The following is a 72089-nucleotide window of genomic DNA, read 5'->3' as shown; positions in this document are numbered from 1 at the left end:
TCCAGAGATAATAAAACTTCATAGCCTCAAGTGTGTGCTGTGAAATTTCCTTTATAAAACATTAATTATATGAATGTGTCACATTAAGCAGTTCTTGGAAAGAATTCTTATGTTCCACTCAGAAAGCTGGATTGATTTTTTTCTACCCATGAACAGTGCAAATTTAGTTAAAATATTGCTTCTCAAGGATTTTACTTTCATGTGTAAGGGATTATTTAGTATCGGCTATCAATTCAGGTAACAATTATTTCCAATGGGCAATCTGTTCTTAAGATATATGAAACCGATTAGAAAATCCCTGTAGGTTGAATATTTAATTATAAACAGTCTAATTAACTTAATTTCTCCTAATACTATAGTCTGAAATTTTGCAGAAGTCAGAAACATACACTTTCCCATTCAAGACACATGATTTATCAAAATTGCTCAGTGTGGAAAAAAATATTTTAATTCCCCGTTTTTGGAGGTTTATACATTTGGAAAAATGTAACAGTTCTTGTGATTTATGACTTGAAATTTATTAATTTTCATTACTAGAACTAATTATGGCCATTTCTACTTACTATTTCCCTCATTAGAAAGCCCCAGCGCACGTCGTCAGTCAATTAATGACTCGTTGCTCTCCCTACCTTGTCTGCTGTGTTATACTCACTTCATGAGTAGTGAAGAGTTTAAGTATTTAGACAATTTTGATTACTGCTATTTGTAAGGGAAAAGCAACCAAAAATGTAATAAGCTGTTCTGCATCACATCCAGGTTTTCTCAGGCCTGAAACTTATGGTTTGGGGGAATTTTGTGAAGGGAATAAAGTTGTAAATTTATTCATAAACATGTAAATAAAAATCAGGAACTTGTAAGGGTCTACGTGAGTGGAAGGTCATAAAAATGTATGCATAGTGATAAATCTGCCTTTAAGAAAGACAGTTGTCACTATGAAATGTAAAGGGTGAGAAAAATCCCTTTTGGCAAAGGAAAAAGCTTTCTAATGTGGCATACTAGGTGAAGTAAATGAACGAATGGCATCTTTTTTATTGTTCTTAATAAAATCCGTGGCTAGAAAGTGGTATATCTCTGTTCTTTAATTTTGTATTACCAAGTTAGCTTACAGAATGTTTACCAACAATTAAAACTTCTTATCCTTAACACCTTGAACATAATGTTGTAGCTAATAATACACCAATGGCATATCAATATATATCCTGGAAGGAAGAGAATACCCATGACAAAAATAAAAGCAGATGTCATCACTACAGGGGAACCGTTTGAAACACATGCATTTGACAAAAGGCAAATATTAAAAGCATATAAAGAATTCCTACAAAACAACAAGAAAAAAAAACACACACCAGTGGAAAAATGAACAAATGATATGAACAGTTCACCAAAGTAACCAAAATAGCCCAAAAATATTCAAATGATGCGAACTTCACTCATCATCAGAGAAAGACAATCTGAACCAGAATTTACGTGACTACACCGTCACCAGAATAAGGAAAATGAAAGCATAGACAATACTAAGCTTGGGCTAGAATGTAGAGTAACGAGAGCTACCATACCCTGCTATTGAGTGAGAAAATATGTATCTCCTTTGGAATACTCCTATACTATCTACTAAAGCTCACTGAGCACCTACCATGTTATTCTCCAATTCCACGTCTTGGTGTGTACTCAAAAGAAAGACGAGTACCTTTTCCCCAAATTACGTGTGCTAGAATGTCATAGCAGTGCTATTCATAATACAGCAAAATTCTAAAATTCTAGTGTCTATCATCATTAGAAAGATAGATAAATTGTGGATACTAGTATAATCAAATACTATACATAGTAAAACAAATTAAGTAATGCTCACCTTTGCAAACACCTTGGAATTATGAGCATTTGCAAACATAATTCCTCAGTATTCACATAAAGTGACTTTTATTAAAAATATATACAAAGATTATATGAAATTATTTAGTTCCTTCACCTTCGGGTCAGTAGAAATAATAGTATGGCAATAAGATTATAGATCTAAATGTATTTATTTTTTATAACACTATCATAAAAAATACTGTTTTTGTTTGCTCCTGATGAAATTCAAAATATCAGGGTGTATTTCCAGACTATTTGAAGTAAAACACATTCATGCTCTTCACATCTTCCTCTTAGAAAGAGTATTTTACAAGTATCTTAGGGAAGACTTTCACCCCTCATACTGAAACACACTTTATTGTTCTTGATAACTTAAGTTCGCTTTTAGAAGAGAGAAGCCAATGCTTTGTAAACTGTAAAATATAAATAAATGAATAGGAAAACATAAAGCATTATGTCTCTACATGAACTTTAACTGGGTTCAAGAGACTTCAATAAAATAGGTATATTTGTAAATATACTTTTCAATGTTGGGTTTGCAATATCAAAAGCTTCTTAGGCGAAGTCTGGACCTGGCTCCTGTACTCAGAGGGCAGGGAAAGACCGAAGAAAGAGGTAGGCCACTTCAGATTGATAGGTGGCAGGTTTAATAAGCAAAGGAATTTACAAAGGCAGCTTGCCTTTGTGGCTGCAAAGTGAATATACTTCAACATCCACCCACCAGAATCTTCAAGTTCATATAGAGGCCTTAATGGGGCTCAGTCACAAATTCATTCAAAATGGCCTCAACCTCACCTTCCTCTCTCAAGGCTCCATCCTTGGAAATGGCTCCACTGTGGAAACAATGAGCAGAGTGTTCCAAGGACTAGGGAGGGTGTCCGAGTCTAGATTGCCAGACAAGCAGTGGTTTCATATTCTCAACTACATCCTCCCACACAATTCAGTATAAAAACTTTTTATTTGGTATGCTTCCCCCAAAGAACAAATGCTCTTGACAAAAAATAAGTATTTATAGAAATCTCACAGATTTATTGAGAATAAATAATCCACATGACTTGCAGGACAATTCTGAAATCTTTATCTTTCATATTACTTTGGACTATACTTATTTAAAAAAATATTTCTAAGGGCAATACTTACAACATAATTTTAAGAATGGCTTAACTTGCACATAAAGAGATTTATACAATTTTAGGAACAAATAAAAATCTAATTCACTAAATTAAAATCTTATTTTTTTTATAATATAGTCTAAGTATCATGTAAATATGACCATGATAAACCCATTGTTTCCTATTCCATTTGATTTACTGAATCAGCTATACCAATTACTATTTTACAATGTGTTGTCATTTGGAAAACATATTCACAGGGTTGATTCACAACATCTCTGTGGAATATTATGTTTCTCTTAATAATGATTACAGAACCAGGGCATGTGAGTGGCTCAGTCAGTTGAGCATCCTACTTCGACTCAGGTCATGATCTCATGGTTTGTGAGTTCGGGCTCTGTGCTGACAGCTCAGAGCCTGAAGCTTGTTTCGGGTTCTCTCTCTGCCCTTCCTCCACTCATGCTCTGTGTCTCTCTCTCATAAATAAATAAACATTAAAAAAATAATAATGATTACAGAACTGAGATTCAAACAGTGAAAAGACTTGTCATAGTGGAGAAGTGACATTAGGACTATAACAGTATTTCAGAACCTATGCTCTAAAAATCAGAGAACAATAGTATTTAGGATGCATTAACAAATGGAATTGGTATAAGAATGACTGAACTCAAGTTCTAGATCCATTACATAATAACCATATAACATACTATCCTTCTTTATATCTTGGCTTCTTCATCTACAAAATAAGGAAAAAGTGTCTCTCACATGGTGTTGTTTTGATGATTAGTAGGGATAGAACATTATTATGATTACACTTTAGATATATTTATACAAATCCTTAACACCACTTGATGTAAAACCAGTATTGCCATACCTATAGGGAAATTTAAAATAAGAAAGCATAATTAATTTGGCCAAGGTGTTACAGTTAAATTTTTACCCCCATTAAATTCAAATACAGTCTTCACCATATCCTACTTCTCTCAACTTAAATTATCATATCAGAATTGGCATGCTATAATTACCTAATAAATACCTGTTTCTTTGTCTTGTTGAATTCTTCACGATATAGCAGTCATTTATCTTCATATAGAAAATTGTTTATATCAATTTTTAAAGTGGTATTTACAGGTACAGAGAGTAGGTAAGACTTATGTGACTACCAGGCAAGCCCTCATGCCTCCCAGAAATCCCCCTGTATCTTTCTACCAGGGTACTTTATTCTTTTTTGTTAGTGAAGGTTTTCTTCTCTTAAGGGAGATTTTTAAGTACAATTTTAAGTAATATTACAATTTTAAGTAATATTAACTAATATCCTACTTTTGAATTAATGATTTTCTGTTCCCTGAGCAATATCTTAGAAAGTGACACTGGATGGATAACTCCCTGTGTTAATACAATACAGATTGTGGATCTTTGAAATGAAGAGCTATATAATAGAACTCTGAAGTCCAGAGAGAGGAGAATTATTCACTGAAAGAATAGGGCAGTCCTCACCATTAGGATAAAGTCAGTCTGTTGTTATATAATTTAGAAACATATTTGAAATTATAAAGACTGTTGTCCTATAAATATTAAATAGTTATCATCTGGCCAGTTCATACTAAATGCCAAACAAACACACGGCTAAATCTTTTTTTTTTAATTTTTTTTAACGTTTATTTATTTTTGAGACAGAGAGAGACAGAGCATGAACAGGGGAGAAGCAGAGAGAGAGGGAGACACAGAATCTGAAACAGGCTCCAGGCTCTGAGCTGTCAGCACAGAGCCCGACGTGGGGCTTGAACTCACGGACCGTGAGATCATGACCTGAGCCGAAGTCGGACGCTTAACCGCAAAGCCACCCAGGTGCCCCAACGGCTAAATCTTTAAAGGAATATGAAAAATTAAATAATTTGTATGTTTCAAAAAAAAATCTAAATACCATTATGTAAAAAAAAAAAAAAAAAAACCTGTACATTTCTTGAGTGTTTAATTATTATCTAGATCAAGGCTTTATGCTAAATAGTTTTTCATAAAATAAATTTTGGATCAGTTGTATGTTGAACATCAAGTAATCCTACTTTTTAAAATTTCTTGTCAGTAAATACAACGTGAGTATCTTGACGAAACTCTCCACTAGAGAAACTTTTAATGAAGTGTCCAAAATTAGCAAAGTCAGTTATTCAATGTTTCTACAGGTTGGACAAATGGCTTACGATAAATTGACAGCAGTCATTCCACAAAGTCTAGGGGAATTTTTAAGAACACTGAAAGGCCAGGCATTTAGAGCTGGGGATACAACTCTCTCCTGTGAAGAACTATTCCAGTGGCTGGACAACCGAGTGTCTGCTCTCAACTACTCCAGCATCCTGGGGCAAAGGAGCTCTTCTGGGTAGATTTTGCATCTATTGAACATCAATAAATCCTCTCTGTGGAATCCAGAGGTTCTGTGGTGTGGAAGACCTACACAGAGGAGAATGAGGTGTGGAAGCTGGGTAGCAACACAACTGTAACCTACATTTTACATACATATACACACAGCTCCTTCTCCATAGAAGAGATCTGCGTGGGGAGGGAGGACAGGTGAAGGACAAATTCTCCATCCCTAGGTTGCTTAACTCCCGTTTCAAAGAAAAGAAGTTCTGTCCTGTCCAGGGAGGATCAAGGCAAGCCTCCAAAATGAGCACCCCCTGATCCTGGCTGAGGGACCTAAATATATTTGGATTACATTGTGGAACAATTAACAATTCCAAAACTTGATAAAAATGGTAAAGCGATCAACTAGTTATATCAGTTAGAAGTTAATGAGATCAGAGGAAGATAGAGTTAAAAAAGATTGTGCTAAAATTAATTAATTAATTGATTGATTAATTCATTAATTAAAGGGACTATGGCTTTTAACCCAGCTATCTGGTGTAGTCCAGAAGGTTGTGCTCATGCTGAAGACTGTGCTCTCTCAGAAGAAAACTTATAATGAACTCTTTGATCTCTAGCTGAATAAGGAATACACCCACAAACTCCCTGAAATATGAAAGTAGTCTCCAGGCCACACATATCCAATGACAAATAGTGAAAAATTTATTGACACAGGAGGCTTACACACAACCTCTTATTTACCCATCAGAAGATTACTGCTAAACTGTGCTGACACAGGGGCAACATCTAGGAAACCTGGTTGAAGATAAAAACAAAAAAATCTGAATAAGGACATAGAAGGCTGCATGACATGGGTTAAATAGACCTCACAAAAGTAGTCAATACAATAATTGAGACAATGTGATATGGACAATGGAGTAGATAAATGCATCAATGCAACAGAATAGAGTGCCTAGAAACAGAATGACACAAATGGAGTTAACTAATCTTCGGCAAAAGAGCAAAGGCAAGATAATGGGGCAAAAATAACCTCTTCTACAAATGGTGCTGGAACAATTGGAGATCCATATGCAAAAAAACGAATTGTGGTGCAGACTTTATACCTTTTACAAAAAATAACTCGAAATGTCTCACAAAACTAAGTATAAAATGCAACACTTAAAATTCCTAGAAGATAACGCAAGAGAAAACCTCTATCACCTTGGATATAGCAATGACTGTTTAGATACAAGACCATAGTCTCAACCCATTACAGAAATAATTTATAAACTGGACTTCATCAAAATTAAAAACTGTTGCTCTGCAAAATGTGATGACCTAAGACACCAAGCAAATAGAACAGTGGACAAATTATAAAAAGCCTGACATGAGATAGGAAACAATACTCAGTATTTCTACAGAGTTTTTAAGTGTCTAGTTTTTAATGAAAATTATGAGACATGAAAAGAGACAGGAAAGTATGGCACTTTTCTGGGAAAATGGGCATGCAAAAGAAGCTGAAGTTGAGTGGTCCTTGATAGCCTGCAGAAGACAAGACTTGAAAACAGCTGTTACAAATATAGCTTCAAAGATCTAAAGGCATTGGATGATATACTGAAAGTGCTAAAGAAAAAAAAAAGTCAACGTTGAATCTCAAATCCAGTAAAACTACCTTTCAAAAATCAAGCTGAAATAAAGACAGTCTTAGGCAAACAGAACAGAACAAAACAAAACAAAAACAACACTCAATGAATTTGTTGCTAGAAGAAACACTACAGGGATTTTTTTTTAAGTTGAAAATAAGTGACAAAGGAATCAGAATACACACAAAACAGAGAACAAACAGAACAGAGAATCTTAATGAAGATGATTTTAAGAGACAGTATAGCAATATACTTCTCCTTTCTTCTCTCCACTGATTTAAGAGATACTGCATAAAACAATAGAGGTAAATTGTGTTGCTGTGCTTGTAACATGTGACATCAGATGGTGACTCAAATCTATAAATACACAAAATAAAGAATAGTAGAAATGATAAATAAGTAGTTTACATAAAACACTCTAAAATATATCTTTGTTTTCCTTTCTTCTTGCCACTTCATTATGATATGTAAGTTTATATAAAGTAAAACTTATAACAATGTATCAGGCTTGTAACAGGTGTAATATTTATACAATAATAACATGTAAAAGAGTGGAGCCACACAGAAGTAGGTTTTCTATAACTTACAAGACTTAAGTTAGTATGTATCTAAAACAGATTCTGAGCAGTTATAATGTATATTGTAAGTCCTAGAGCACTCAACAAAGAAATCCTATGCACATGCACACAACACACACACACATGCACAAACACACAATTTAAAATTAATTAACTAGACTGACCAGACAAAATGATAGAAAATTTAATTTAAATTAGTAATGTATCTTGAGAAATCTACCAACTTTGCAGAAACAAAAAAAAATCATAATGAAATACAATAAACAACTACTTGCCAAAATAGATGATTTTGATAAATGAACAATTTCTAAAAAGACAAAACACTGAAACTGGATAAGAAATGAAGAGAAAATCTAACTATACCTATAAGAAAACATTGAATTAATAATTAAATGTTTCTCCTTAAATAAAAGCCAAGGATAATATATCTTCTTTGGTGAAGTTTCACAAACATTTTAAAAAGAGTAAATATGAATCATCTCTAAAGTTTTATAAATGCAGAAACAATGGATTATTAGAACTCTTTTGATTTTTTTAAGGCTAGTATTGCCTGATAACAAAAAAGATAATCATAAGAAAAGAGCACTATCTCTTGTGGACAAAGATGCAAAAACCCTTAACAAAATACTAGCAAACAGAACACAACAACATATAAAATGGTTAATACATTGAAAAAATAGGATTTATCCCAAGAATGTAAGGTTAGTGTATAGTCTGAAAACCAATTAATTTAATAGAGGAAGTACAAAAACTACATGACCATTGATAACATGCAATAAAAGCATTTGACTTAAATCTAACACCTTTTCATTGAAAACACTATAAAATGTAGAAAGATAAGGAAACTAACTCAAACTAACACGAGGCATCTAAGAAACACCTATAGGTAACATATTAATGATGAAAGAATGATTTCCCCACTAAAATTAGGAACAAGCCAAAAATGCCCACTTTCACCACTAGTTAAAAAAACATTGCACTGGTGGTTCAAGATAGAGCAATATAGAGAGAAAATAGTGAGACTGGAAAGGAAGAAGCAAATTCACAAATGATATTTGTGAATAGATCTATTCACAAAAGATATGATGGTTTATATAGAAAATCCTACTAAAAAATTCATAAACCAATTAAAATTTTAAACAAAAATTCAGGATGCAAGATCCACATACATGAATCCATTGAAACTTCATGCACTATGAATGAACAATCTAAAAAGGAAATTAAGAAAACACTTTCATTTATACTGAAAACAAAAAGAACAAATATTAGGAAAGAATTTTTTTTTTCCTGCGGTGGCCAATCTGAGTGCCAGTATTTACGTATGTATGTATGCATGTACGTATGCATTAATTAATTAATTAATTAGTATAATTTATTGTAGAGTTAGCTAACATACAGTGTATGCAGTGTGCTCTTGGTGTCGGGGAGTAGATTCCCGTGATTCATCACTTACATACAACACCCACTGTTCATCCCAATAAGTGCCCTCCTCAGTATAACAACATGGATGGAACTGGAGGGTATTATGCTAAGTGAAATAAGTGAGTCAGGGAAAGACAGATATGATATGTTTTCACTCATATGTGGAACTTGAGAAATTTAACAGAAGACCATGGGGGAAGGGAGAGGGAAAAACTAGTTACAAACAGAGAGGGAGGCAAACCCATAAGGGACTCTTAAATACAGAGAACAAACTGAGGGTGGATGGGAGTAGTAGTGGAAATAATGGTTTTAAAGAATCTGAAGACTTTCTACTGATAATTACAGGGCATTGTTGAAACAATCTCAAGGTATATACAAAAATTATCATAAAATGAGCATAGACTTAAATGTTATTGGCAAAATTATAAAATCTTAGAAAAAAACTGGGAATATATTTTTTTGACCATGGGTTATACAATGCTTTCTTGGATAGGACAGTCAAAGCACAAAGGATAGAAGAAAAAATATATAAACTCAAGTTCCTCATAATTAAAAATTTTTGTGATTCAGATCATACCATCAAGAAAGTGAAAAGACAACCCACTCAATGGGAGAAAAGATTTACAAATGATATGTCTTAGGTAGGACTTGTATCCAGAATATATAAAAAATTCTTACAACTCAATAATAAAAGGGGAAAAAGCAATTAAAAATTTGGCAAAGTATCTGAATAATTATTTCTTGAAAATAAATATATGCATGTCTAATAATCACATGAAAATTTCTCAATGTCATTACCCACTAAGAAAATGCAAATCAAAACCAAACTGGAGTGCATCACACCTTTAATTATGGCTATAAGAAAACACACAGAGAATTATAGATGTTGGTAAGAATGTGGAGAATTTGGTTCTCCATACATTTTAGTGGGCCTTGTTATGGTGCAGCCACCTTGAATAACAGTTTGGCAATTATATCTCAATTAAAATTAATTAATATCTCAACAACTTAATTACTATCTAAATGAAAACATTCTGTAAGTGTATTAAGAACATTAAAAATTGTTTTCCTAAATTTGAAATTGTACCTTATTTGTATTTACAAAGGGGGAAAATTTGTGTAATCAGGTCAGTGATTTTGAAAAGCTGATTAAACTCGAGCACTATATACAAAAGTTTATTAAAGTATTACCATGTGATACTATATGCTTAACTGATATAATATATGATATGCATCCACAGCAGCAAAACTACTTAGAGAAATTATTTGCATAATATTCTGACCTATGCATGGAATGTGATGTAGATTTTTTATTTTGATATATAAAGAAAAAGCACGTAGAAACTTTAAACAGATATTTTTATACCTGCTTTGTTTTAAGAACAGTTATTTTCTGATTTCTAAAAGCATAAATATGAACTGTAAAGATACCACTCACTGCTTTTTTTGTTTTAATTGGTAAGGAAAAGTATATGAATAGTTTGTAATGTTCTATACTAGGACTAGGAAATGCATCGATATATTAAAATAATATTGATTCCTCCTGCGATAGGATTTTAGCTATTATGTCTTGTAGAGACAAAAATAAAACAAGCCATTGTGGCTTCTGAATAAAATAGTGTATTAACATAAGAAGCTTCTAATTTCAAGATCTAGACTTCCATTCAAATGCCAATATGCTTAGGTGATAGGCAAATTTTTCTTTCTACGACATAATTCCCTATTCTTATGTTTGTTTATGTTAGTTTTCATGGCAAAAGAGACTTTGAAGATTTATTTAAGGTCATTAATCATCCAGTTTTATAATGTGTAAATTATCCTGGATTATCAGTGTGAACACAACACATGCCCAGGATATCTTAAAGACAGAAGTCAGTGAGATTGCTGGTGGGAGGGGATTTGAGGTACTTTGCTTCACTTGAAGATGGAGAGGACACCTTCAGAAGGAGACAGGCAGCCTCTAGAAGAGAGCAACAGTATAGAAACAGGGATATTAATCCAACACCCAGAAGGAACTGAATTGGGCCAACAATATGAATTAATTTGGAGGTAGATTCTTCCTTTGGGACTCCAGAGCTCAGCTCACCCTTGACTTTGACTTTGTGAAACAATGAGTAAATAATCTAGCCATGCCATATTGGACTTCTGACCTACAGACATGTGAGATAATAAATGGATGCTGTTTTAAACTGCCAAATTTGAAGTAAGTTGCTAAATAGCAACAGAAAACTAATATACCTGGGTTAATGAGACTTACATTTTAGAGGAAATTTTATATGAAGGTCAGCTATGCATAAATAACTACACTACTCATCAGCTTGTTTCAAATTAATCTGAGAACGTTAGTGTGTTACACTACATCTGCTCTTTTTCTTTAATTATCATTGAAAACAAAGAGGATATACCATTCAATATCTTGGCAATAATTAATATTCCTTCAGGCTGATAATTAAGACTTTCCTTTTAAAACACATCCGCTTATCTTACATAGTTGCTATGGTATCCATAGAGTCTACCAAATATATAAAACAGTTTTCAAATGAATGACTTACAATAATGTGAACTGACCAATCTAATCACCACCCAGATGATGTGGCACGCGAAACCTGAGGTAACCACCAAATGGCCCCTTCATTTTACCATGTGTATCTTTATAATCCTTTCCCCTTGAGTGTTGGCAAGATATGTGACTTGTTTCTAAGGAAGGGACCCTGGAAAAAGTGATGGAATGTCACTCCCATGATTATGTCATATCTCATTAGCAAACTTGTTTTAGAAACTTTCGTGAAGCAAACTACCACAAACCTTACAACTGTAAGGAAATTAGATATACCAACATTAGTGATCTGGAAGCGATCCCTTTCCCAAACTAGCTTCCAAATGACAATGAGATAGTGGCTAACCCTTTGTAGAGATCTAGCTGAACTGCCAGATTCCTGACCCAAGAAACTGTGAATTAATAAATGTGCATTGTTTTAAACTTATTATTTGTTTTATATAAACAGAAAACTAATATAGAGGCTATTAACAATACCTTAGAAAACACTGTTCTTTCCCATTTTAATTACTTTCCTCTCTTTACTCCCCAAATATAATATACTCTGACTTTAAATTCAGTGTTTTCTGTTTATAAATTTCATACTTGAATAATATAATTTATATTCTTTGAGTCTGGCTGTTTTTTTATCAGTATTGTGTTTATAAGGTTCAATCATATTATATGTAGATATAGTTCATGTGTTGTCCCTGGAAACATATTCCTTTATATACATATATCCTTTATGTATATATACCACAATATTAATGGATATTGAGTTGTTTCTTTTATGTAAAATGAAATTATTTTATGTAACTTTCAGTATAATACAATGTTAAACACTGATAGTATGAAGTATCCTGCTTTGACAAGTCTACCAGTTACGTACTTATACCTCTGACTAACAGATAAAGCACTGGATTGTAATTGTCAAACTGTACCATAAAAACACTGTGAAATTCTTCTGGCTAGACACGTATTTTGCACAACTTTCTGCTACCACTGCTTAGCATAGTAATTGGTATTTATCATTGCTATATGCCAGAAATGAAAAATAAGGCTAAGATTTCAAAGGTGGACTAAACACTGAAAAAAATATTCTGACTCATATGTAATATAATCAATTCCAATTTTTACATGCGTCATATTTGTCATGATTAAACACAGAATAAACAATAGAAATGAATCTGTAGAGATTCATAATCTGATGGCAAAGTAAATACATCTAAGCATAGTTCCAGATTGCAAGTAATTAATGATACGCATTGTCTTCCGGCCTCTGAGACAGAGTTTATTCCACCTCTAGCACCAGTCACTGTCATTGAACCCATACTTTCATCATTGTTAGATCTTTGCATCTTTTCAGCTAAAAGGGTAGTTGGCTGACTCTTAAAAAATCCAGGAAATTAAAATTCTGTGTTTGACCAGGCATAGAGGCAGTAAACAAAGTATGGAGAATGGGGCTTATCTTGGCCATTTAGCCAACCACCTGGTACCCTAATTAGTCAGGCAACACTATTTCAGAAGCCACTATATCTACAGAAAGCATCAAAGGAAATTGAAACATTGGAAGAGACCTTAGGAGGAGAAAAATGAACCAAACCAAATGGAAGTGGAATAAATATGAGCAATAAGAGGAAAAAGATCACAGATATTAAATAATAGATCCCAATGAATGAGGAAAAAGATACATAGTTAAGAAAAATAAAAAAGATAAAGGTAATAAAGTTTTATAAAAACAAAGGTGGATTATAATGATTGGTTTAATCAAGAGACTAAATATTCAGCCAGTTAGATTTATTACTTTAAAATATCGAAATCATAGATATTAAAGCATATCTTAAATGGGCAATTTTGATAATTAGAAAAATATATCTTGGGTTTTGTTATTATTTGATTTGACTGAAATTATAGTGAGTGAAAAATATGTGTTTTTCCCCAGCTTCACTGATTCACAATGGGCATAAAAATGTAATAAAAATGTACATACTTGACATGTATAATTTGAAATTTTTTGACATATGTATTAAACCCATGAAATATCATTTCCAAAATCAAAGCAGTGCAGATATAGACGTGTATTTTGACACATATTTTTAACACAGTTTCTTTTTACCAAATATTTGCTATTTCATTTTTTATTTCCGTTAGAGAAAAATGTAATACGTGGAATCATGATAAAGTAATACAGTGTAACAGGAAATCACTATCCTCTAGAAGAAGCATTATTAATATAGATACTATTAATGCATTTTTGTGGAAACGTATTTTATAAATGCAGATAATACACTAATTTTAAAAACCAGTGCTTTGTAATATCCATGGACACAGATCAAATGAAGGCAGTCTTCATAGTTAATCATCTCTCACTACCAGTCTAGGAAGCCAGAGAAGTCTCCTCTATTTTGAACCTTACTTCCTTCACAGAAAATGAAGGAAATGAAAACAGGTTATGACATGAGAGTAACCTTCTACATTTTTGGAAATAAAGCTATAAAATTATATCTGCATAATATATGCAGCCTTGTAAGTGACTTAAGGACACTTATTCCATCATGTAAGAGTAATTTTGAAGACAACAGAGAACATTCTATTTCCCAAATACTTCCAACTCTACCTTTGCTGATGCCATTTGTTCCGACCTGAGTGCCTTCCAGAACTTACTGCTTTTTTAAGACCTAGCTATGTTTCAAAACATTACAACCACATTATATTTCAGAAATCCTTTTATATTTCTTAAAAAATTTAATGTTTTCCCTCTTAATACCTTCTTAATATTTTGATAGGAAGAGAAAAGCAATTTTGACATTAATCTTAATCTATACACTCTTGAAGCTTTTTTGTATGAGCACTTTGCTAAGTTCTGAACTCAGTCCCTCCCCCCCATTGTGATTTTACATTTTAGTGAGGATTAGCATAGATAACTTTACCAGCGATATCTTTATAGAACATCATAATGAAAATGCTGGACGCTACAGGAATGAAATGTGTGGGCATTTAACCTGGATATCAAGGTTGGCTTTCTGAAGGAAGATACATCTGAGCTATAAAACAAATGAAAAAGAATTAGCCAGGCCAAACATAAGGAAAGTGAGGTGTATGTGAATGGAACACAATTTTCACATGGAAGAAGATGACACATTAGGTTGACAATCACATGACTGAAATTTACTCAGAGAGAAGTTAAGTGTTCTCACAAAAACATAAAAAGTAACTACGTGAAATGATTATGTACTAATTAACTCTATGTATATAATCATCTCATTAAATATATAATTTTTATTTTGTCAACTATACTTTAATAAAGTTGAAAATGATTAAATTTTCCTAAATTCATTGTTCTACAAGTAGCTTTTGCATTAAATATAGAATATCTATCATCTATCTATCATCTATCTCTTTTTGTGTCTTTAAGCGTATTTCATGTCTTAAAATTTATATAAAGTATATTATAGTTTAAAATATATGGTATAAGGGTACCTGGGTGGCCCAGTCAGTCAAACATCCGACTTCGACTCAGGTTATGATCTCATGGTTTGAGTTAAAGCCCTGTGTCAGACTCTATGCTGACAGCCAGAGCTTGGAGCCTGCTTCGGATGCTGTGTCTCCATCTCTCTGTCCCTTGCCTGCTCGTGCTCTGTCTCTCTCTCTCTCTGTCTCAAAAATAAATAATAATAAAATAAATAAATAATAAATAAATAAATATTAAAATAAAAAATAATAAAATAGAGTATATGATATATATTGGATTACCTATATATTCCATTCTATTTATTTTCTCAACAAATGCTAGGCTGACACAAGTGGTAGCAGCTTACTACTTTTATCTTCTGTATCAAAAATGTGCATCTATCACATTTTATCCTGCCTATTATTATTATTATTATTTACTGTTAAGTAAATCCATGATTTATTCTTATTGCACTAGATTTCTTTAATGATCTTTCTCTTTTCCAGGATCCTTCACCATAGTACATTTAGGTCATTTATTAACTTAATATATTTACTCATCAATCTCATATCTGATGAACCTCTTCTAGTTTTTGACAGCTTCCTAGATTTCCTTTGCCTTGGATGATCTTGATGGTTTTAAGGCATACTGATGGGGTGTTTTATAGAATGTCTCTCAACTTGGTTTTGCCTGATTTTGTTTTCTCATGAGTAGACAAGGATTATAATTTGGGGCAAGGTAGAATACCACAAAGATGAAATGCTGTTCTCATTCTGTCATATGAAAAGTACGTGCTATCAATAGGACTTTTATCTGTTGATAGTAAACTGTATCAACTGGCTGAGGTAGTGATTGCCAAGGTTATTCACAGTAAAATTAGCTGTGTTTTTACCCTTCTCATTTTCATACTCTGGACTTTGGAAGCAAGTCAATACACTCAGCCCATATTTAAAGATGGGGCATTAACAACCTTTGCTCTGTGAAAGCTGCTTATTAGATCTTGACAATGGAAACTACAAATTGTATATCTATCACTATGACATCATACAGAACATTTTCACTGCCCCTAAAAGCCATCTGTCCACCTAGTCATCCTTCCCCCCTCCACAACCAGGGCTCTTTTTACTGTCTTTATAGTTTTACTTTTTCCAAAACATCATATAGTTGGAATCATACAGTATGTAGCCTTTCAGATTGCCTTATTTAACTTAGTAATATGCATTTAAGGTTCTTCTATTTCTTTTCATCACTTAAGAGGTAATTTCTTTTTACTGCTAATATTCCATTATCTGGATGTACCACAGTTTATTTACCTATGCACCTGCTAAAGGGGATCTTTGTTGCCTTCAAGGTTTCGCAATTATGGATAAAGCTGTTGTAAATGTCCATGTACAAGTTTTTAATTTTTTTTTAATGTTTTATTTATTTTTGATGGACAGAGAGAAATAGAGGACGAGCAGGGAGGGGCAGAGAGAGACACACAGAATCCGAAGCAAGCTCCAGGCTCTGAGCTGTCAGCACAGAGCCCAACATGGGGCTTGAACCCACAAACCATGTGATCATGACCTGACCTGAAGTCAGATGCTTAACCAACTGAGCCACCCAGATGCCCCTCCATGTACAAGTTTTATGTGTTTTTTTATTTGTTTTTTGTCTTTTGTCTTTGTTTTTTGTGGACATATGTTCTCAACTCCTTTGCATGAATGCCAGGGGGTGTTATTGTTGGATCATAGGATTAAAAAAAAATTTCCCTTTTAATGTCCTCTTAGACCCATGGAATTTTTATAAGTGTATTGTTCAACTTCCAATTACATGGGAATTCCTAGCTATGTTTCTGCTCTTGAGTTTTAGTTTAATTATTTCATGGTCTGAAAATAGACTTTGCAAATTTCTATTTTTTTAATTTACTAAGGTTTGTTTTATAGCCTAGATTGTGGTCTATCTTTGTGATGTTCCATATGTATTCTACTATTGGATGGAATGTTATGTAAGTATCAATTAGGTCAAGTTTATTGATAGTACTATTCAGATCATCTATATCCTTACGGACATTGTGCCCACTTAATGTATCAAATAACTGAGAGGTGACATTGATGTCTCTAATCATAGTAGTTGATTTGCCTATGTCTCTTTCCAGTTCTGACAGTTTTTGCCTTACGTGTTTTCACACACACACACACACACACACACACACAAAATTTAGGGCATACAGCTTTAGGAACATTATGTTTCCATGGAAAATTAGCCTCTTTATCATTACATAATATTCTTGTTTATCTCTGGTATTCTATTTTATTAGTCACCTTTTTCTGAAGTCGATAAGGCCGCACAAGTTTCACTTTGATGAGTGCTTGCATTGTATATCTTTCTCTAGCCTGCAAATATTAACTGGAGTCTATATTTCAAATGGCCATCTTCGGACCAACTTTAGTCGGTTCTTGTTATTTTTTTAATCCACTCTATAATCTCTGATTTTTGTGTTTGCTGATTACTGATATATTTGTATTAAAACTGGAATTACTGGTATATTTCAATTAAAATTCACCATTTTGTTAATATCGTCTATTTGTATTTGTTCCTTGTTTATTTTCTTTCCCTCCTTTTTCGGACTTCTCTTATTTTAATTGGACATTAATTATAAGATTGATTTTATCTTCCATCTTTACGCCTCATTTATTTTTCTCTGTTCATTTTTTAGTAATCATAATAAAGTATAAAATATACATTGTGGCATAGTCTAAGTTAACCTTCTGGTGCAGTACAGGTATTTTATAATAGATTATTTAAATTCTCTCTTCCCATTTTTGTAACATTGCTGTCATTCATCTTACTTTTTCAGTGCTATACACACTATTTTGTGCTGGTCTCAACCTGTCAATAGTGGTGTTATTGGCTAGTAATGCCTAGAGGCACTCACCCTGGGCCCCCAAGAAAACCCCTACAGACATTTCCCCTTTTGCAGCCAGTGGTGTGGCTGGATAGGCCCTTGTGGTTCTTACTATGATTGTAAGATACACCTCAGCAACAATCATCAGGGAACTTTGAAAAAACAAACAAACAAGGTTTATTACTAACAACTTCCATTTTTTTTTTTTAATCATTCATTTGAATGATCAGGTCATTGGAAAGAAATACTATTAGTAATGTAAGTGTATGGCAATTACCTGCTAGTATTTTCTTTCATTATATTTTTCTTCCTCTCTCTAGGGGGTTTTCTTATTAGAAACTGTGTATCAATTGTGAAACTGAAGAAAGGAAACCTGATTTAAAATGGAGTCAGGAGGCCAGAGCAGGTTCTCACTTCCCACAACTCGTTAATTGCGGATTACAGCATGAAGAGGCGAACCGAACGTTGCATTCCCAGCAGGAAGAAGCCTACTTTATTCCCATGGGAGTGAGGACGAATTTCTCCTCTCCCAGCCCTGAATCAGAGGTCAAGATGTATGTGTTTCAGTTCGCCCTACTTGCTGTTTGACTTGGAGATTTTGTCTGCCTGTAAATTATGTGGAACCTGGTGTCTTTAAGAAATTAGGGAGGCATCTTTAAGTATAAACTTATATGAATCTGTAGTTTTAAAAGCAATTAACAATGCTGTTAAAACTCATGATAGTCTTGTTTTCATGTAGAAGGAAATTTCTCAGTGCTTTAATCAAGTATTAATTCATCAACACTATCCTGCTAGTTTGGTGAAACTGACGCTTTATGATTTAATGGACTCATATTCTACTTCAGAATTATCACTACAGTAAGCTTTTTTTTTCTGCCTCAGATGGTTGTGATATTTGCTAACAGGTAAACATGTTACCTATTATCTTGAGTACAGAGAATTGCATTATTAAAAGGGACACTTGGGTCAATGTGTTTCGTTCTTAAATGATTCCATATTCTTCTCTTAGAGATAAATCCCTTCTTTCACAACTGTTCCATTTCAGATAATCTTGCACAACTTGAATTTCATATGAGGCAAAAACAAATAAAAAGGCATTTATTTCGACATGTGCTTTTTTGTGAGTAGTAAACGAGCTGTGATTCCAACTTGCAATCTCGCATTTACCCCAAGTCAAAGCCATCACCCTAATTTACACAGACTAAAATCCTAGTTAGGCTTTTTTCTTTTTAAAAATGAGTTTCTAACAGGCATTTTCCTCAAACAATTCGTTTCATCCATATATACACTTTTACGGCACACAATTCTGTTAACTATGTATTTTTTTAAACCACTTGGGTTTACTTTGTTGCTGTTTTACATAAACAGTTGCTACAAATATTGCCACCAGCCTTCAGTCTTATCAGTCAAAAAATCTGTGTTAAGATGACTCTGGCTTTTATCATCCTCAGATAATTTTATTCTCATTCTTCATCAATATTGTTAGTGCATGGCTGCCTTTGAAGCATCTAGAATCTATGTATATATAAGACAACAGATGCCTGAAAGCAAAATTTTTCTCACTGATAGCTGCTCCTAATCTCCAACTTTTATTTTTTGCCTAGGAAGACATACCCACCACTAGACTTTTTTTTTTGTACAAAAAATATATTTGTATTTCTACAAAATATGTGTATATATATTATATTTATACATATATATGTTATGCAACATATGTATGTATTTTTATGTATAAAAATAGTGTATAGACCTTACTTTTAAGAGCAGCTTTAAATTCACAGCAAAATTCAAGAGAAGGTATAGACATTTCCCATATACCCCCTACCCTCACCCTCATCATTATCAACATCCTTTATCAGAGTGATACATATATTACAACTGATGAACTTATATTGACACACGATAATCATTCAAAATCCATAGTTTACATAAGGATTCAGTCTTTGTGTTGTACACTCTATGCTATTGTTTGATTGGCTTTTATGTTTCATAATTTCCTAGTAACCTAGATTTTATATGCAAAGTCTTCATAAAATGTGTTATCACCTAAAAATTATCTGTCAAAACTGAGAAGATGAAATAGATTTAACATATTGAGAGATAAAACAGTACTATCTGGATGAACTTTAATTTGCACCTTTAAATCCAAAATGTCTCTGTTTCTACTCTATGCTATACTTGGGTCTTGCTCTTGAATCCAAATTTGCAATCCCTGACAGTTGATAGTAGTGATTAGTCCACTTATACCTGATTTAATTGCTAATGAGATTGGGTTTACAACTGCCATTTATTTTTATTTTTGTTTGCCATTTATTTTTGATACGTCTCTTGGTTGCGCTTTTATTCTTCCGTTACTAGCTCCTTTCATGTAAAACAAATACTTTCCAGTGTGTCATTTTAATTCCTCTATTGATTTTCTATTCTTTCTAGGATTTACCACATGCATCTTAATGTATTATGATCTACTTCACATTAATGCCGACTTAATTCCAATATAATATTGCCACTTTGCTACTCCTGCATTTCCATTTTCCTCTTTGATCCTCTTACAAACTATTGTACTAAGTAAAATGAGTTAGAGAAAGACAAATGCCATACGATGTCCCATATATGTGGAATCTAAATACATTGATAATATGCGTTTAATACACACACACACACAAGCTCGTAGATCATAGATATAGAAAACTGATTGGTGGTTATCAGGGGCACAGGTGGAGGATGGAGAAATGGGTGAACTGTTTTTGTTTGGTTTTCAGTTTGAATAAATTGAATTGAAAAAGTACATCTAGGGGCAACTGGGTGGCTCAGTAGGTTAAGCATCCTACTCTTGATTTTGGCTCACATTATGATCTCTCGGTTGGTGAGTTAGAGCCCCAAGTTGAGCTCTGTGCTGACAGTGTGGAGCCTGCTTGGGATTCTCTCCCTCCCTCTCCCTGTGCCCCTCCCCTGCTTGTGCTCTTTCTATCTCTCAAAATAAATATATAAACTTAAAAATTACATCTATATATGTTATAAAACTAAAAACAATATTATAATTATTGCTTTATATAATCTTATGTCTTTTAGTAAAATTAAGGGGATAAATAGTATATAAAAATATATTCTATATTTACTGACATATTTACCATTCTTGTGCTTTCCATTTCTTCTTGTGGATTTGAGTAAATCACTCTGATTAGAGATTTATCAATTTCATTGATCTTCTAAAAGAACCAGCTCATTTAAAAATTATTTCCTATCACTTCTGCTTTCTATTTCATCTTTTCTGTTTTTATCTTTACTATATCCTCTCTTCTGCTTGCTTTGGGTTTAATTTTCTTTCTTTTTTTTAATCATTGCTTAACATGGAAGATAATTGATTTGAGATCATACTTCTAATACAAGTATTTAATGATGTAAAATCCTTTTAAGCACTTCAATACCTATGTTCCACAAATTGTAATATGTTATGGTTTCATTTTCATTCAATTCAAAATATTTTCTCATAGCCTTTAGGAATCTCTGTGTAGCTCATAAGTTATTTAAAAGTATTTGTTTACTTTCTAAATATTTGGCATTTTCCAGATATCTTTCTGTTGTTGATTTCCGTATAAACTTTCCACTGTGGTCAGAAAATACTTTGACTATCTTCAATTCTTTCAAATTTATTGATGTTTGTTTGATGGTCCAGAAAGTGTTCTATTTTGGTAACTATTCCAAAAGTTTTTTTTTTTTTTTCTTTAATGTACATTTTGCATTTGTGTGTTGGGGAATTTATAACTATCAGCTAGGTCAGCTTGTTTTTATCAGCTTTCTGTTTACTGTATGTCTATTTATTTTGTGGATTTCTCAGAGAGGAGTATCAATATGTTCAACTCTAATTGTGGATTTTTCTATTTATTTTTCAGTCTTTTCCCTGACTGCTTTATTTCTGGTAATATTCCTTGTTTTGAATTTAATATTTTCTTGTATTAATATAGCCACTCCAGCTTTATTTGCTTCACGGTTGATCTATTATTTATAGTTTAAAAAGTAGTGTTAAATTACTTTTTAAACAATAAATCTAATTCTTCTTTTCATTCCTCTGTTCTCATTCGATACTATTTTAATTTTATTTATTTTATTAAGCACTTAATTTATTTGTAGTATTCTCCTTTTTAGAGAGTCTAATTTCTATTAAAGGAAATATAAATAAAAAAACCTACATATATATTGTCATTTTTACCATTTCTAGAGATCTCTATTTATTGGGCAAATCTAGATTTTTGTCTGGTGTCATATTGATTCAAGTACCTTTCACTTAAATGCGTAAAGCAACTTTACAGCACATCGACTTGTCTGACTTGAATAGCTAGCCATTTGCATCATTTATCTTGTGTGAAAACTCTTTCACATTACCCGTAAATTATTTGTGTAATCCCAAGATATATAATTAAAATAAAAGACAGTGAGAATAGACCTTAGTTCAGGATACCAGAGACGTTTTTTCAGACCAAGAGTGTCAGAGGGCTAATGTTTCTATTTCTAAGGAGATATTGACTTTAAAGCAGAAACAGAACCTAAAACAATATTTTCTGAATATTGAAGAGTGGATGATGTTATTTACTTTTTATGAGAATGGAAGCTGAGTCTCTGAGAGGTTAATCAATTCAGCCAAAATACAGATACAAAGAGGTAGATTTTGCATCCCAATATAGATGTGTTTCCTAAACACTGTTTTCACTATTCCACACAAATTTTGAAGAGTTTGAAAAATCATATTCAGCAGTTACATTTAAATTCTATGGAACTTTAAAGTACCCAAAATACCTGCAAGGGTAAATTTATAATTAGGTGAATAAAGTAAACACATTTCTATGTTTACTGCTTGGCCGAAGATTAGTGGTAGATAATAACCGGCTATAAAGCAGGAAAACAATATTAAAGATTAATAGCATATTTTAGAAAAGTGATTCTCAAGGGGACAGAAGAGATTTGAGAAACAACTCAATATATTTATTAAAAATAAATATGCCTTGCAACCCTATGTGGATTAGGCATATTGATCAATTGGTCTGTAAAAATGAAACACATCTTTGTTTGCAGTTGAGATCAAGAAAATGATTAGAGTTAGGTAAAAGCAACTTTCAAAGTAAGTTTTATATCCTGCACCAGGGACCATTGAGTGAACACTCTTGAAAAGTCAAAAATCCTGGCCTAGAGAAAATGTCTGTGGGGAAAAGTCTCTAGGTTAAAATATACATAACACTAATTAGTACATTATTCTTTATTACAGCAATCTCTTAGAAGGCCCTAGGTATAGTTAAAATAGTCTTATACACTTTTCCCTAAATTCCAAGTGTGAAACAGAATAGAATTTTTTAATGCTTTGTAGAGAAGAATTGAATTAAGTTTTCATCTGTACCCCCCAAAAATTAATTTCAGGACCATATGGAAATTTGGATAATTTAAGCCCATTATTGTTCTTGCCAAACTAGTCACTATTATGGGGCGCTATTTTTCAGAGTAGTATATGAGCCAAACAGAGCTGATTACTTACTTTTTATCCCATATTTCAACCCCTAAGTATATGAGAAACCTATTATATATTACCCATTGTTGCAATTGTGAGAAGTTAAATTTGAAATATTCTGTAAAGGGTGCTGAAAATATATTACAGTTTTCTGGCTCTTTACAAAGCATGTTTAATGTCCATTGAGAACACAACATATAAAAAAATAGGCAAATGAAAGAAAATGGAAGGAAGGAAGGAAAGAAAGAAGGAAAGAAGGAAGGATGAAAGAGAAAAAGAGAAGTAGAGAAAGAAGGGAGACAGAAAGAAAGAAGAAAGAACGAAAGAAAGAACAAAGGAAGCAAGGGAAGGGAAGGGAAAGGAAGGGAAGGGAAGGGAAGGGAGAAAAAAAAATTGCATTTAACCTGAAGGAAGCATAGTGATTGCTTTTTTGCCATGTACACATGACATATCTCCAAGAAAGAAAATAAACACCATGACTTACATCTTGTTTAAATGCATAAATATTCTATATGAGTTTGGGCTTCTTTAAAATAATAGCTGACAAATGTGCACTTCTTATTTTAAACTTTTAAATTATATAAATGTAAATCTACAAAAATGGAGAGGTATTTTCATATGTAATTATCATCAGCGATAGAGAAAGGATATGATTTTGCTTGATGCCATTTAAATATGGATATTGTTATGCTTTGAATCCATCATTTTTTATTATAATAGAGAAAAGAGTAAAATTATTCAAATTTGAGCATTTCTTCCCACAATTTAGGGACTACAAATTTATATTCCTTTTAGAACAGTTAATGATGTTGTAGTCAGGGAAAGTGTTCCACATGATTTAACAAAGACAGATAGGAAAAGTGTTTAGAAATATTATATTTCATGTAAATTTTGGAGAGTTTAAAGAATTTTTTGGAAAGATTGAAGGAATTTTTGCCAATCATTCAAAAATCAGAGGAATATAGCCAATTCCATTCATTTCTGTGCTCAATTTGGTTAATCTCTGTAAATAAATCGTAACTAATCCCATTTTGCTGTCAAGTCCATAGCCAATGGTTTTTAAGATTCATTGTCTACCATATGTTAGCACAAAAAGTTTTCCAGAAGGAGATTTGAATTTCTAGTTCAGAGTACTCATCTGGACATATGTCAAAACATCTGTTCTTCCTTGAGGACAGCCAAGTCCAATTTTTAAGTGTCCATATAAACTCTCACAATCTCACAGAACATTAATAAAGGCAATATTTCAAACCAAATTTCAAAGTTTTTCTAGAATCGGTCCTGAAATATCTAGCATACCTTGAGCAAGTCTAAAGTGCACTTTACAGAATAAGTTAAATGCATCAATCCTCTATAAATGCATCACTTTTTCATATTAAAAACTAAAACTACTTAGGCAAAATATGACCAAGACCATCTATTACATTAAAATATAAGATTTATTTGAAAATAAAATTTTATGTATACTTTTATTTAAATTTCTTAAATGTCTGTTTCAAACTTCCTGATTTATGAAGCCAGATAAACATATACCAAGTAAGTTTTCTTTATTTTCTGTGATTAAATGAAGTATGTAGACATGTCATCTATAAAAAGTAATTTATTAGGAATAGTTTTTCAGTGGGAATTAAAGACATTCCTTCCTGAGTAAGAGGGCCATGGGCAAAGTTTGCTATTGATACGTGTAGTGCACTCAATAAATGTGTTCATGGGCAAAGCAAAATAATGTCTTTTTTTAATTGTTTTATTTTTGAGAGAGAGAGAGAGAGAGAGAGAGAGTACACAAGCTGGGGAGGGGAACAGAGGGAGAGAGAGAGAAAATCTAAAGCAGGCTCCAAACTCAGCACGGAGCCTGATGCTGGGTTCAATCTTAGACCTTAGGGTCGTGACCTGAGCTGAAATCAAGAGCCCAACCCTCAACTGACTGAACCACGCAGGCGTCCCACAAAATAAACTTTATAGACAAAACATGTTACAGTGTATCTATTTCCATTAAAATTGTGCATGAATCAGACTTGGCAATTTCATCTTTAAAAAACTGTAACATATGGGGCGCCCCGGTGGCTCAGTCGGTTAAGCGTCGGACTTCGGCTCAGGTCATGATCTCACCTTTCGTGGGGTTGAGCCCCACATTGGGCTCTGTGCTGTCAGCTCAGAGCCTGGAGCCTGCTTCAGGCTCTGTGCCTCCTTCTCTCTCGGCCCCTCCCCTGCTCATGCTCTCTCTCTCTCTCAAAAATAAACATTAAAAGAATAAAAACTGGATGTGAGGGCGATCTGGCTGCGACATCTGTCACCCCATTGATCGCCAGGGTTGATTCGGCTGATCTGGCTGGCTAGGCGGGTGTCCCCTTCCTCCCTCACCGCTCCATGTGCGTCCCTCCCGAAGCTGCGCTCTCGGTGGAAGAGGACGACCTTCAAAAAAAAAAAAAAAAAAGAATAAAAACTGTAATATATAAATCTTCTCTGTGAAGACATCTCTTCCCACAAGTAGGGATACCCGTTACTACCAGGCTCCAGAAACACTGACGACATTTTTTAATGCATGGCTTCTTTCTCTCTTCCTGTAGGAAATATCATTTCCTGAGGGTAGGCATCATTTTGCACATCTTTGCGCTTTGCTTAGGGACTAATAAAATGTTTTGGATATTTAAATATTAAGAAACATTTGCTTTGATTTAGAAGTAATTCAGTTTTAAATGTGCTAATAAAATTCAGGTACTTTAGGTGATTTGGGTATGTGATTTAACTTTTTTTAATGTTTATTTTTAAGAGAGACAGAGACAGAATGCGAGTGGGTTGGGGCAGAGAGAGAGGGAGACACAGAATCCGAAGCAGGCTCCAGGCTCCGAGCTGTCAGCACAGAGCCTGACGCTGGTCTTGAACTCGAGAGCTGTGAGATCATGACCTGAACCAAAGTCAGACGCTCAACCTACTGAGCCATCCAGCCACCCCATTTGGGTATGTGATTTAAAATGAAACCTTTTTTGGGGCGCCTGGGTGTCTTGGTTGAGCGTCCAACTTCGGTTCAGGTCATGATCTCGTGGTTCGTGGGTTCTGTGCTGACAGCTCAGAGCCTGGAGCCTGCTTTGAATTCTGTGTCTCCCTCTCTGTTCCTCCCCTGCTCATGCTCTGCCTCTCTCTCTCGCCTTAAAAAATAAATGAAAAAAAAAAACAAAAAACATTAAAGAATTTTTAAATGAAACCTTTTTTAGTATTTGAACATAATTTTCCATCTTTTTGACTTCTATTTTGTTTTTTAGAGGACTAATTACAGATTAATTGGCATTCTTAGGAGTAAATATTCTTCTTTTTCTATGTAGTTGTTTTAAGGTATCTTGAGTCTTTTTTTTTCCACCAGTTTCATAAGACTTTAGCAAGTATGGCTTTAATTTTGTTTCCTTGTTTAGGTAGTTATTTCATGCACTCAGTCTGTTCTGGAAAGTTATCAGACACTAATTTCTTTGAAATTTCTTTTTTCTTTGTTCTCAGTCTATTCTATGCCTTACCTTTCATATTTTATGTGTACTTTCTCCATATTTAATCTTTATTTTTTCTCAATTCTGTAATCTAGTACACTAAGTTTTCTTCACCTCTAATAAGCCTTCTCTTTTGTTCCCAATGCCTTTGTCTTTATAAGGTCTGTTATCTTCTTTTTTAAATTTTATTTTTTCCACAGTAATTTGTAACTGTTGTATGGTTCCACATATCTTTTGTATTTAATAATTTTAATATATTTATTAAAAACCTTAATCATATTCTAATCCAGTCACATGTATTGATGTGGTACATATCTACTTTTTTCCTTTTGCTATATAACTTGAGAACTTTAAGGATTGTGATTCTAACACATTCTCTGAAAACTTACATGATTGGCTTATTGCAAAAAGAAAATGTATCTGGCATGCAGCTATTAAATTCATAAATGTCCACTCCCTACCTCTTCTATCCCAATAGCAAAAAATTGGAATAAGTTTGGGTCATCTTTTTAGGGATCATAATTCATCCTGAGAGCCTTGCCACATGTTTATACTTGTTTTATTATTTGGTTATAGAACTTAAGATTCAGTAAAACCTAATGATTCCACAATTCCAAAATAAATTCTGAATCCCTGAGTAGATTACATTGTGCTGACAGAACTTGGACAACAGGAAGTAGTAGTAAATACAGGTTTATTTTAAGTTATTTGCATACTAAGGTATGATACAGGGGGCCCTGGGTGTCTCAGTTGGTTAAGCATCCGACTCTTGATTTTGGCTCAAGTAGTGATCTCATGGGTCATGAGATCGCGTCCCATGTCAGGCTCTGTGCTGACAGTGTGGAGCCTGCTTTGGATTCTCACTCTCCCTCTCTTTCTGCCCTTCCCCCTCCCCTGCGTGCTCTTTCTGTCTCTTTCAAAATAAATAAATATTTTACAAAATAGGTATGATAGATAAATTCAAGAAACCAGAACTTGTGACTTTAGTGAAGATTCTGGAAAGGCTAGTTGCTCTACTTTGTAACCCTTACCATAAGGTAAAGGTAGTCTAATATCATAGAGAACATAGATTTTCATATTTAACCTAGGTTTTCTAAAACTAAAAAGTTATAGGGAAGCAGAGGAAGCATTCATATTCAACAAATATTATTACAACTCGTATTCACCAAGCATCAGTTGAGTTTAAGACACACTATATATAAGTTATTTATGCAAAATTTTCATTAAACCTCCATTATCCTTTAAGAAAAGTATTATTATTTCACATTTGCCTATAAAGAAACTAAAAAGATCGGTCCAAATCCCATAGCTTTTAAGTTCTGAAGTTAGTGTCTGACAGTAAGTAGCTATTGTGCTAAACCTAAAAATTTGAGTGTTAAATTCAGTCTATAATGTCATAGTAAAGCAAATAAATGGATATTGAGAAGGAAAAAAAATTTAAATGAGGGGCCATAAATTGCAAACTGCTAAGAAGGAGTATTTAGACAGCTCAGAATGGTATAAACATTTCAACATTCAACATAAATGTTGTCTCCCAAAAATACGCTTCTTAAACCTTAAACACTATTGCCCCTACTTTCAAAAGTGATATAATATTTTTTAAGAATTCCATATTAAATTGCTGTGCTTTTAATCAGAGTATAAAAATGCCTTGGGGATTACAATAATTTCAACAAATTTTCTTTACTTCATGAAACTGTTTACTCATTTAAAAACAAATCTGAATGCTATGTGATGAAATATATTTTCTAATGCAGAACATTTTAAAGGGACATATCTCCTAGGGAGGAACAGCTCCAAGAAGCAATCAACCCTTCTATTTAAGGCAATCTGCTCTCATGCTTTAGTGTAGAAGGGGTGGATGCATCATTTCCATGAAGTACCTGAAATAAAGAGGTCAAAGAAAATATTTAGATTCTGAGACACTCATATAAAGTCACAATATAAAATTGGTATACTTTCTCCTTGCTATATCCCTTCTAAGTTTTTAGACATTATATTACAACTAAAAAAACCATCATAGGGATACCTGGGTAGCTCAGTTGGTGTCTGACTCTTGATTTCAGCTCAGCATGATCTCACAGTTCATGGGATAGAGCTCCCGGTCAGACTCCATGCTGACAGTGTGGAGCTTGCTTAGGATTCTTTCTCCCTCTCTGTCTTCCTCTCCCCCACGCCCCCTTTGTGCATTCTCTCTCTCTCTCTCTCAAAATAAATAAATACACTTTAAAAAGACATATTGTGGGGGCGGCTGGGTGGCTCAGTCAGTTAAGCGTCTGACTTTGGCTCAAGTCTTGAACTCACATTTCATGAATTTGATTCCCACATCGGGTTCTGTGCTGCCTGCCCACAGCCTAGAGCCTGCTTTGGATTCTGTGTCTCCCTCTCTCTCTGCCCCTCCTCTGCCTGCACACTGTCTCTTTCTCAAAAACAAGTAAAGATTAAAAAAAAAAAAAGACACACTGTAAATAGTGCAAAAAAAGGAGCAGTGTTAGCAAAGACTAACATAACTCTTTTTGCCTCTCAACTCTTCATCAGTCTGAAATTACCAATGTACATAAACTAGGATATCTGATTTCATTTCCTATCTCATGATCACTTAAAAACAATGTAAATAGGGGCACCTAGGAGGCTCAGTCTGTAAAGCATCCAACTTAGGCTCAGGTCATGATCTTTTAGTTTGTAGGTTTGAGCCCCGCGTTGGGCTCTGTGCTGACAGCTCAGAGCCTGGAGCCTGCTTGGAATTCTGTGTCTCCTTCTCTCTGCCCTTCCCTGCTCACGCTCTGTCTCTCTCTCAAAAATAAACATTAAATAAATACATAACTCTAATTTAAAATTGAAAGATCTTTTTTCCACCATGAAAATGCTTTAGTGGTGGTATCTATACAGCAGGTGATGTCAAGACAGGAGCAAGTATAGACACAGTGAGACATAGTTGTTGGGGAAGAGGTTGTGAGTGATGAAGTTCACAAGGCTTCCATGCCGTACCAGGTACCAGACAGTTGTAGACCACCTCCTCATCCTTCTCCTCAAACTTACTGTCCTCTTCAGCTGTGGTGTCCTGGAACTACTGGTACTTGGACACAAGGTCATTCGTGTTGCTTTTGGCCTCGGTGAACTCCATCTCATCCATGCCCTTCCTTGTGTACTGGTGTAAAATGACCTTGCACCTGAACATGGCCAGGAGCTGCTCCAAGATGTGCTTGAACAGTTCCTCATTGGTCTTGCTGTTGCAGGTGAAGGTGGTGGACATATTTAGCCCCTCGGGTAGGATGTCACAGAGAACTGTTTTCGTGTTGTTGGGGATCCACTTGACAAAATAGCTGCTGTTCTTGTTTTGGAAGTTAAGCATGTCAACCTTAAATAAAACAAATAGTAATCGAGTTAAACAAAAATGAGTTTATCTGGGAATAATGGGAGACTGCAATTTGGGACAACAAACTCTGGAGAACCATAGGCAATCCCAAAGAGATAAAGGAAGCTAGCTTTTATTAAGTTGCAGAAGGAAATTGGGGAGGGTTGTTTTAAGTATTAAGTTCATTGGAAGAGAATGAGAGTTTGAGATTGTGACAGCTTCTCATGGGCTGCAAGTGGTGGACAGTTTGTTTCTTACTGGGGTACACAGAAATCTTGCAGCATCTTGTTGGTCATGTAAGCTGAGAGAAGTACCTGTGTGAGCGCTCTCCCTTCATGGCTTCCTGACTCCATATTAAGTCAGGTTTCCTTCACTCATTCTCACAAGTGTCTGCTCATCTACCTTCTTCATGGACATGTGGTCCCTGAAGATGGCTCTTTTTAAACTCTTACACCCTCAGACAGAATTTCACCTGGTTTCTGTTTACTTTATTGTAAACTGGCTGTGATATAATTTTTTTTCCATTTTGTTATTATCACAACTTGTAAAATTCCAAATTTATCATTTCCAAAAGTTTATTCCCAATGTAGATGACAAATATCGATTTAAAACAATATTTAAACCAAGCCGACATCAAAAGTGTCATAAGATTTATAATATTTTTGCTAGAATCTGAACTTTTGTAGACATAAAAAAGCATTGTATATAGATAAAATTTATTTTTTTAATGTTTCTGTCTTAGCCTACAACGTAGAACCTCCGAAATAATATATAGAAGTCATGATTTCATTATCATTAATATATCATGTAATGATATTATTTAAATCCAGAAATTTATTAAGATGCTTTTGTATATTCTCTCTGAAACTCATCATTTCTCTGCACATCATTCTTCTATCTTGGCATCCTTTAATTTCTATTTCCTTTCAAGATTCTAATATTAAAATGGTTCCTTTTAATATGTTCTAAAGAATGTTACATTCTACAGGTAGAGGTAACATAAATAACCCAAATTCAAGTAGGAAGTAAGATGTCCATGAGAGAGTCCAAAGTGCTCCTGAAACTGAATTAAAAACAAGTCCATTGTTAGGCGTATGTGTCTCTACATAAAAGATGGTATTTGATTTGTTCCTTTTAAAAGGACAGTCACAACTCTGATCCCCATACTATTTTCTGGGACACAGCTATTTGATAAAGTGTTCATTAGGGGGACTGACTTGTCCTTCAGTGTGTTTGCTAAATATGGAGTTGGTTTTGTTGGTGACTCTCTTACTCATTAAGAATCTAGGGGCGCCTGGGTGGTGCAGTCGGTTGAGTCTGACTTCAGCCAGGTCACGATCTCGCGGTCTGTGAGTTCGAGCCCCGCGTCGGGCTCTGGGCTGACAGCTCAGAGCCTGGAGCCTGTTTCCGATTCTGTGTCTCCCTCTCTCTCTGCCCCTCCCCCGTTCATGCTCTGTCTCTCTCTGTCCCAAAAATAAATAAACGTTGAAAAAAAAATTTTTAAAAAAAAGAATCTATTCAAATTATACTCTTGACTTTAATAAAACACAATTTCCAAATGCTTTTTTTTTTAACAAAGTCTGAGTGTCAATAACCCTTCCTCTTTAGGTAAAAGATAAAATACAAGTAAAACCTACACATAAAATATTGCCTGAGAAAATATTTTTAAAAAGAAACATGTTTTATCATAAAAAATTACTACCATTTGGTTTAATGTGAGATGATCTCATTTGATTAATACATTTATATAAACCAAAAACCTTACTAGGTGGGCACATGCGTGTCTGTGACCCCTATTTACTTAAGAGGGAATCTTATCAGAGTAAGAAGAAATTTCCATCTTTATAAAATTCATTGATTTACCATTTATATCTTTTCCACTTGATTTGGGAAAATGCAATTACATGATAAATGTCCTTTTCTTACTGACAACCCATGTTGTTTATCCTATTTGTTGATTAATGGCCATTTGGGGCGTGTTAATACCAATTACTTGCTTCATATCCTTTTCATCTCAAGTTCTCCAAGAAGGGAGTGTTCCTCCCCACCCCCATATATCCACACCACTTTCTTCTTCCCCCTCCTCCAGTTTCCTTCAAGGTCACCTCCTCCAAGTGGCCTACCCTAACCACTCTTTTTACAAGCGCATCCCTTTTACTAAAACGTATCTTATTTCTCAGCTACATTTTTTCTCCATAACATATATCGCCTTCTACATTACTGTAAGATTAACTTTGAAAAATTTGGTTGTTTTTCACCACCAGAGTATGAGGTCCATGAAAGAAGTTTTGTTTGCTTACAGAAATACCCCACTGATGTGGCAGGCATTTAACAGGTGTTTTTTGACTGGCTGAATGAAAAGCATCCCAGTACTGCCAAAACATTGTACAGCAAGTTGTTTCACTAAAGCCTCGTTCTGTCGCAGTCTTATAAGGAGAGCAGCTCTGCAGCCGACCCTCTCTGCTTGCATTCTACCTATATTGTAAACACACGAACTATTTCAAAGCAAACAGCATGTCAAAAAGCCAAGCCCATGCTCTCCTTATACCCTAAAAGAACAATGCCTAATCCATAGCAGTTTATTTTTTGCAGAAAGTGCACACATAAAAGAAAAGGCAGAAGATAAGTCTCACATACTACTGAGATGAGCGAAAGAAGGGTCAAATAAAAACCTTTTTACTATAAAAAGCTTTTATAAAAAGCTTTTATTTATTTTGAAGTAAAAAGCTTTTATTTCAAAAATAAACATGGGATATGCATTGTTTTTAAAAAGTGAATAAGCTAAGTGACAGTAGACTTTCATTTTTGTAATTGCTTTTTGAAGGTACTTCTTCCCCCTTATTTCGCCTGCATTTATTCCATATTCTTTTGGTTTCACCCATTTCTTCAATAACTTCACTCAATAACCTCCCCTGAGAAAACTGCTTCTTACGGTGCTTTGATGGTGCTTCCTTCTGAAGATGGTATCACTGAAACTGATAAATCACTTCCGAAAAATATATTTGGCAACTTGGCATACCTCTCCTTCATTTACAGATGTTTCCATTTCATTTCTACCATTTCTTATAAAAATATATCTAGGTGATTTAATTACTGTAAGCAAGCATCAGAATTAAGTGTAGACAGCACCCATGTGAAAAGCTCACAGGTCTAATGATGGATGTTATTTATGCAAAGACCCAGATTCAATGTACCTAGTTATATGGAAAACTCATTTTGGAAAACTTGGCACTTCTTAAATATTTAATAACACTAGGGATTCTTCTAATATTTTAGAAGAAATCTATATCTCCTCTATTTTCCATTACCAAACAAAAGAGCAAAAATTTCCAATAGAAAAAAAAAACCATATTGCATATACTATATGTATATATAACATATACTATATACTACATACATTATACTAAATATATAGTCTCATAACTCCCTCAAAGCCTTCAATTTTTCTTTCTCATTAGAACTAGACATGAGTAATTAAAAATTATTTTCCTAGGTTATTATATCTCTCTGGATTTTACTTTTCCTGTGAGATTAATCAGTCCCCTCCAATTGTTTGTAATTTATCATCTCTTTACACTTCCATGTTTGTTATGATTTAGCCAGTCAATTACCTCTCTTAGTCAATCCTATCTTTTCTTTCTCGTGGTTCTAGTACTGATTTTATATATATTTACAGACAAATAAGAGCAGAGGTAACAATTAGTAATGCCATTTTAGGTAACAGTTTTGATTTGTAAGAATTTTACTTGAAGTTTAAGAAGTGTTAGATTTTCCACTGATGATCATTTTTCATCCCCAATGGAAGTACCCTACTACCAGACCCTAATATTTCTTCATATATGACACACACCCTCATATCTAGCAAATGTATTTACTTTCTAGTTTCTAGAATAAGTAAAAGACATAATAATTAAGCCTTGAATGATTGTGAGAGATACAGCTTTGCTCCATATTTACTTTGTAAAAGGGACTGAAAATGAACCATTGTTTGAATACTGCGTTGTGCTATTTTTGTCTTCTATAAGTCTTGCTTTCTGATATTCATCATGACAAATAAGAAGGGCTCCAAACAGGACAATTTATGATTATGTTCTCCTTAGTCTTTTTACCCTGAAAAAAGAATCTTTTTATAGGAGGGATAGAGAGAATATAAAAGGAAATACCATTGTTTCACTACCAAAAGATCTACTTGCTAATATATATAAATTTATTTGTTATTATTTGTAAAATATCAACACATACCTACGAAATAGTTACTTCTCAAGTCTTGACATATATATAACAATCATTTAACGAAGCATTCTGAAAAAACACCTGTTAATGTCTGAAGCATCAAATTAAAAGTTTATACAAATATTGGTCTCCTTGGTCATAGTTATTTAAAAACTTTTCTTCAATACTTGACAAAATGAACCTAAACATTTATTTCCCCTATATCTATTTCTGGATAGACAGATGTTATCTATTTCTGAATAGGAGTCTAGACTGCTAATAGTATATGCTTTTCAAAGTTAGACTCTTTACTTTTAAGATTATTGATCTTGCATATATTTCTACTAAAATTAAGATTTTTCTATCAAACTGTTTTATAACTATCATAAATTAAATATTAATAAAACTGTAGGTGCTTTAAAGTTACGGGAATAGGTAAATGACCAAATCATGTTGGAGTGTTCTGGTTTTCTTGAGCTATAAAAAAAGAAGACGAGGTACTAATTTTAGTTAGTAAAATTGTGTTGCAAAACATGAAGAACTAATATCTACCTTATCTATTACAAAATGTTTGCCTTTTAATATCACTTAATTTCAAACATCACTTAATTTTAAAATTCCCTTGGGTATAAATTGTACAACATGTTACACTACGTTATACAAGAACTAAAATAACCTTTACTCAAAGTTGGCAACACTTCAATTAATGCCAGGAATGGGAAAAGAAACACTATAAAAAGTCAGAGTCATTAATAGATTAAAGACTTAAATGTAAGATCTAAAACTATAAAACTCATAGAAGACAACATAGGGAAAAAACTCCTAGACATTGGCCTTGGCAATGATTTCTTGGATATGACACCAAAAGCACAAGCAATAAAAGCAGACAAGTGAGATTATATCAAACTAAGAAGTTTCTGTACAGCAAAGGAAATAATCAACAAAATGAAAAGACAACCTACAGAATGGAAGAAAACATTCGCAACCTATATATCCAATAAAATGTTCATATGCAAATTATGTAAAGAACATCTACCACTCAGTAGTAAAAATCCAAATAATCCAACTTTAAAAAAGGCAAAGGAAATGAATATATATTTCTCCCAAGAAACATACAAATGACCAAAAAATATATGAAAAGATGCTCAACATAATTAATCATCAGAGAAATGCAAATCAAAACCACAATGAGATATCACCTCATGCCTGTTAAGATAAAGTTTATTTTAAAAAAAGATACCAATTGTTGGTGAGGATATGGATAAAAGGAAACTCATACAACACTGGAAGAAATGGATATTGCTTGATTCATTATGGAGAATAGCATAGAGGTTCCTCAAAAAATTAAAAATAGAACTGTCATGTGATCCAGCAATCCCACTTCTGGGTACATACACAAAGGAATTCCATAAAATGGATTATTCAGTCTTAAAAGTAAAGGAAATCATGCCATCTGTGACGATATGGATAAACCTGGACATTATTCTAAGTGAAATAAGTCAGACACAGTGAGACAAACTACACAATACCTTCCATAAAGAATTGAAAATAGTCAAGTGTTTATAGAAGTAGATAGCAAAATGCTGTTTTCCAGAAACTGGGGGAAGGGAGAAAGGAGAGGTATTAGTTAAAGGGCACAAATTTTGGTTACACAAGTGAATTAATTCTAGGTATCTACTACTATAATGACAATTGTTAATAGTGTATAGTTTTAAAACTTATGTTAAGTATTAATATCATAAATAATAATCATAATCATAAGAGGATGAGAAAAAACTTTTAGAGGTGATGTATAGGTTTATGGAAAAGACTGGTGTGATGGTTTCATGAGTATATAATTATCTTTAAATTTATAAAGCTATATACATAAATTATGTAGTTTTATATACCAAAAATAAATTAATGAAAATCATCATTATTATAGATTAAATGTGTATTATTGTATTAATATAAAAGTGTTTTAAATACTAGAGGATTGTTATTACACAAGAAAAGAAGCAATCAATAAATTTAAAAGGTAACCTACAAAATAAAAGAAAATGCTGGTAAACTCTATATCTGATAATATATAGTTTATAATATAATATATATCTACACAACATGTGTAGAACTCATACAACTAAATAGCAAAGAGTAAATAATCCAATTTTAAAATGGACAAAGGATCTGAATAGATATTTTTCCAAAGGAGACATCTAAATGGTCAATTAAGTACAAGAAAATGTGTTCAACTAACAGTGAACTATCTAACAGGGACATTTTTTAAAAGTCCTATTCATATTAGCAACAAAAGAATAAAATACTTAGGAATTGCCTTAGGTAAAGAAGTGAAAGATTTAGACACTAACATATGAAATACTAGTAAGGGAAATTTAAAAAGACATAAATAAATGGAAAGACATTATGCATTCATGGACTGGAAGAATTAATATTATTAAAATGTACATACTACTAAAAGTGATCTACAAATTTAATTCACCACTTTCAAAATCCCATGATAATTTCTACAAAAGTAGAAAAAACAATCCTAAAAGTTAAATAGAACCCCAAAACTCTGTATAAGCAAAGCAACTTTGAGAAGAAAACCAAAGCTGGAAGCATTACACTTCCTGACTTCAAATCACATTACAAAGCTATAGTTATTAAGATAGTGTGACACTAGCATAAAAAATATATAAAGTCCACTGAAACAGAGTAGAGAACCCAGAAATAAACCCACACATTCTAGTCAGCTGAACCTTGACAAAGGTTCCAGGGACAATGAGGAAAGGATACTCTTCAACAACTGCTGTTAGCAAAACTGATATCTACTTGCAAAAGAATGGAATGGGACCACTATCATACCATACTAAAAACTGACTCAAAATGTATGAAAGACTTAAATGTAAGACCTGAAACTACAAAATTCTCAGAAAAAAAAAAAACAGAAGGGAAAACCTTGACCTTGATCTTGGCAATAATTGTTTGGATATGGGACCCAAAACATAAGCAACAAAAGAAAAAAATAGACAAGTGGGATTACTTCAAGCTAAAAAAGCTACTGTTCCACAAAGGAAATAATCAGAATGGTAAGAAAACCTATAAAATGGAAAAAATATTTTGAGGCCATATATCCAATGAAGGGTTAACATACAAAATATATGATGAATTAATATACACTCAATATCAAAATGAAAATAATTAACAAAATGGCCAAAGGACACTAAATAGAAACTTCTCAAAAAAAGAAATTTCATTGACTAACAGATATATGAAAAAGTGCTCAATATCTCCATCATTAGGAAAATGCAAATTAAAACCACAATAAGATGTCACCTTAGAATGGCTATTATAAAAAGGACAATGGATAAGAAGTGTTGGTGAGAATATGGAGTAAAGGGATCTTTGCATGTGTCTGGCGGGAATATAAATGAGTCCAGCCATTACATAAAATAGTATGGCAGTTCCTCAAGTAATTAAAAATAGAATTACCATGAGATCCAGAAATCTAGTTTCTGGGTATATCGAAAGGATCTAAAATCAGGATTGTGAAGATACATCTGTATGTTCATGTTCTCTGCAGCAGTATTCACAGTAGGCTATTTATGGAAACAACCTACATGTCATTTGACAGATGAATGAATAAAGAAAATGTTTTATGGATAGATGGATATTGATAGAATAATGTCTCTCTCTATATATATCTCTCTGTGTGTCTCTGCCTTTCTCTATATATTATAATACATATAATGTATATGTATATTACACACAGTGGATTATTATTCATACTTAAAAAAGAAAATTCTGTCATTTTGAGGTAATATGGATAGAACTGGATAGAACACTGTGCTAAATGAAATAAGTAAGACACAGAAAAAGAAATACTCTATGCTCTCACATATGGAAACTAAAATAATCAAACTCGTAGAAATACAGACTAGAATGGGGCTTGATGGAGGGGAAGTGGATGATGTTGGTTAAAGTGTAGACAGTTTCACTTATGCAGGATAATAAATTCCAGAAATTGAAAGTATAGCATGGTAAAGATAGTTAACAGTAATGCATTATATACTTAAAATTTGAAGAGAGAGATCTTAAATTAAATCCACTCCCCACACTTGGAGCTCCTGGGTGGCTCAGTGGTTAAACATTCAACTTCAGCTGAGGTCATGATTTCACGGTTTGTGAGTTCGAACCCCTGCGAAGGGCTCTGTGCTGACAGTGCAGAGCCCTTTGGGATTCTGTCTCTCTACCTCTCTCTCTGCTCCCCCTCCCCTCCCCCCACACCCCCCCTCGCCCGCCGACTCATGCTCTGTCTATGTGTGTGTGTGCGTGTGTGTGTGTGTGTGTGTGTTAAAAATAAACATTTTAAAAAAATTTAAATCTCACCACACACATGAACATAACATGCAGTGGACACTATGCAAAGGTAATTAATATGTTAATTAGCTTGATTGTGGTGATGTTTTACAATGTATATACTTCATCAAGTTGTATATCTTAGATATGCAATTTTTATAGATGAAGATATTTCAGTAAAGCTGTTAAAAAAATGCCCTGGGGTTTCTTCCTTGACCAACTTCTTAATCTACATTGACATCCTAGGTGATTTCATTCAGCTGAATGACTAAAAATACTATCTTATTTTCATGATTCCCAAAGTATATATTCAGTCTGAACTCCTTCTGAATCTAAACTCATTTTTTCCAGCTGTGTACTCAAGGGGTCTACTTAACTGTTTAAAAAGCAGCTCCAGGGGTGCCCGGGTAGCTCAGTTGGTTAACGGTCCAACTGTGGCTCAGGACATGATCCCATGGTTAGTGAGTTTGAGCCCCGTATTGGGCTCTGTGCTGACAGCTCAGAGCCTGGAACCTGTTTCAGATTCTGTGTCTCTCTCTCTCTGCCCCTCCCACATTCACACACACACTCTCTCTCTCTCTCTCTCTCTCTCTCTCAAAAATAAGTAAATGTTTAAAAAAAAAAAGCAGCACCAAGGTAATATACTCAAATGTGAGATACTGATATCCTCCTCTTACATTTGCCAGAAAGCAAACATACAAACAAGAAAAACAGAAACAATAATATAATTTCTTCAACAGGCGTCCTGTTGGAAGTTAGAGACTACTCTATTCTGCCATGTGCTCAGGCTTTAAATCTTAACACAGGCTTTGGAATGAGATGTATCTAATACTACAGTCTACGGTCATTATCTTTGGCCATGCCATTATCTCCTTGAATTTTGTCAATAGCCTCCTAAATTGTCTTCCTTCCTCTATTCTGCTCCTGTGCCTTTCATTGTTAACACAGCATCCAGAGTAATTCTGCGTAATACAAATCTTACCTTGCCACTCATGTTTATACCTTTCTACTTCACACAATGAAAGCCCTTAGTGTGTCATACAAGGCTCACCATGACCTGCCTTTCTTCTTGTATTTCTGAAATCATGTGCCATTGCTTGCCACAGTTTTCATTCTGAACAGAATATCTAATAAATGACATTTCTGTTTTCTATATTATTTTAATGAGAAAAAGGAAACATCTTTTTATTGCATATTCTTTTTATTAGATGAATGGGTTTCCTGTTATGAGAAGCATGATTAGTAATAACAAGTATATATTCAGATGATCTCATCCTTGGTAGATCATGAATCATGGAAGACCGTAAATCAGGAATATTTATAAGGCATGCATGTGAACAGACAAGAAATATAAAACCTACACAGAAAAATGGAAAAATAAAAATCATCTTTCATTGTGAGGCAATTTACTCATTCAACTCACTATTCATATTGGTTTTTGTTGTTTTTTTCTATTAATGACATTTATTTAAGTACTTAAATGTCTCATTCAGGGTGGCAAAAGTGAAACAGAGTGTCCGGCCTAGTCATAAACTGTAGCATGTTATCCCCATGAATGTGTTTTCTTTATTTATTTTATTACAGGTAGAATTTATTATGATGGAAGATAAAATTAATTAGCTAAATTTTCTTCAGTTCACAGACTATAGTTTTTACAGGAGATTTTAACTCAAAACTTACCAATAATATGGAAATAGCAGGATGTATAAAGCATGCAAAGTCTGTTTCAGGACTTTTTTTTCTCTCCAAGTGACATCCAATGTGATGGATTTCTTTTTAACATCATTGACCTGAGCCATTGAACCAGCTGTAACAATTTATGGTTTGGCCATAAAACATGCAATATTTACATGCTTTGATAAAAGCGAATTGTTACATTCAACCAAATCGTGTATATAACCATGTACAGCACTATACTAGATACTTTATTGTGAAAACATTAGATACGTACAGTTCTTCCACTTTGGAGCTTCCCTTTATGGTAATAACAACTACTGCAAAAGAGTAAGAATAAATTAAGCTTAAAAAAAGACGGTTTAAATAACTGTAAATGGAAAGTAAGACATTGACTTTTATTTACAGGTGATATGTAAAGACGTAGAAACAAATTTGGACATTTGGCAATTTTTTTTCTCAGAACAATCTGTTTCTAAATTGGATGATTAGAAGTAAATAATAAACATTTACTTGATTAATCTGAGAAAATTTCCTCAGAAAATTGAACTTCCAGAACTCTCAGGTATAATGGGAGAACAGTATAATGTGTTAAGTTTTAAAAGCCCATGCAAAATATACACAACCAAGAGCTGACCCTGAGCTCCAGGTGACCAGCAACCTTAGAGGATGGATTAGTATCTGTTTAAATTCTTGAAAGATACTGGCAGCAATGGGAATGATATAACTCTACTTTCTTTGAACTTTTACTGCATGACATATGTTCTGTCTAAGATAAAGTAGCCAACACTTTCCCCTTGGCCCACAGATGTGTATACAACAACTTTATCTTCTAAACTAATTGTTCTCAAAACAATTTGATAAGTTTACAAAACCATTTATCTATTTGAGGAATATAAAATTACTTTTAACAATCAAAGAAATTCTCTTGCTAAGGTCAAAATTATTTCACATAAATGAACCATGATTATAGATACTAATGAGGCCACAGAATTAATTAGATTCTGAGTTTTAGCCAAATTTTAAAAACTTAGTAAGATACAAAGTTATAAAAAAAGGAACAAATATTTTTTTATTTAATATATATTGTTTAAGCAGAAGTTTAGCAATAATTCATGTAGAATTTTATTAATCTTATGTAGTTGATGGTCATATTGAATGTGGCCAAAATATTCAATATTTTCCCAGCTAAATTAATAAGCACACTTACCTAAGATTTATCTGGTAGTTTAATCACTGGGTTTGAATAGTTGACTACCGTGACCATCTTTGTCTGGAGTTTCTGTACTTGTTCATTTACAGTCAAAACTGGACAAAGGAGGGACGCCTGGGTGGCTCAGTTGGTTAAGCAACCCACTTTGGCTCAGGTCATGATCTCGCAGCTCCTGATTTCAAGCCCAGCATCGGGCTCCGTGCTGACCGCTTGGAGCCTGGAGCCTGCTTCGGATTCTGTGTCTCCCTCTCTCTCTGGCCCTCCCCAGCTTGCACTCTGTCTCTATCGCTCTCTCAAAAATAAACAAACATTAAAAAAATATAATTAAAAAAAAAACTGGACAAGGGAGTACCAAAGAGTACCCAGGTATTAGCCTGGAAGCTAAACGTTGTTCCATTCTCCCATTTCATAGCATCATTCTTAACTCCTGATGATCAGAGCCAATTACCCTTGTCACAATGCTGACTCCTCTTATAAGCTGCTTTTCCCTGAGTTCAAAGATGTTTAAGTGCCCTGGTGACATTCATAGCTAAGATTTCATTGAGACTTTTTCTTTTCTCCTGATGGAAAGTGTTCTGCTTTAACAGAGCAAACTTATAAGGAAAACTTTCTTGTATTTCCAGATGTGCAAATGCTAGTATTTTGAGCATGAAACGTTTGGAGAGTGGTTCAGCATATACTGGGTTGTGAGCATATTTACTTGCAAAAATCCTTACAATTACCGTATTATCCAAAATTATTGAAAAATAATTAAGAACAGTTATCATAAAACCATTGTATTTTTCAGTTTAAGGCACAAAATATTTTTAAAACATTGACTATAACTATATGTGGATTATCTCCCTTCAATATTTTAAATTTTGTTGAGATATAATTGACATACAGCACTACATAAGTTTAAGATACACAGCATAAGTTCACTCCATTAGCATATACTGGTGCTGTTCTATGTTAAAAAGAACCAACAGAATCATAGACAAATAATTCCATATATAATTATGTATCACATGAAGTTTTTTCTATTCCCGACTCCCAATATTTTTATAAAGCTACCATGAGAGACTCCTTTGGATCGCAAAGAAAGAAGTGATGTCACATCCCCTAATGCACTTAGGAGAATAATTGATACCAGTATATACTCACTATGCACATCTTACTTCTGGAAATAGGTGGAAGGCAGCCAAAATGTACCAGCTTGAGAATAAATTATATCTCATTTCCTGATACCAAACGGAGCCAATATGCTGCAACACTGGAGATAATTATGTTTGCATCAGCAATCATGCCATAACATTTCACCTGACATACAGAAACCGTCAATGAGTGCCATTAGAAAAACATCAGAGATAAATCACAAATACCTTCCTTCTTCCTAGCATCCCCAGACATAAGTTCTTCTAGTACATGACTATCACCATTTCCCTCAGAAGTGTTCAGATTGTCACTCACTCCTCTTCTATCACTCACAATTTCATATCCTCTCTATATTTCCTCTGGAATCATATACTATGCAGTTACAGGTGTCTGCATTTTTCACTTGTCATGAGGCTTTTGTTAAATGTGTCGGCACTCCTTCCTTTTTTATTTTTGTATAGTTCCCATTGTGAGAATGTAGCAAATTTTGTTTATCGATTCACTAGTGAATGTATAATTTGGGTTGGTACTATTTCTTAAATATGTATCTATATATCATAACAGCCTGCTTTAGTAGTCTGTTAATGCTCGTTGCTGCCTTCCTCTTCAGAGTATGTATCAATATTTTACTTACACTCTTGCAGAGATGGAAATCTATACTATTGGTGACTCCCTGACGTCACCAATAATGATGCAAGAACATCCTTGTACAGAGAACCCAAAGAGCAATAGGATTATCCTTCTGGGACACACATACTACTCAGGAATAGAAATACTGGGATTATGTGAATATTAATTTGCCTCAGTACTAACAGATTCACAGATATATACAGAAGAGTTGTTGTGTTGGACATTTATAGCAGTTTAAAAAAAAAATAGCTGCTTTTCACACACTTAAATGCTTCAATCTAAAATGATGAACCATACTGCAATTGTCAGTTTTTTCTACAATCTTAACCAAAAGTTGACTTAATTGAGGTTTATATTTTTGTTAGATTAGATTGAAATATAAAATTTAATTATTAATTTTCCAACATTATTCTTTTGATGATTTTAGATATTTCGATATCATTCCCTGATGTGCCCAATGTCTGGAAACTTTGTCTGTTGTGTCCTTTATTTAACTAAAGCCTGACTTTGATGTAATCAAATTAATTAATGTCTCTTGCAATGGTTTGGTTTTAATTGCATTTAAATTGCTTCAAATGTATAATCTCATTCCTAGATTACAAGGATATTTTTCTATGTTCGCTTCTTCTAGCTTAGGAAAGCAAATTAATAGTGTATTGAAGAGATACATTTTTATATCACTTATTTTCTTTTTAAATTTCTCAATGAAATATGGGGCCATCTTCTTCATATATATACACACACATACACATACACCCACATGCATGTATATGCATATTTATATGTACTATTTATGTGATGCTACATATACATAAACATGCATATCACATATATACACACATATTCATATATGGTAATTTATGTTTATGTCTTAATAACCAATAAGACAAATCATCCCTAATTCCTCATATATAATATGCATTGATAACGTTAACAAACAATAAATTTGTTGTGAAAGTCATCATCCATTGGGAAAAGACTATAGTCAACAAATGACAAACAAGTAAGTACAAAATTGAAAATCAAAAAATGTAAATTAATAAAGATAATGTCAATTAAAAGAATCAAAAGAAATGGTTAGTTACCCTATGTAAACAGAGTGATTGGAAATGGTTAGTTACTCTATGTAAGCAGAGTGATTAGCGGACATTTCACAATGGCCAGAATTAAGATACAAGGCAATGAATGAAAAGCCAGGTGTATAAAAATGAAACAATATTAGACTTATTAAATATTTCTGACAGCAATAATACCATAACACCCCAACTTACATTTAGTTTGTTTTTTAAATGACCAATAGGAAAACCTTTTTGATTTAGGGCACAAGAGACGGGAAAATCAACTGATTTGCCAAATTTGTTGAAATGGAGAAGGTAAAATTATAATATGAGCAAAATGAGGAGAACAAAGGAAACCATGCATCAAGAAAAACCTTATCAGTTAGGTTTTTTTGCCAAGGTCTGCAACTGTGGCTACCAGTATCACATAGCATTTTTAAACCCATCCAGGCTTATGGCTTAAAAACACCACCAGCCATGTCTGCCTTAAATAAAAATAGCCATGATACTATCCAAAATTACTAGAATAACTCATGATTGATTGATAGCCCTTCTCAAATTCACCTTCCCCTTTGAAACACAGAAGTTATAGAATTTTGTTGTTATTCTGTGGGGGTTTTCTGAAACACTGAACCTTCAGTTATTATTAATTGCATCCCTAATGTATCAAAAACTATATATTTTTGAGAGCAATCTTGTTAGAAAGACTGTTTTATAAAGTTGATTTTTCTACCTTAAGAGTGCTAGCTATTGATCCAAATGCCATAAACATCATGATTTAAACTTGTTTCTTGTTTATCACATATGGTTTCTCTTTACTTTAGGGTGAAAAAAAAAAGCAATGGAACACATTTGGAATGCTGAGTTGCTGCAAGAACTCGTAACACTAAGGACAGTGGCACAAGTAACAGTAGAGCTAAAAAGGGTTGATAACTTTCTTAGTCACAATCTGTTAATGGCCTCTTACTTTTTAAATTTGTTAAATGCAAGTATTTGTTTACACTTACCAATTTAATAGTAATATATCTCAGTTTCTAAAATATGAGTATTTATAAGAAATGCACATGATAGCTAGCAAAATCTTGCCTCTAAAAAATCAGTAGCATGCTGCTGTAGAGAACAAGAAAGAGTGATATTCTCAATACTAGAAAAAAGCCAGGGGTGCCTGGGTGGCTCAGTCGGTTAAGCGCCAGACTTTAGTTCAGATCATGATCTCACAGTTCGTGGGTTTGAGCCCCGCGTCGGGCTCTGTGCTGACAGCTCAGAGCCTGGAGCCTTCTTCAGATTCTGTGTCTCCCTCTCCCTCTCTCTCTGCCCCTTCTTGGCTCACACTCTGTCTCTCTCTCTCTCTCTCTCTCAAAAATAAATAAACATTAAAAAAAATTAAAAAAGAAAAAAGCCAGAAGGCTATCAACATTTTAAGTCATTGTTGAATCTATATTAAATTAGCAATGCTCCAATATTTCCAGTATTGTAAATTTTTAAATCATCTTTTTTAATTTCCCAAGTGATTTGTAGTTGTACTAGGAATGTATTTACATAATGGATTTTTTTCCATAATTGATAGCAATTGCTAAAACCAAGAAATGCGCTTGTGTAATTTTCTGTAGTTTCTAAACATATACTGCGGATTTCAAAAACATATAAACCACTATAAAACTGATACAACTTGATTCACAATGGCGAATTATAGATAATTATTGCATACTATTAATGCTAAGTATATTTTTGATGAGTCAAAAATTATCCACATATTTCTTTTGCTTTTTGAAATTCTGTTGGAAAACTGTTTAAAAGAGAGTAGGAACTACATATTTATTTGTTTGTTGTTTGTTTGTTTGTTTATAATGCAAGCAGGGAGGGGAAGAGGGAGAGGGAGAGAAAAAATCTTAAACAGGCTCCCTGGCCAGCGTGGAGCCTGACACGGGGCTGGATCCCACGATGATTGTGAGATTAGAACCCCAGATGCTTAACTGACTGAACCACCCGGGGGCCCCAAAGAGTAGGAACTTTAAAACAACAACAACAACAACAACAACATAGTTACAAGGTAACATGAAAGTGACAATAACTGACACAATATATTATCTAGATCAAAATGATTTAAATTAAGATATGTATGGTATAGTCCAGACTTTCATAGGTTTATAGATTTTCTAATAAATTTCGTAACTTTGTCTTCTTATCTCAGACTGATAAAATTAAAAACCAGTATGCTTCTCTTGAAGGAAACAAATTATTTTCCTTGATTCAGGCCTGTCTGTAGTGAAGAAAATAAAAACTTTTCTTCGTATAGATAAAAATAATCTGGTTGTTTTCATTATTTTTCCAAGTATGTTATTTCAACTGCAAATTTAACCCATGTTTCAATTCAAATTCATTGAAATCAATTCAATTTAACCAATTTTCCTTCATAGTCTGAGTTTAGATACTTTACGTACACATTAAAAACAAACTGCAATCTAAAAAAAAAAAAAAAACAACAAACTAAAAACCCACTACAATTTCTACCTTTAAATTGATAAAAGCTTGTCAAACATAAAAGGTATGTACATAAGAAACATTATACACTTGTATGCGATTAACTACTAGAGAGAACTCTTCAATAAATATGTGTGGTTGGAACTGCATTGGACATAAAGTAGTATAAGTAAAAACTGTCAGGGAAAAGCGTAGTGAGACAACTTACAAAGCTTTTGTATCTTAATAATGGTTTTCCAACTCAAACAGGCAACACTTTATCCAAATTTATTGGATAGCAGCTAAAGTAGTCCTTAGAAAAAAATTTTATAGTTGCTAAATAACTAGGTTAAAAATGAAAAAAAGTTCTCAAATCGATGCCTTAGTGTCCAACTTTAGATACTAGAAAAAGAAGATCAAATTAAAGAAGAAAAATAATCAAGACCAGAGAGGAAAGCAATGATATAGAAATAAAATTTAATCATAGATATCTCCATGAAACGAAAGCTGGTTCTTTTAAACAATAAAATTATTAAATCTCCAAGCACACTGAGCAAGAAAAAAAAAAGTGAAGACACAAATTACCAATATCACAAATGAGAGGGATCATCAATACACAGCATACAAATATTAAAAACTTTGCTGTGGGAATATTATGAGCAACTTCATTCCAATAGTCAACAACTTAGATGAATCAGAAGAATTCTTTAAAAGACACAAACCATTATATCTTACTCAGAGTTAATATAATTAGTACACAACTTAATATTCCAAAATCTATCAAAGAAACTGGTTTGGACATTAAAACCCATTTTTCAAAGAAACTCCAGGCCTAGATGATTTCCCTAGGAAATTTTACCAAACACCTTCAGGAAGAAATAATTCCAGTACTACACAAAATCTTTCAGAATTTTGAGGAGTTGAGACTTCTTAATTTTAATCATTTCCACAATAGTTATTGAATATTATAGCTGTCATTTCACATTTTTTGTATATATCTCATCTTTTTTATTCTGTATTTTTTACTGTTTTTGTTTGTATTGAGTGAATATTTCCTAATTTAGCATTTTAATTTCATTAATGAAACATCAACCACAAGAAAGCTGCAATGGCTACATTAATAAGAAGAAATATAGATGCTAAACAAAAAAAATGTTACTAGAGATAGATATATTTATAATAATAAAGAGGCTAATTTATAAGGAGTATATGGTAATTATAAAATATATTCACTTAATACGAGAGCATCAAATACATGAAGCAAAAATAACACAGTCAAGGAAGACATGGACAATTCAACAATAACCACTGGAGACTTCAATGCTCTAATGTATTAGTTTCCTAGAGTTGCCATAAAAAAAGTCCCAAACCAGTCATCCCAAACCAGATGACTAATGAAATATAGCTCTATTGTTTCACAGTTCTGGAGGTTAGAAGTTGAAAACCATAGTGTTGGCAGGATCATGCTTTCTCCAAAATCCATAGGTCTTTTGGTCTCTTCCAGCCTCTGATAGCCCAAGGTGTTCCTTGACTTTGGGCATAACTCTAATCTCTGCCTCAATCTTCACATGGTTATCTTCCCTCTTTGTCTGGGTTTCTCTGTGTTTGCATGTGTCATTCTCCCTGTGTATCTGTGACTGTGTCCAAGTTTTCCTCTGAATACAAGCACACGAGTCATACTGTATTAAGGTACTGGATTAAAGCCCAACTACTTCATCTTAAAATCATTAAGTATGCAAAAGCTCTGTTTTCACATTGAAGGTACTGGGGATTAGGATAACAATATATCCTTTTTAAGATGACACAATTCAACCCATAACATCCACTTTCATTAATGTACATAACAACTAGACCAAGACCAACAAGGAAATAAAAGTCTTGAACAATACTATAAGCTACCTGGATCTTACAGAAAGCTGCAGAACATATGACCCAACAACAGAATATTCTTTATTTTCAGGGACATATAGAACATTCTCTAGGTTGGACCATGCACTAAGGCCACAAAAGACAGCTCAATTAATTGAAATAATGAAAATAAAATAAAATACGTTCTCTTTGGGACACCTGGGTGGCTCAGTCTGTTAAGTGGCTGACTTCAGCTCAGGTCATGATCTCATGGCTTGTGAATTCAAACTCACATTGAGCTCTGTGCTGACATCTCAGAGCCTGAAGCCTGCTTTGGATTCTGTGCCTCCTCCTCTCTCTGCCCCTCCACTCATGCTCTCTCTCTCTCTCTCTCTCAAAAATAAACATTAAAAAAAAATAAAGAAACTATGTTCTCTGAAAATAATGGAATTACATTAGAAATCAACAACAGTTGATATTTCAGGAAACTTGCAACCTTATGGAAATTTTAAAAAACACTTGTCTAAGTAACCAATAGGTCAAAGAAAAATCAAAAGGGAAATCAGAAAGTAATTTTAAATGAACGAAAATAAAGATATAACATATGAAAACTTATGAAATGTGGGTAAAGTGGTGCTTAGAAAAAGATTTCCAGCTATAAACCCCTGAATTAAGAAAAAAGAAAACTCTCAAATCAATAACCTAACAATCTACTTAACACTCTAGGAAAAGAAGAGCAAGCTAAACCTAAAGCAAGAATAAAAGGAAGAATAGAAATTAAATAAAACATTAATGAAGTAGAGAATTGGAAAACAATAAAATCAATGAAACCAAACCATGGTTCTTTGAAAAGATCAACAAAACTGACAAATGTTTAACTAGTTCGACCAAAGGAAAAAGAGAGAAGACTGAAATGAATCAGAAATGAAAGAAAGGATATTGTTACCAATCTTACAAAACTAAAAAGTAATGTAAAGCAATACTATGAACAACTGTATGCCAACAAACCGGCTGACCTAGGTAAAAAACACAAATTTCTAGAATGACATAAACTACCCAAACTGACTCAAGATGAAATAGACAATTTGATTAGAACTACAAGTGCCAAAATTTTATCAATTAAAAACAAAACAAAACAAACAAACAAACAAAAGAACTACCAACATAGAAAAGACCAAGTCCAGATGACTTCACTCCTGATTTCTACCACATGTTCAAAGAATACCATTTTTTTGCAAACTTCCACAAAATAGAAGAGGAAGGAACACTTCTCAATTTACTTTATGAGGCCAGTATTATATCAAAATCAGACAAAGAAATCACAAGGAAAGAAAACTACATACTAATACCTCTTATGAGTATGGATGCAAAATCCTCAACAAAATCCTAACAAAATGATTCCAACAACATATATAAAGAATTATATACCATGACCAAGTAGAATTTACCCCAGTGATGGAAAGGTTGTTTCATATCCAAAAATCAATTAATGCAATAGCACTCATATTGATAGAATTAGAAAAAAAAAAAAAAACCTGCAAAGATCATCTCAATGCATGCAGCATAATTACTTGAAAACAAATAACAGCAGCAACAAAAAAACCTAACATACATTCATGAAGAAAACATTCAGCAAACTAAGAAAGAAAAAAACTTTCTAAACTTGAAAACTCACAGCTCATATCAGACTTAATGGAAGAAGACTAGCTGTGTTTCCTTCATGATGAAGAAGACAAGGAAGTCCAGTCCCACTGCTTGTATTCAACGTTGTATTGCAGATTCAAGCCAGAGAAATTAGGAAAAGAGTGGTAGGGGGGTGGGGAGATGGAAGGCATCCAGATTAGAAAAGAAGTAAACCACCTCTATCCACAGATGCTTTCGTACACAATAAATCCTCAAAGAATTCACTAAAAAACTATTAGTACCAATAAATGAATTCAAGTGAGGTTGTGAGATACAGGTCAATATAGAAAAACCATTTGTATTTCTAAACATTTGTATGAACAATCTGAAAATATATTTAATAAAGAAATTTCATTTACAATAGCATCAAAAAAAAAAAAAATACAAACAGGATTCAATGTGGAGTGCCTGGCTAAGTCAGTTGGAAGAGTAAGTCACTGTTGATCACAGGGTTGTGAGTTCAAATCTCATCTTGTTTATAGAGATTACTAAAAAAGGAAATACATAAAAACTTTTAAAAAATTGCGTTAAGTGTAACAAAACTATAAAACTATATTCTGAAAACTACAAAACATTGTTAGAAATTATTTTAAAGATCTCAATAAATAGAAAAAGATCCCATGTTCATGGACCAAAAGACTTATAATGGTAATGCCTCTCCAAAGTGATCCAGAGATTCAATGCAATCCCTGTCAGAATCTCAGAAAACTTTGTAGAAATTGACAAACTAATTATAAAATTCAAGTAGAAATGCAAGGGACCCAAATTAGCAAAAGCAATCTTGAAGAAAATTAAAAAAAACAAAAACAAAAAAAAAACGCAGGAGGACACACACTTCCCCATGTCAAAACTTACTACAAAGCAGTGACAGTGGTAATCAAAACAATGTTGCATTAGGGTAGACATGCAGATCAATAGTCTACAAAAGGGAATCCAGAAGTTACATCTACAGTCAAGTGTTTTCCCACAAAAGTTTAAAGGTCATTTTATGAATAACCCTTAACAAATGATGCTGAGATCAACACCATATGTAAAAGAATGAAGTTGGGCTCTTACCTCACAACACATACAAAAATTTACTCACAGTGGATCCAAGGCCTAAATATAAAAGCTAAAACTACAAAACTCTCAAAAATATAGAAGTAAATCTTTATGAATTTAGATTTGGCAAAGAAACTAAATATGACAACAAAAGATCAGTAACAAAAGGTAACATAGATAATTAGGGTTTCCTAAGCAGATCTGTAGCACTTAGATGAAACCAATGGCAAGTGGAATCATGCAGGGCCCGGAGAGTTCAACAGCAGTACCCAAGGTTTTGGTTCTTCTGCAGCACTAACAGTGTATATGATGGGGGGTGGGATGTGGACAACCAGCAGCTGAGACACCTTGTGAAGTGACTGCAGCTCTTTTGTGGCTCAGCAGTGTGTTCCCCATGGATGGCCATGTCTACACCCTCCCATGTGCCTGTAACAGAACTCCATCCAACTTTACCTGACCAGGAAGCCCAAATATCAGCCGATTGTAAATACCACCACAGGTTGAAACACGATGCTGAGAATAATGCCTATTTGGTATTGAATATGCAAGACTTTGATGTGGAGTCCAAATGTGGTAGGACAGTTCATGTTTCTGAACCAAAGAAAACAAGAAATAAGGGGATGCTGTATACCTACATTGCTCTCTATCAAGCTGGCAATTTATCTTAGTGTAATGGGAAGTATTTTTAGTGTAATGGGAAAGCACCTTATAAATCCTCTTATTTCTTGCACAATCACAAAACCCAAAGCAATCAATCTGCTCTTTGGGGGACCTGCTACACAGCAAATGGAAGTTGAAAAGAAGTGGACAAATGCCTTGAATGAAACTGTTTTTCACTAGAGACCAAGAATAACACTAAATTTGGTGGCAGATGACATTGTCTTTGATAAGTTCTCTCTTCCTGCTGATGTGCATGGATAGGTTAAGATGATCCAGTTAGAAAAAAAAAAATGTATGTTACTTCCCTATTCTGTTCATAGTTCAGCTGAGCAATGAAGTGAAGGATTTGATGATCATAAATCATCCTACTATTGGGCTACCTGTCACAGTGTCCTCAAAAAGATCTCACTGGGGAGAATATCCTTCAGGATTCATGAGCAAGATTCTATGTTCTCCTTGTAGCAGTTTGGGTTTTCAAAGACAGTTGCTGATGAGGTGAAAGGAATTTTTACAGATACCAACTTCGACCTTCTTTTTGACTGAATTTCATCTTCTTTTCGACTGTTTGGCTTCAAAAAAATGACATCAGTTTCTGAAGGAAAAACAAGAGCACGACTGCAATATTCACCAAAGCAATGATTTGGCTCTGTTTTTGCACCGTGGTTACATTACTTTTCCTTCTAAAAGAGAAGATGAATTTGCTAGTCCTTATCCCAGCAGGCATTGCACTATAGCAACTGAACTAGAGACAGCAAATGACCGTTCTTTGGAGAGACCCAAGACCTGAATTCCAGTTTGGCGCTTGCAGTGACTCTGAATGGGAAACCAAGGAATGTGATACTCAGGTCATGTCACACTTACCGTACCCTGTGTGTACCTGAGGTGCTATGTATGTGCTCCTGCATCTCAAGAATACAAGTTGGTATTCTCGATTAATTATCAGTTTTGTCAATTGATGGAATATGCTTCTGCCTTTGTCTTACGTTACCTCAGCTTTATGAATTACAAGATAAAGTCAGTTTTACATCTACCTTGGAAGGCATTTACCTATAAAGCTGCAAGCACATTCATTGACCATGTCTTGGCTTTTATTATCACCATGCCAACATCGTATTGGCTGGCATGTTTTAGGGACAATGTGGTATTTCTTGTTCACCTTTACCAAAGATGATTTTAACCTGTGGATAAAACCAGAGTGAGCACCTCTGAGAAGTTTAATGAGGAAAATCCCAAGTAAAAACCCCACACAGACTAAATGTTCTATCGCTTTAAAGGAGCCACTCTGTGGTTGGCTGTCAGCTGAACAAAGCTGGGATTTAGTATTTTTGGAAACTTTGTCTAATTTCGTTAGACGTTACATCCTCAGCATTCCCAAAAATCTCTTGAACGCGTTTCATAGATCTCCTTATTTACCTTTATGTTACATCTGGAAAGAGCTATTTGCACTTCCCCTTCACAACATTTAAACATCCTTCTGGGTCACAGAGGTGTTGCCTAGCTTTGGTCACCCTTTTAGTATGGCAGGTCTCCATGAAGGAATGCCCAGTGTTGGCCACACCCTTGCTACAGTGTGTGGAGCACACATGGAGCACAGATGGACAACACCTATCTATCAGAGACAGGAAGGGTGTTACTGTTGTTTTCAATTGTTCCTTGTGTGAATTTCAAATGCTTATGTAAATTTACCCACTTGGATACCCTGGAATCAGATGGCTTTTTTCTTTTTGCTTCAATTTTGATTGTTTTAAAGCTTATTGTATTAATTTTCCAATTTAAAGTAAATGTACCTGGATGTGAAAATAATACAAATTGAATTGGACTTGATTCAAATTATTTTTAACCTTTTGTTTGGTTTGATGTGTTTCAAAGGATCATGATGAAAGTGAAAAGACCATCCACATAATCGGAGAAAACATATGCTAATAGTATATCCAATAAAAGACTAGTATCTAGAATATATACCAAAACTTGTATAACTCAGTAATAAAGAAAAAATAATTCAATTAAAAATGAGAAGAGGTTCTGAATAGACATTTCTCCAAAGAAGATAGATATACAAATGGCCAATATGTACATAAAAAGATGCTCAACATTAGTCATCAAGGAAGTGCCAATCAAAACCACAGTGAGGGGGACCTGGATTGGGTAAGCGTTGGTTAACCAGTTGGTTCAGCGTCCACTCTTGATTTTGGCTCAGGTCATGATCTTGTGTTTCGTGAGTTCGAGCCCTGGCTCTGAACTGAAAGAGCCTGCTTGGGATTCTCTGTCTCCCATTTTCTTTGCCCCTCCCCCACTCACACTCTCTCTCAAAAACAAAAACAAAAATATTGAGGCACCTGGGTGGCTCAGTGAGTTAAGTGTAGGACTTTGGCTCAGGTCATGATCTCATGGTTTGTGGGTTCAAGCCCCACATCTGGCTCTGTGCTGACAGCTAGGAGCCTGCAGCCTGCTTCGGATTCTGTGTCTCCCTCCCTCTCTCTCTCTCTGCCCCACCCCACTTGCGCTCTCTGTTTCTCTCAAAAATAAATAAATATGAAAAAAGATTAAAATAAACAAATAAACATAAAAAACCACGGTGAGATACCACTTTAAAACGAATAGGATGACTAGAAAAAAAAAAAAAAACAGATAACAGCAAGCATTGGCAAGGGACGAGATAAATCAGAACTCATATACACTGCTGGTTGGAATGCAAAATGATGTAGCAGCTTTGGGAAACAGTCTGGCAGCTCCTCAAACTTTGAAACTTTGAGTTACCATATGACCCAGCAATTCCACTTCTGGATATATTCCCAAGAGAAATAACAATATATGCCCATACAGAAGCTTGTACATAAATATTTATAGCAGCATTACTCATAGTGGCTACAAGGCGGAAACAACCAAGATGTCAATCAAAGGATAAATGGATAAACAAAATATGGTATATCCTTACAATGGAAATTTATTCAACCATAAAAAGTAACGAAACACTGAAACATGCCACAACACGGATGAACCTTGAAAACATTATGCTGATAGAAGTTAGTCCCAGTCACAAAAGACCACATACTACACTATTCCATTCATGTAAAAGAATAGGGAAATATATAGATATAGAAAGTAGATTAGTGCTCGCTTATGACTAGGTGAGAGGGCACTGGGGATGTGGGGAATAGATACCTAGAGGATGTGGGGTTATTTTTTGAGGTGTAAAAAAATTGTTTTTAATTGACTGTGTTGATGGCTGTACATGTTTATAAATATACGAAAAATCACATTGAGCCATACAGTCCAAGTGTGTGAATTATAGGGTATGTGAACAATACGTTAGAAGAGAGAGGTGCTGGTGGTACAAAGACCCATTTGAGAGCCATTGCAAGATCAGGGAAAATAGATGTGTGTGTGTGAACTAGAGTAGAAGTTACTTAAAATGACAAAGAAAGTGCATAATAAAATAGCTATCTTATATTGCACTGACAATGGTGAAGGTCTGTTAATGCTCAAATCAATTAATCTTTACAATAATCTTAGAAGTAGGTCATTTTCCAGAGTATAGGAAAGAAACTGAGGAAGAGAGCTCAAATAATTGCTCAAGTATATGGTGCTAGAAATAAACTGAACCAAACATCTAACCATTGGCTTGGTGACTTTAGAATCCACGTTCTTTAGGATATTGAAACTTGGATGATTAATGGTTCCTTTCAGCCAACATTAATTCAATGTCAAATATGTTCAAAACATTGAATTAGACGCTGAGATATAAAGTCAAATATGATGTCATTAACATCAATAACCTGTATCATGGAAGACAATGATATGTACCATAAATCTGTAATTACAGTGAGATGTGATACCTACAGAGGTATATATTAAGTGCTAGAGGAACATACAAGAAGATTCAAATGCTATGAAACAAATGACAGCCTATATATATATATATATATAAAATAACATTTGGGTCTGGAATAATTGTTGATCATTTAGATATATGTAGTTAACTCTCTACAAGTAGATTCTACAAATATTATCTACATCTATGCCTATGATTGTGTTCTTTTATTTATTTTCACTCTGCATTCTCTATTCTATACATTGCATTCTGTGTTCTATTCTTATTATGCAACATTCTTGGCTAGGGCTTTGTTACTAAACTTTCTATGATGCTTTCTAAATATCTACCTCCAGATCTTCTATTGTAGACTATTAAGTCATTTAGTACAGGTAATATGCCTTATTCATCTTCCTGTCATATCATCAAGGTCACTGCCTGACTTGTGGGTGATTAATAAATATTTTTGAATAAGGAAAAAGTGGCATAAGTGAACAAATAAATGGATGGATCAATGGATTATTTTGCCCATAAACATTATATAGAATATATACTAGTTTGTGTGTAGTAAAAATTGGTTATAGAAGGGAGTAGGTGTGTTGTTTTTTTTTAATTTTTGGATTTAATGAATCAACAATGGATAGATAGATAGAACCAGTACATAAGGAATTCATTAGAAAATCAAAGTTAGAGCTTATCAATTTTAGAGCATTTTCACAGAAGTGAGAATTGAATCACTCCAAGAGAAAGACATAAGGAATGGATTTATTTAATCATTCCTGAATAAAAGAAAGGGCTCAAAGATTTTTAAAAAATTGAATTATAGTTGGCTCCACTAACCAAGTTCTCTACTTTTTCCTAAAACCCTCAAAACCAACAATGCAGAATACTAATGTTTGAAAATTATTCCTGCAAAAATATCAGGGAATTTGTGGTAGGTTAAAGGATTCCAAATGCAAATGCATTATGAAATTCCTGACCACATTATTTTAATTCAGTTAGAGATTATAGAATTACAGAAACTGCTGTGAAGAACAGAAATACCAGGCATTAGAGGAGAGAAAAGGAGCTGTTCTTAGAAAGACTGAAGACAGAAGTTTATGATTAAACCAGGGATTTGAGAGACCAGCAGGTTTGAGCGATGCTAAGATCCAAGGCATGACCCCAGAATGTGCAATCAAATTATTGTGGAGTTTAAGAATGTTGTGACACCATAAATGAAAGGACGTCGGTAATCAACATGGAGATGTTTATGTCATCATTACGAGGCATCGACTAGAGCTGAAAATTGAATAAGAAACTCTAGAATCTGAAGAAAACGGAAAACGGTCATGGATTTCTTTATGACTGTCAGACAGGAGTTTAACAAAGTCAGATGTCATAACAATCTCTTGAACAACAAATTCTCTTTAGTTTACTATAATCTTCAGGTAAGAAATGAAATTAAACTTCTCTATAATGGTAATATTTTATTCCCTTTACACTAACATGAATCTCCTCTCTCTGACAGAAACCTGCCTCTCAAGGGCTCTTAATGTCACTTGTCACTTAACAAAGTCTGTGTTACTGTGTTGGCTGAAAGTCATGTTCAATTTTCACAACCTCTTTATTAATAATCAGAGTGTATCTCAAGAGACAAAATCCTCATACCTCATACCTACTTTTAGAAAAAAAAAAAAGCTAATAGCTTTTACATCCATTGCAAAAGCAAGTCATTTAGGAGAGAAAAAGCTATCTGATTGTTTCAGCCAATTTAAATTAAATTGAAATGCCTTTTTATGAAACTCTGGCTGAATGTGCTATGAAAGATTAAGATGCTTCAGCATTAAGAATGGGGTTAGTTTGACAAAATGCCAGCTTACCCTCTGATTTTCATTCATCAGTGAAATTTCTAAGTTCTTTTTTTGCCTTTTAAATCTGTGATCCCATGAGTCATAATTCTACAGGTATTTCCTTTTTTTCCCTTAATTTTGTTAAATTGACACTGATAACATCCCTAATGGAAAATACAACTGCAACACAGTCAGTTCACTGTATGAGAAATATATATGTTTCACAATATGAAAAATGCAGAGGGTTTGGTAGTCATAAAAATGTTTATTTGTGAGGCACCTATTTAAATACAAGTATAAAAAACTCCTTAGTTTTCTCCCAAATAATTTTACTCTATTTTTTTAATCTAAGAATTATGACATTCTCTTTGGAATGTTCTGGCAAACAGGAGTCACATAAGTTTTACTTGAGGAGGGAGGTGAAGACTAATTGTGCTTTGTTTTTGTTTATCTGTTCTAAAATCCTGAGGAGTTTATGTGGCCATATTACTTGTCATTTGGAATAACTCAGTCTTACAGACAGCCTAAATTTAGTGCGGATTATAATAATAGTATTAACAGCTACAGTAACAACACTGACTTATGGAACTATGTGCCAGGAATTATGCCAACAAGTATACATGCATAGGTCTAATTTGATACCCGAGCAATTCATCCTCTAGATATTACTCCACCCTGCTATTCAGAACACTGAACTCACTGCAGAAGTGACATATGCAGGATTTCACAAAACAACTAGGAGACCTAAAATCCAAACTCAGGTGTCATGCTTAAACCTTTATAATCTTGAAATATTTTAGAATCTCAAACTTGGGTTGAACCATCGCATTTCTGTCCTTTTTTCCTCCTTAGTTCACTACTCTGAACATGTCCTCGAATAACCACAAAAATAACCCCCAAAATAGATTTGATTTGGGGGTTAAAAATAAAGTTTAGCAAGTAAGTGAATTCACAAATACAGAATCCACATTTTGGGATGAGCACTGGGTGTTGTATGGAAACTAATTTGACAATAAATTTCATCTAATAAAAAAAAAATTCAGAATATAAAAACAAAACAAATACAGAATCCACAAACAGCAAAGATCAACTGCATTTTTATGACTTAGTTTTGTTGTCCGTCCCTCCAAGTCCATGGAGAGCATTATAAAAATAATCTGAGAAGGCATATTATTCCATTGATAAATTGTATGTTGCATCTAAAACAGAAATAGGAGCACACTAAGTATAATTGTTTTTCACCTATAAAAAAACCCTAAAGATGTGAGTGATTTTTTTATTTCAATTATCTGCAATGCTGGAAAGATTTTATTTTCAACTTTAGCCTGTGATGGAAAGGGATATTACTATTTATATGTAATAACATAGTTTATTAATCATCTATTGCTGTATAACAAATTACTGAAGGTTAGTGACTTAAAAAATTATCTTGGGGCGCCCGGGTGGCTCAGTTGGTTAACCCACCGACTTTTAATTTCGGCTCAGGTCATGATCTCATGGCTCATTAGATTGAGTTCCAGTTGGGCTCTGCATTCAGAGCACAGAGCCTGCTTGGGATTCTCTGTCCCTCTCTCTCTCTGCCCCTCCCCAACTTGCACACATATGCACATGCACGTGCCCCCACTAGCACCCACCTCTCTTTCTATCTCTGTCTCAAAAATAAATTTTAAAAAATTTACTATTTTATGTAGTCTGTAAATGAAGTGGTTTAGCTGCTTGGTTCTGGTGCAAAATTTTTAGTGAGTCATTTGAAGGCTTGACTGGGACTGGAGTATGGCCTTCTACTCCCTTCCATGGCTGTTAGCTCTAGGCCTGGATTCCTTATTTCTCTTGGTCTCTTGGTAGGAGACCTCAGTTTCTCCCCAAGAAGGTCTGTCCATAAAGCTGCTAAAAACATGACTAACTTCAGCTAGAAAAGAGAGAGAGGAAATTAGTTTTGTTAGCTGGTCATGGAAACTCAGGCCTACAGTAATGTTGAAAAATAGAGTAATTTTCCAGGTTAATATATAATTGTGTATTAAATATATGCTATTTAAGTATTATTATATCCTGATGAACATATAATTTTTATAGAGTCCATTGATATTTGTTATATTAAAGATAAATTAATCAACAATTAAATGAATTACTTTGAAATATTTTTAATCTTTCAATGGCACTTTTATAGAGGATCATATATACTAATCTTATGCAAAAGAATTCATATTAAGTCTTATTTTAATGAAAGCATTTTGCAAGCACATTATATATTAGGTACTTTCTTTTTTTTAATCTGACAGTATCCATTCATTCACACCTTTTCACCCTCATTATTCATGCATGCATTCATTTAACAACCATTCATAGAGTGCCTACTACCTGTCAGACACAGTTATAAGCATGGAAATCCTAAAGTGAATAAAACAGACAAAGAATGTTACCTCATGTAGTTTTCATTCTAGTGACATTAGACAGATCATGAGCATATTAATAAGTAAAATATATATGTTAGATATTGATAGTACATGGAGGAAACCAAAACTGAATAGTAGAGAAGAAACCATTACAGATGAGTGAACTATTAAATACAATTATTGGACACTACCTCAGTGTTGCTATCTAAGAAAATATAAGCAGAGAAATACTGAGTTGTAAACACTCCTGACATGTGACATATTTAAACAATACCAAAGGACACTATTTGGCTGGAACAGAGTGAGCAAGAGAGGGAAGAGGAGGAAATAAAATCAGACCTGGATGCTCTATTATTGTCTAAATCATAAGGATTTCTTTTTTTCTCTCTCTCTCTTTTTTTTTTTCTTAATCAGAAGAGAAGCCATTGAAGAGAGAAAGAAAGAGAAAAAAAAACCCACACAAAGTATTAGTTGCAAGTCTATTAAAATAATTACAGTGACTGATGAAAATGGCTTATGGTGTTAGTAGTAATTAATTTATAGACTCAATGTAATTTTCACTAAAGCCCCAACATGCTTTTGTGGAACTAGGCAAAGTAATTCTCAAATATATTAGAAAGAAAAAAAGGTAAAGAATGGTAAAATTTCTGATGAAGAAAAACAGGGTAAGTTCTTGTTATGTATAATATCAATAATGAATTTGAAAGTATAGAAAGTTAAAGCACTGAAGAAATGCTGGGTGATACATAACTAAACCTAACAGAATAAGAGGAGTATAGGATCAAGGTTTTGGGTTATCTTTTATGAGAAAGATGTTTGTTATGCCCAGAATTCGTGATCCCCAAATACTGCCAGGGAGCTGAGTCCGATGTAAAAGCAAAAGAGCCTTTATTCGAGCTAGCTCAATCCCCTACCTGCACCGACGCAGCGGTGAGATACCTGGGAGAGAGAGCGAGTTTCAAAAGGACAAAGGTTTTATTGGGGCCTAGGGGCAGTTGGTGAGGTAATAGCTGTGGCCTCAGCCGATTGTCTGGGGAAGGGTCGGAGTCCTGTTAGGCAGGTCAGGTGAGCCGGAGGTTACTCAAGGGGAGGAGGCGTGGTCAAGGTGAAGGATACAGAACAAGATGGAGTCCGCCCGAGTAGGCCCGCCTTTTCAATGTTAATTTCTTCACTGGCCTTTAACATATTCATACATTTTAATGCACTGCTATTATGCTTTATTTTGCTACAAAATTGGAAGAAATACAATAAAATACTTGATGACATGTTAAAATAATTAGAGTGAAGGTCTGGGTTATCTCTCTAATATAATTTTACTTCAATTTGATATGCTTTATTGAGTTGGAGCAAAAAAAGTACAAACTTCCAGTTATGAGTACTAGGAATGTACAACATGATGACAGAAAACAGTGTTGTATAATATATGGGAATGTTGTGAAGAGACTAAATCTTAACTGTTTCTCGTCACAAGGAGAAATTGTTTCCTTTCTTCTCTTTTTATTATATCTTTACAAGAGGGATGGTAACTAAACCCATTAAGGTAATCATTTCACTTACAATCATGTGTAAGTCAAACCATCATGCTGTACACATTAAACTCACACCGTGACATGTGTAAATTACTTCTCAATAAAACCAGAAGAAAAAGAGATTAATTTGTAGACAAGAAATTACCAATTGCAACTAATCTAGATATACCATGTGATATTGTGACTTATAATATGAAGTATATATTTGTTTTTTGTTTCCTTTCTGGTACTGAGCTCTTAAAACCCTTGGAATTTCCTGAATCATTAGAGCTATGAAGATTCTTTTGTTATGTTAATGAGCTTGGTTTTGTTATGTTGGAACCACCTAAAAATGAGCTGCTGGCCTGAAAAGCCGACCTTGCCATTAGAGGGCAGGAATTTTAGTCTCCTCCCAGCCCTCTATCTCCTGGGCGGGGCGAGGGGCTGGAAGTTGAATCAATTGCCAAGGGCAATGATTTATTCAATCATGCCTATGTAATGAAGCCTCTCCAAAAATCTGAAAGGACTGGCTTCAGAGGGCTTCAATGTTGTTGAAGACATGCAGATCTGAAGAGAATGGTGCACAGGGAGAGGGCACGGATCTCCATGCCTTTTGTCATACATTGCCCTATGCCTCTCTTCCTGTTAGCTGTTCCTGAGTTCCTGTATCCTTTTACTGTAAAACAGTGATCTAGTAAGTAAAATGTTTCTCTGAGTTCTGTGAGCTGTTCTAGCATATTAATGAAACTCAAGGGAGGGGTTTGTGGGAATATCTGATTTATAGCCAGTCAGGCAGAAGCACAGGTAATAACCTAGGCCAGGAAGTGGCTTCTGAAATCTGTTGGGGTGGCGGGGAGGGTGGGGGGCAGCTTCGTGGCACTGATCTTTTACTTGTGGAATCTGATGTTACCTTTGGGTAGATAGTGTCAAAACTGAGTTGAATTCTTAGACATGCTGCTGACATCTAAGAATTGCTTCTTGGTGGTATGGGAAACCCCCACACTCACACCCACAAATCATACTTGTGCTCCAATTTGTTCACACCCTTGAACCCATTAGAATACATCTGCACCTTGATTATTGGAAAAAAATCACAGAGGATTTACTTTATTCTGTTTACCATTCTAAACAGTATTCTTGCACGTCAGTATTTTATTTGTTCTCTGTTCAAATTAATATTCATATATCTTAAAGGCTTTGAGTTTTTTTTTTTCCTGCTGAGTTGAGGTGATGGCAGGAAGAGATGAAACCAATAAAAAAGTAAATATTTAAAATGTATTATAGTAATGTGTTTATTATTTAATAGTTTATAGTTTGTTAATTTGAATCATAACCATAAATATAGCAGCTTCCATTCATTAGTTTTTACTTCGTGCCAGGCACGACACTATACATACATATATATATGTATGTATATGTCGTCTCTTTTAAAATCATCATGAATATTTCGGCTTGTTAAATAAATGACAAGTTAAAAATGAAACTCTTATCTCTCATAAAATGTCATGATACGTATTCATATAAGAGAATAGTGAATGATAATAAATTAACCATTTTCTTAATGTATTTTTTTATATTACAAACTAGTAAGTAAATAGGCTGTGCACCTGCTGCTAGTAATTTGCAATTATCCATTGCTTGAAATACTGCAATATGCTTCATAAACCAAAAAGCAAAGCTTGCTATCAGAAGAGGACACAAAATAGAATACAAGTTTTCACTTTCTTTGAGCAGCCAGATGGTTTAGAACTATTTTTCTGCAATTGAATATAAAAGAAGTAGAACTGAGACAAATTGACCATTTCAGGTTTATAGCATGTTTTTATGATTTTTAAACAATGAGGGGGAATGTATAAAATCATTAAATCCACATATCATGTGGAAGATTCTTTCAGTAACATACAACACATTTAAAGTATGTTATTAGCAAACCTTATAAAATATTTCTGTTTGAACACACTTAGGCTGTAGATACACTCTGACAATTAACATGCCATTTTTGCAAATTATCTGTGTATATGTAGAAAGTCAAATGTTCAATTGCTCAAAAAATAAGCATTGGAATATAAGAACTGAAAATGAATGACCAGAAGAATGGCAATTTAAAAAGCATAATTTGTGAGGAGCAGACAACAAGGGTGATTGGGTCATTGGCATCTGGTTTAATCTTATTCTACTTTCTTTCCGTTTTCTGTCAAGCGGTGGTAATAATAGTAGCCACATCATATGTTTTGCATAAGAACTTAATTAAATGATCCATTTAAAACAAAATTAACTCTAAGTTAACACTAAACGTGCATAGCAAACATTACATAAATATACTAGGTAAGAAGAACGAATGAATAATTAAAGAGTACTCCCTGATTTTCTTATTGATAATCTAAAGGATTTTGCATTCATAGTAAGTACGTTTTGCATGAACTGTTTCGTTTTCTAATTCATGGGTTGTCTGAACATATGTATCAACACACAGAGTGTTCTGAAGATCATCTGGTTAATATAAATAATATAAAAGTAATTGAATCCAGTGAATGTAATAAAACAATTAATAACAATATTACGGCTTTACCCTATACTGTTTTTAAATATTTTTGTACAGGGGCGCCTGGGTGGCTCAGTCAGTTAAGCGTCTGACTTCAGGTCACGATCTCACAGTCTGTGTGTTCGAGCCCCGCGTCGGGCTCTGTGTTGACAGCGCAGAGCCTGGAGCCTGCTTCAGATTCTGTGTCTCCCTCTCTCTCTGCCCCTTCCCCGCTCATGCTTTGTCTCTCTCTGTCTCAAAAATAAATAAAAACATTTAAAAAATAAATAAATAAGTAAATATTTTTGTACATAGTAACAAAACTAGGCCAGAGATGTGAACATCAATTGTATGTAAATTGCTGTGGAGAGGAGGACAGATATCAACACAGTAAACATATAGTGATTACTCTTTTTAAAATATATATATTTATTTTGGAGAGAGAGAGACACAGACAGAGTGTGAGTGGGGAGGGGCAGAGAGAGGGAGACACAGAATCCGAAGCAGGCTCCAGGCTCCAAGCTGTTAGCAAAGAACCCCATGCGAGCTCAAATTTACAAACCATGAGATCACGACCTAAGCCAAAGTCAGACACTGACTCAGTGTCAGTGGCCGTGTCAGTCAGTCAACTGAGCCACCCAGGAGTCCCTACGTCATTACTCTTAAAGGAATTTTAATCCAACTGGTGCAGGGAAGACAGGAAGAGACAGGTAGGTGATTCTAGCAAGCTAATAATTTGGATCCCTTGGAAGAGTAATCTTACACGCATTTGCAACTATTCCCCAAGCATAAAGATGATAGGTGAAGATAGATGATAGATAGATGATGATAGATAGATAGACAGACAGACACATAGACTCAATTCACATCTCAGCACACTCCAAGTTCTCACCAAAGACATTAACAACCTCTATCTTTTTAAATCACAGAACAGTGTTTTGCACTGACTATTCCTGATCTTTGAAAAGCATCTTTCATGATTCTCCTCTCCCTGACATTTTTATTATCTTTATCAGAATCCTATTGTTTGTGCCCTTCTTCCAAAATATCTGGGTAGTTCTTCTTAGGCTCATTTATATCAAATTATCCTCTCTTCTCACTGTACTATCTTTATGAGGCAAACTCATTTCCCAGTGTATTAATAACAACCGATATGTAGAACATTCAGGAGCCTCCATCACTGTCCAGACTCTTTTCTGAATTCCAAGATTGTATATCCCGCTGCCTTCTCTCCTTCTTCACTTAGATGCTGCAAAGGAAGCTTACTGTGAACATACCTAAGATGGAAAAAGAGTTTCTCCTCTATAACTAATAATACTCCAGAGTATACAATCTTGCTAAAAGAGTCATCCTACTCTGGCCTAGCCATAAAGGATCATTATTTATTTTTCTGTCTACTTTATTTCAATTTATCAGTTACTCTAGATAGCTATTATCTAATTCATATTCCTATATCCCAACTCATATCACCATATTCTGATCTAATGTTTTCTCTCTTTCACCAGTCTGATAGTTTCCCAGCAGTTCAGCTAAATTCACTTTTTTTCACATAAAATGTATTTTCCATATCCTGGGGTTATTAAGTCATAAACAGTAGTCTTAAAGAAATAGATGAAAATAAAAATATAGTGGCTTACAGTTATATATAGAAAAATACTTATATCCCAGGGTGCCTGGATGGCTGAGTGGATTGTCTGACTCTTGATTTCAGCTCAGGTCATGATCTCACAGTTCGTGAGTTTGAGCCCCACGTAGAGCTCTACATTGACAGTGTGGAGCCTGCTTGGGACTCTCACTCTCTGTCTCTGTCCCTCTGCCTCTCATGCCCATTCTCTCTCTCTCTGTGTCAAAATAAATACTAAATCAATCAATCAATCAATATTAAAAAATAAAAATACTCATATCTCTAACAGCACTGCTTTGAAACACTTTTGGTGGTGTCTTAGAAATCAGCACTGTAAACAGGCGTTGCTGATGATATAAAAATACCTTCATGTGTAAAACACATGGCCCTAATTGATTAGGCCTTACATGATTCAGCTTACCCTGCTACTGTTTTCCACACATTTCACCTCCAGTTCTTCCTGGAGCCCTTATCGGCCGTGTCATTGCCCCCAATACTCTGCTTTAAACACTCTTTCCAGATTCACACACTTAACATCTGTCGAGCTGCGACACTGACTATCACCTCCGACAGAGGCGCCCCAATGTATGAAGGAAAGCAAAGAGCATAACAATATGTACCTCTAGGTAGATGTCACCTGGTTGTATGGTTTGCAGATGTCGGGGTCACCAAGAAAGGCATGACTCACACAGGCACTGGATGGAATGATGCTTTCCTTGCATAGAGAAGACACATCAAGCTCAACTTCAATAGTAAGCGTTGGTCCCCGGTGATCTCTTGTGCTGAAGGTGAAGAACCCCATTCTCTCTCTGCTGGGAACATATATAGCACCGAGGCTGGCCAGGTGCCCTATGACACACATCCTTAAGAAGAACAAAGGTGTACACATCAAACCCGGAATACAGAAAGATATTCCCAAACAAAGCAATATGCCCAGCACAAGCTGTGAAGGATTTTTATCTCCACATAAAAAAAAAATGTTCCGGGCCTGAGGCAACCTTATGGAACCACGCAAGGGTCAGCAGGCTGTGCACGACTGCCTTTTCCAACAGTGTCAAAAATCAGAAGTTGGTACTAAATTTTCACCTTTCTAAATTTCTCAGTGACATTTGACAGGATTGATCACTCCCACTGTGACATTCTCCTTTCTTACTTTATATCTGAGATAGTATTTTTGACTCAGTTAATTTAGATTTTACCTCCTTGAAGGGGTCTATTCTAACCAAACTATCTGAAATAGCACCCTTGTCATTTTTTTTACTTCTGTTATTTTTCTATTAATATTTATCATTGTGTAAATACATATGCAACCACATATATACCAGATATATAAACAGATATATAATCTATCTCCCAAAATAGTATATAAACTCATGACAAATGGTACTTTGTTTCTATATTTATTTTTGTCTAGTTGTGTATGTACGTGTTTAAGTAAAATTTTACTTTTAGCACAATCTAGATATGCAGAAAAATTCCAAAAGTAGGAAAGACTGTTCCCATATACTGCACACCCAGTTTTCTGTATTAATATTTTACATTTGGGTGGGTACATTTGTTACAAGTTTCCTGTATTAAAATTTTCACTTAGGGTGGTATATTTGTTACAAGTAATGAACCAATATTGGTATAATATCATTAACTAAAGTTCATCCTGTATCCACATTTTCTATTTTTCCCTAATGCCATCTTTCTTTTCAAGGATCCCATACAGAATATAATATATTTAGCAGTTATGTCTCCATAACCTCCTCTTGGCTGTGAACCATTCCTTGTCTTGATGACAGTGCTGAGAAGCACTATTTTGTGTTCTACTCCTATCCTATCCTATTCTATTCTATTCTGTAGAATGTTATTTAACTTGTATCTGTCTTGACTTTTTTTTCTCCTTTCATGCTTAGACTGGGTTACGTGTTTCGGGGGGAAAGACCGCAGAGACAAAGTGCCATTTTCATCCTGCAGTGTCCCATGGTATCAACTTTACCTAATACTGTTGATGTTGGGGGCCCCTGGGTGACTCAGTCAGTTAAGTGTCTGACGCTCGGCTCCAGCTCAGGCTGTGATCTCACACCTCGTGAGATCCAGTCCCGCAGAGGGCTCTGTGCTGACATCACAGAGTCTGCTTGGGATTCTCTCTCTTCCTCTCAAAAATAAATAAAATTAAAAAATCCGCTTGATGTAGTGATCTCCTGGCTGCGATAGTGTTTGTCAAAACTGTCCACTCTAAATTTACTATTTATTTTTTTCCTATTTCCATTCTCTTTGGAAAGAAGTCACTATGTGCAGCTTTATCTTACACTTAAATAGTACATAGTTACATTTCCCCCACCCCCTTCAGTGAAATCATTTCATATATGTAATATGGTTGGATTGTTTTGATACATTTTTAATTTCTTCCTGACATCCACAACCTCCTAAATTATGGGTTTTTTTTTTTAATTTGCAGACATTAACGTTTACCCTTTGTTGCTCTAAAATTCTGTGGGTTTGGACAGATGCATAATGTCATGTATCTATCATTACAGCCTCATAAAGAATACCTCTCTGGCTCTCAAAAATCCCAAAAAGTAGATTCGGATGTTAAACAGTTGAAAAATGCATCGCTGACTGCACTTATTAGACTGATTATGTTTATTTTAAAGCAGTAAATTTTCTTCTCTCCTGATATCATTTAGTTGTTCTCGAATTTTTTTAAATGTTGTTACAATATTTATAATAAGTCGGTTAAATTACTGCTGATATTGTTCATTTGGGAATTTTTCATAGTGCAAGTTTATCAACAAGTTCTGTAAGTTTAGTGAAATGTTAGCTAATACTTTTTAGAAAGAAAATCACATAATATTGAAACATTTCCAGACAATCACCGTAAAAGTGTTCTCTTGAGAGCACAAGCGTTTTCAGGTAAATGCTTTACCATCCGTTATTATTATTATTATTTTATGTAACATCTTTATCTTGTAGAAACAAGTGAGGTGTGTTTCTCTTTTCAAAAATCATTGCAAGTTACTGCAATATTGAGAACTATTTGCCAACAACAAAGTACTGACCCAAAAATCCATGACATTTTTTATTTCAAAATGCTTTGAGACATTTAACAAGGAAATGATTTGAAAACAAAAGAAAAAAAAGAAAATTAAAAAGCCTCTGATCAATAAAAATATTTTCACAATTGTTCCACCTCTTTTTTATACTTTATTTTTATTTTTTTTTAATTTTTTTTCAACGTTTATTTATTTTTTTTGGGACAGAGAGAGACAGAGCATGAACGGGGGAGGGGCAGAGAGAGAGGGAGACACAGAATCGGAAACAGGCTCCAGGCTCTGAGCCATCAGCCCAGAGCCCGACGCGGGGCTCGAACTCACGGACCGCGAGATCGTGACCTGGCTGAAGTCGGACGCTTAACCGACTGCGCCACCCAGGCGCCCCTAGACTTTATTTTTTAAAAAACCTTATTAAAGTATAATTTCCCCACTATAAATTCATCTATTCTATGTATGTAATTTAATAATTTTTAGTAAGTTTACAGAGTTGAGCAACCAATCATCACTGTGTAGTTTTAGAACGTTGCCATCGCCCCCAAAATATTTCCTGTGCCCATTTTCAGTAAATCTCTATTCCTACTTCTGCTCTAGACAAAAATTAATCTACTTTCTAAAGTCTAAAAAAAAAAAAGAGAGCATTTTTAAGTTCACAGCAAAATTAAGAGGAAAGCACAGAGATTTCCTATACACCCCTTGACCACACACAGGTATTGCCTCCCCCATTATCAACATCCCCCACTAGAGTGATAAATTTGTCACAGTTGATGAACCCACATGTACACATCGCAATCACCCAAAGTCTATGTACATTTACATTAACATACACTTTTGTTGTCCATCCTATGGGTCTGAATAGATGTAAAATAGCATGTATCATCCCTATGGTGTCATACAAAGTATTCTTGCTGCCATAAAAATGCTCTGTGCTCTGCCTGTTTGTCTCGCCTCAATACCCTGCTCCCAACTCCTGGGACTGCTAATCTCTTTACTGTCTCCATAGTTTTAAGTTTTAATTTTTCCCGAATGTCATGAAGTTGGAAATATATGGCATGTAGTCTCTCCAGATTGACTTCTTCCACTTTAGTAATGTAAATTTGTTTCCTTTTTGTGTTTTCATGGCTTGGTGGCTCATTTCCGTTTTAGCACTCAATAATATTCTATTGTCTGGATGTATCATGATTAATTTAATCATTCATCTAATGAAAGGTTGTTCCAAGCTCCATGTGTGCAGATTTTTGCATGAACATAGATTTTCAACTTATCTTTCAACTTATTCTTATACCAAATCTACATCTTTTTACTTAAAAAATAATATTGTAGGGGCGCCTGCATGGCCCAGTTGGTTAAGCGTCCCACTCTTGATCTCGGCTCAGGTCATGATCTCACGGTGTCATGAGTTCGAGCCCCACATCAGGCTCTGTGCTGACAGCGTGGAACTTGCCTGAGATTCTCTCTCTCCTGTATCTCTGCTCCTCCCCAACTCATGATGTGCTCCACCTCTCTCAAAATAAATAAGCATTTAAAAAAATTTTTTTAAATAATATTATAAATATTTTGTTAAATAGAAGTCAACTCCCATAAGATGCATGGGAGAACTAGAATGTACACATTAAAAATTAGCAAATATTATTTCTCTCTTATTTTTATGTAAGTAAACAATAGTCATGTTATTTTCTTTCCCCACTCAGCAGATTTTCTTGCATAATCCACTGTGGGGAGCACTATCCTCTTGCGGAGTACTTTTCTAAATTCTGTCCAGGTTCTCTAACAATGTGTTATCTTGTATTTTTTTTTTTATCTCCTTACATAGTTTAAGAGTTTCCAAATCTTTTGAGTATTACATTTAATCCCTTTAGTTTAGCAAGTAATGGTGTGCTTCTAAAATTTTTTTTCAAGTTGTTTCTTTCCACTGACCTATCTGAAATTATCCCTTACATCTTTGACATACCATTACTTACAGTTTCCTCAAAAACACTTACAGCTCTGGGGCACCTGGGTGGTTCAGTTGGTTAAACGGCCAACTCTTGATTTCAGCTCAGGTCATGATCTCACGGTTCGTGAGTTCGAGCCCCACATCAGGCTCTGCACTGACAGTGCAAAGCCTGCTTAGGATTTTCTCTCTTTCTCTCTTTCTGATCCTTCTCTGCTCATGTACATGCTCTCCCACTCTCTCTCAAGATAAATAAACACACATTAAAAAAAAAAAAAACAAACCTCTTACAGTTCTATTTTTACATGACCTTTGTTCTGCCAATAAACTCTTCCTGCCTCAAGAATTTCATTTAGCTTCTTTTCACACTAGAAAGAGTTGTTCAGTCATCTAAATGCTTCTAAGACACATTCCCTGATACCTGCATGTGAGTTAACTGTTGACAATCTACCTTTGTATCTAACTACCACAGTTTCTAGGACATCTGCTTGGGTCAGTGGGTTAAACGTTGGACTCTTGATTTGGCTCATCATCATCTCACATATCATGGGATCGAGTCCCCCATAAGGCTCTGCACTCATGGCATGCAACTTGCTTGAGATTCTCATTCTCCCTCTCCCTCTGCACCTCCCCTGCTTGCTCACACACTCTCTCAAGAATAAATAATAAACTTTATAAATAAATAAATAATGAATGTATGGATAAATGAATTAATGAATACAAAATAAATACTACAATTTCTTTATCCATGCACTTAGGACAGTAAGCTATACCACAACTCAGGTTGTTTCCATGTCTTGGCTATTGTGAATAATGCTTCAATAAACATGGGAGTACAGATATCTCTTCAAGATACTGATTTTATTTCCTTTAGATGTATACCCAGAGGTAGAATTTCAAATCTTATAGTTGTTCTATTTTTAATTTTTTGAGGAACTTCCATTCTCTTTTTCCTAATGATTATACCAACTTACATTTCCAACAGTGCACAAGTGTTCTTTTTTCTCCATAACTTTGCTTAACTTGATATCTATTTTCCTTTTGATAATAGCCATCTTAATATGTGTGAGGTTATATCTCATTGTGGTTTTTATTTGCATTTCCCTGATGATTAGTGATGTTGAACACTCTTAGTATACTGCTGGCCATTTGTATGTTTCCTTTGGAGAAATATCTGTTTTTTGCTACCACGTTATAGGAGTTCCTATAATACATTCATGCTTAAAATTTGCGAAGAGAGTAGATCATAAGACAGTAGGTCAATACACACACACACAAAATGGTAACTATATGTGAGGTGATGGTATGAGCTTGACTATGGTAATCAATATATATT

General features: G+C 34.2%; 1 protein-coding gene and 1 pseudogene across 1 annotated transcript; one reads left to right on the top strand and one right to left on the bottom strand.

Moving 5' to 3' along the window:
* Positions 1-29680: 29680 nt before the first annotated feature.
* LOC106984563 (tubulin beta chain-like) lies at positions 29681-30180 on the bottom strand. Its single transcript, XM_015082770.2, has one exon. The coding sequence runs from the start codon at positions 30137-30139 to the stop codon at positions 29855-29857; it is 285 nt and encodes a 94-aa protein (XP_014938256.2). The 5' UTR covers positions 30140-30180; the 3' UTR covers positions 29681-29854.
* A 21647-nt stretch (positions 30181-51827) lies between these two features.
* On the top strand, positions 51828-53407 carry LOC106984560 (lipid scramblase CLPTM1L-like; annotated as a pseudogene).
* The last annotated feature ends 18682 nt before the right edge of the window (positions 53408-72089 follow it).

The sequence above is a fragment of the Acinonyx jubatus genome, chromosome E4, assembly GCF_027475565.1.
Source record: "Acinonyx jubatus isolate Ajub_Pintada_27869175 chromosome E4, VMU_Ajub_asm_v1.0, whole genome shotgun sequence".
In the NCBI taxonomy this organism is placed as follows: Eukaryota; Metazoa; Chordata; class Mammalia; order Carnivora; family Felidae; genus Acinonyx; species Acinonyx jubatus.
The sequence above is the reverse complement of the archived record's forward strand: the minus strand, read 5'-3'. Positions and strand labels throughout refer to the sequence as shown.

What these genes read in the sequence shown, in the direction of transcription:
- LOC106984563 (XM_015082770.2), bottom strand. Translation starts at nt 30,139, where the DNA reads ATGCTTAACTTCCAAAACAAGAACAGCAGCTATTTTGTCAAGTGGATC.